The following is a 70,734-nucleotide window of genomic DNA, read 5'->3' as shown; positions in this document are numbered from 1 at the left end:
AGTTCTGGTTTTTTGATACACATCCACAGTTCTTAGTATTCCTAAGAACCTGCTCCAAGGGTGTAGCCTATTGACTGCACACACAGATTTTACACTGGTCATACCCGCAGTCATTTTTCTGTGAGGAAGGACCTGATTCACACAGCATCACTTCCACCCCATGGTTGATTGATTAAAACTTTTTGAAGAAGTGGAAATTAGTTATTCTGTACAGAGCAAGGAATATGTATTAAAACCTGTCAGACACTACCAATACCATTTCTGAAATATTTGGATTTTACATAAGCCTTCCTAAATGTTGGAAGAGCATGTAAATGTCCAGTAGAATGAATAAAATGACCACCAAAATGTATTGGAATAGTCCAACATTATTTGCAATTGAATTCTTCTTTCCTTTTGTATATTTTTCATCTGATACCATTACAAATAATTATTACTCTTCTAAGTTGCACATAGGATCAAAGTTTCATTGTGCTGTGTTGAATATTCAGAAGGCATAGCCCTGCTCCAAGGAGGCTGCTAGCATAAGAGATGAAAAAAAAACAACAGAATCCAGATGGGGAAATGTGATATAGCATACAAGCACAGTGGTTAAGGTGATGATAGCTTCACATCTTAGCCAAGAGCCTGCAAACTGCACAAAACGGGTTGATATCCACACCCATACAGTAACCCATTGATTCCAGTGGAGCTCTGACAGGCAGCTAGAGCTTCCTTTAAAGCACTAACATCAAAATGGGGTCTCAGAATTCCTCCACTAAGGCTTTTTCCCATTCTATTCGTTCTAATGATCTTGTTGCTAATTTTTACTAACTTTATTCTTACTCTCTACCTACACTCATGGCCAGCCTAGGCTGCTTTTGCTCTTGTGTAGAACTAAACCTATTTTATTTTACCTTTGTTTTTTTAATTTAAAAAAAAAAAATAGCCATTTCCAATTGTAATTTTCAAACTTTTCCTTTGTTCTTTCAATTAACCCATTTTCAGCTCATTATGTCTCTAAGTTACCAGTTGTTGCTGTTTAATCCCAACACTTCTGCCTCCCCCAGTCTCAGAGTTACTTTAAAATTTCAGTTCTTGTTCCCTCCCACTCGCCAGATCCTCAAAGAATCAAATTACTTCTTCTACAGTCAGCACAATGTCTTGATTATCGTTAAGTTGTCTAATTTAATCTTTGCTAACTCATTCAGCAATATGAATTCCAAAATAATACACTATATGAAAAATAGTGTGAAAATAAACTATCTAGTAATGATTAGAACTCCTGCTGATTGCCTGGCTTTATGTGAATGATGGCAATCACATGTTCAAAGCATGCCAACTGAAGTGTGGCTGCCATACTTAGCAGTTCAGATTCTTATGTGACAGTAGTATGAAATACAGCAAATAACCTTTCCAGGGCTCTAACCACATATATATGGTAGGAAAGTTGTATCAAAATTTAGAGAGAAGATGGAACAGAATGAGGAGAGGAGAGGAGAGGAGAGGAGAGGAGAGGAGAGGAGAGGAGAGGAGAGGAGAGGAGAGGAGAGGAGAGGAGAGGAGAGGAGAGGAGAGGAGAGGAGAGGAGAGGAGAGGAGAGGAGAGGAGAGGAGAGGAGAGGAGAGGAGAGGAGAGGAGAGGAGAGGAGAGGAGAGGGGCTTGGGGGAAAAGGGAAACTCTTTTCTCCATTATGAACATTTGTTGTCATATGAGGACAGGTTAAGCCAGACTTCTCCTTAACCATTTCTGATACTCTTGTGTCAGGAAGGGTCAGATAATGTTTCCACGATCAGCTAAAAAAAAAAAAAGCAAGTTGAAGAAATTAAATGGCTGTCTGTTTAAAAGGTGAAGACATCTGTATCAGGTTGACCATGAATACCTCAAAGAGAAAAGTTAGCATTATGGTTATCACAGGCATTATCTTAGGTCCTACTGTTCTATATAAATCTTGCCAAAACCCTTCTCATAACATCCATGGAGCTCTGAGTGGTTCAGACAGGAGCATGATCTGTGTCAGCTGCCTCCTTTGTTCCACGTCCCTCCTCCTTCAAGGGGACAGACATGTCAGAGGGCAGGAGTTGGAGTGGAGGACTTTTGCTTTCCTCTGATTTTAAATGAGCAGATAAGCAGTCTTGAGTGTTAATGGCAACAAAAACATCATAGAAAGTGTGTCTTACTCTGGGACGGGGAGGAAAGCTGTGAAATGCTTCCCAGTTCCAATAGCAGCTCACAAGAGTGTTGTCATTTTAGCTGCTGTACTTCTGTCAGACAGGAATTGTAATTTTGGTTGTATATTTAAGGGCAGATATTCCTACTGTCAAAAACTGCCGCTTCTGTTACTCTGCAGGTGCCACAGTGGACACAGCTTTCAACCCAGAGATTAAAATGTGAGTACCTGAACATGATATTCAGACTGATTACAAAAGATCTCATGGGTGAGTAGATTTCAAAGTTTCTGTAGCATAATGGGAAATCAAGAAGCAGAAAAAAACCTCAAGTGACGCAGATGATAGCAATGCATTTCCATATTGATACTAAAGCACCATGTACAGCTCTGTGAGATGTCCCTGTGTAAAGTCACAATCTGTTCCCATGTGTATAATAAGCAATTTTTGCATGTGGAGAGGCCTAGTGAAATTCTCCAGCATCCACCTGCCTAGAAGTTGAGCATGTAATGAAATATATAGCAATACCAGGAGAAATCTGCATTTTCATAATGTTTTATAGCTGTTCCTAAGTAATTTGGCGATAATCTGTTTCAAAAGAAAGTATAAATAACATGTTATAGACTGAAAAACAAGGAGTACATGGAATAAGAAACATACAATGTACAGAGAGATTATAAAAACCTCCTAAAAACTGAGTTTATTTTATTGGTATATTTAAGCATTCTTGATCATTGTCCTATACCATAATTAAAACCAAGTTTATAATTTCTATGTTAGAATACTGCAGCTTGCTTACAAGTAGGGAAAGTCATGTCTAACCCATCACTTCAAACTTATCAGCCCTAGTGGCTAGTACAATCAGTGGTTCCACACCAACATCTTCAAGAGCCAGCTGTAGCCTTGCAACTCATTAAAAGCAGCTGGGAGAGTAAATCCTTGTGTGACTAAAGCACAGGGATACATGTTTGCCAGTACTATGCCTCTCAGTCTTTGTGACTAATCAGTCTCATCTGTGATAGCATGATACAGGTATCTCTGGTGGACACGCTTTCATTTTATTTAAACATTTATACAGTTCATTAAGCTGTAAATCCATCACCATTTGGAAAGCACACCATCATAGCCACATGTAAGAGTGCTACCTCAGATGTCCCATGGTTACCCATTTTGTAGAGTTTGTAGATGGCCTTAACCATCTTGAGGCTCTTCTCACTCTCAGAGGATGAAAAGCAGGAGATCTGGGAAGCTGGAAGAAATGTTTTGGCCTGTAGTTAATTTTTACTAGGAAATCCCTCATAATACTGAATGAGATTCTCCTCAGGGATATCCATTCTCACAGTGCCTGTCGCAGAAATTCATACACTGGTTCAAGTAACCTGTGAAAGTAAATTCATTATTTTATTATAGTCTTTATGGAATAAAACAATACATCCTTGCACAATAACCACCAAAAACAGTCACAAAGGTAAAAACTGCATCACAATTACTGGGAATGACCATGCAAATCCAGAATTTCCTAACATGTCTGAATTTGACCAGGACGTACATCTTTACATAAGAGACTGGAGGTTTACACTGCAGTTCCTCACTCATTAAGGAGCACAGATAGTCAATTTTTAAAGGCATTTTGCTGTTCTGATTTTGTAAAGAGTTAGGAATCTAAGCAATCTTAAAAGTCTACCCTGAATTCTAGTACACCGCTGTACATGGGTTCACTCATGCATGTGAAAGGTGTGCAGAGTCCATGCTTAAACTGGGACAGGATTTGGGACTGACCGCAATAGCAACTGTGTGTTTGGATATACTACAAGTTTCATCAAAGCTTTCATGTCATAAGATTTACTCAGATCATTGTACCACTATATTTTCTCAAATGCAATAATCCTACAGTTGGATGTTCATATCTTTTCTGTGCCCTCTGTTGGTTGTTTTTCCCGGGGTGTACATTTATAACCTTAGGTTATAAATAATTAACACAATTTAATTTTCAATACTACTGGAAAAAATACAGTTGATGTATCTTAATAAAGTCTGTTACAACCAAATGCATATGTGAACTTTGACTGAAAGGGAGGTTAAGATAACCTGTGATATTTTCCAAATGTCCAAAAAAATACATTGGCTGGCTTGTTACTGTCTCATGATATAGCTATTAATTTCAATGGGATTATGCCACAATAGAATCCTCACAGTAATTTTAAATAAGTTTGCACAAAATGACCCCAGCAGCTGAAATAATGAATCACTTTTTGTTCTTACAAAAACTAGTCCAAAATTAATTTCTGTGCTTAATTTACTGTACTAATCAAAACTCTATGTTTAAATATATAGCCATACATATTTAAATATAGGTTTCCATTTGTTATTTCCAATACTATTATAAAATGACATAAAGTCATAAAGTCAAGTATATATAACTATGGCCAATATAGTTTGGGTAGTTTCATCACGATCAATAGTGATGCTGATTAACACCAGATGAAGATCTAGCCCAATAAACAGCTAACTACATAATGAGCAAAATAACCCACCCTGTTATTAATTATAAAAAGAGCTAACAAATACTTAATCCAAATGTTACAGTTTGCAGAGGGTGTTCCAAAGCACGTAGGCAGTGGAGGGCAATTTGGGAGCAGACCAATGTGTCAAGCTGTGGAGTTCCCACATTTCTCTGTTCTCAGCTATAAACCCTTTGCATATTTTGAGAGTAAAGGAGGAGTCTACTTTTTTTTTTTTTTTTTTTTTTTTTTTTCAGATGCTGGAAATATGCCAGATCCTCCTATTACAAATATTTATATACATTGCCAAATGCTCTCACTGGACACACTCTTTGTATCCCCATAACTACTGGTTTTGCTCAGTCTATTATTCAATAAAACTATCCAGCAGCCCAGCTGGAATAGTCTGGTCAGAGAAGCTGGGCGCTAGAAATTCAGACACTTCTAGCTGAAGAAATTGGGCTGTTAATAAATCCAACGTGCTGAGATTTATTACATAATTTTTGCATTAGAAGAAAATAAAAAGCACTGCCTCACAGGTGCAAATATGTTTTACTAAGGATCATGTAATGACATGACTTGAAATGATAACAGTATTTAAAAATATGATGTGAGAGAAATGGACTAGCGATAATAGACATAAATTCCTTTTAGATCTGTATTTTCCACTCATTCATCTATCACTGACTTCAGTAGGGCCAAGAGTTCAACCCTAATGTCCTAATGATTTGGGAAAAATTGAAAGTACCTCAGCTTTAAAGAATTTTATTTTCCGCCTATAAGCAGTACTTGAGATCGAGCACGTTCTCCCTAGTGAATCTGAAAAGAAGGAAATTCGTGTATTTGCTACCTTCTACTTTCTACATGCAATTTTTCTATTTTCTTATCATTCTGTAACAATGAAAGATGCCACATTAGTGCATAGAGCCTTAATCTTAACCTGTCAGATGCATTCATTCCTTTCACTATAAAAAATTGCATTTCACATTTTCTTTCCTTAGACCCCAAATTTGCAAACACTTAAGCACGTGCTTAATATTAAGTCTCATTTAGTACAGAATAGGAAAGCAATGTACTATACTTAAGAGACATCAGTTCTCTACAAAAATATTTTATAGCTGTTCTTCTGGACAACATTTAATTATTTTAATTCCAAATTGAACTGTTTCATCTCATCGACAGTACACTACAGAAATCTTGAAGCTGCTCTTTAGGCTTCTTTTGATCCGGTGACTATTTTCTGTTTTTGAGAATTCTTTGAATAACCCATTGATTTAATTGCAGCTCTTTTTCCTCCAGCCTAGCAACTTATCCGGAGCCATCGCACATTAAAGGCAATGAAAATAGTCCAGACTGATTTACAATAAAAATATTTATTTTTAATATTAGTATTTCTACGGTAGGTCACTAAAGGAATAATAAAAATGGTAGGCTGTTGTTGGTGCTTTAAAAAAAGGGATTTTTATTTAAGCAAATCATGTCAGTGTCTGAAGCCTACTGGATTATCTTCTAACATATGGTAAGTATTGGTTATGTGGTGTGCTGGCTTGCATTTCATTGTTGGAAAAGCATAGAAAACTGATTTTAGTATGCCTTTGCTCTTAGCAGCAGGGTATAATCATTTTTAAAAGAAATTATGGAATCAAGCATTAGCATACTGTGTAAATTTAGGATTTATGGAAGGATGTCATATATCACACACATATATTGCTTTGGGATGCTTAGGAAATCTTCAGTACCACATGTCACTGTTTTGTAGTTGTTTAAAATGGTAACTAAGCACACGCAAAAAGATAGCAATGCTAGGATAGTCTGCTAAAAATTACATTGTTAAGTATTTAATAAACAGCAAAATGTTAATATGTTATCCATTTTACACCCACTGAACTTTAAAGAATTTTCTACCGCTAACGTGTCAGTTATCATTATCCCTGAGAGTATTAGTTAAGCCCCAGGTATTTAGCACCTTGCAGCCTTGCCACTTTTACAGGATTTCGTTTGGGTACCCAGAGATTGGAGGCTGGGGAGGGGTCCCAGGAAGCAAGGCTCCTAGCACCCACAGGAGAGAGAAGTGGCATCTCAGGAACAATGGGGCAACTCCTGGTCTTTCTCAGTGCAAGTGGAGCACATACTGAGTCAGCACATGACACTGCTTTGCTGGCAACACAGTGGGTGCAGGATGAATGCATAGGACATGTACCCACTGAGGCTCTGCAAAAGTAGCTCTCCTACAACACTTGCTGATGTCAGACTGATCTTCTCATACAACCTACATCCTGTTACTCTAAACAGCAAAGCTGCAACTACTAGGTGAGAGAACAGTGCATATTATGTACTCACCAGCACACTGTGACTGCTGATGGTAGAACTGACTTGAGCCTTTAGATTTCAGGAGTTTAATTAACCTACTAATGCCAGAAGGAAAATAATCTGTTCTAATCATTTATTCTAAATGCTTGGTGCTTTGAATAGTCATCTCAAAATTGGTCTTGCCTCCATCAAAGTTAACATAAGACATGGAGACAAGGCAGCTCCTGTCTTGTGACTCTCCACTGAGGTCACCTTGGTTCCACCAAACCTGTAACTTGCTACCGATCATTTGACCATTGCTTTTTATTCCAGATTTGTGTTTAAATAAGTACACATGTTAATATTCTTTGTAACTGAGCCGCAAAACCCCAGAATTAAGAGGATTTGTGGGTATTGGCTGTTGCAGGACTTTTCTTTGGATTCTGGCTGTATAAGGGTTTACAGTGAAGCCACTGTGGTGGCAGATCCTGGCATCAGGCAACAAAGAGTGGGCTTGTGTCAAGATAAATGCTTATTTTTCATTGCACTGTGCCCCATGTTTTACCAGTGGCAACTCACCAGTGAGTCACCACAGTCCTTTGAGATGTGGGACTAACACATGTTATGGGTGTCAAATGCTAGGCAGAAAATTACACTGCATGAAAAATGAACAGTGCTAGTGCCTGGATTATTCCATTTAGAGACCAAAAAGACAATAATGGTGAGAACTGCTCTTGATGTAAATGATAGCTCATAGCCATTTAGGAGGGACAGTGTTGTGGTCAGGTAACAACTATCCAGAGGTGATTGCTTAAGCATACCGTATCCTGACATTTCTATAGGTGCCAGGTCTGGTCTCCTGCCTTCAGCTAGGTACTTGCTTGGTGGGAGATAGAAAAGTAAATCACAATTCACAATGCTGACACGTTGGATGTCTTACATTTTAAACTACTAACTGCTCATGGAAGAAACAGGCACAGCTAGAAGCAGTATCAATTATTTAAAATTATAACATACAATGCCAGAATCAGCAATTGCATCAGCAACTGGTCCAAGCTGCTTGAAATTTGATCCAGAAGTGAATGCTTAAGCAAAATGTCTCATCCTGTGTGACTGCAGCCCACCACATCGACTTTAAGTGTAACTCACATTTGTAGACAACAGTTCTGCATTCCTGGCATAGCCCATGACCTATTACTTAGAGATTTCCTTGCAAAAACCCTGTTATTCTGTAATAACTTAAAGAAATCCCAACTTTTGCTATTACTCCATGACCTGGCAGATTGACCGGTGCCCCAGCCACATTCTTGGTTCAGCCAGCCTCTCCAGAACAATTGCTTGGATGGACCATGAGGTACATTGGATCTGTGCAAGAAAGGGGACCTTGGGTGAAACCAGGAAAGCCACCTTTGGAGTCAGATGTGAGCCTCCAAGTTCTGCTCTACTGGAGAAGAGACTTTCCCTGTTTCCCAAATCTGCCCACTGGTTGCCCACCACTGTTCTGCAAAGCTTGGAGACCTGAGGAGCAGCTGACTGCCTCTGCCCAGCTATCTAGGAGGGCAGTGTCACACAATGGTTCTCTGACTCACTGAATCATTTTGAAAATGCAATTATATCTAATTAGTGTGTAACGTTGGCTGACCTCAGTGTTTATATTGGTTAGTTTCCATGAAGTGAGATTTCTGGAGTATTTACTATTGCTAACAACTCGTGCCCTGCCTTGACAGTCACATTACATTCAGCCAGGGCTTTTTTGCCAATTATCCTGATTTCACATATGACTCCTGATCTTTATCTATACTTTCTCTTCTGTGAGTCCTCTCAGGACAGGAGTTTGTCCTTGTCACAGAGAGATTGTAAGAGCTGGACTGCAGAGTGACTGCACAAGAAGAAAGGAATTTGTTTACAAACAGCTTGCTGGGATAAGTTTGCCCAAGCATGCAAGCTATCCAAATTTCACATAAAACATGCCTCTTACACTGAAGGAGAGTAAAGAAAAGCTGTGGCTCATGGTTGGGTTTATATTTGCATTTTCCATCAAGGGGGTTATTTGATCCTCTCTGCAGGGAGCATTTACTTGAAAGATGGGTCTCAGCCACAAAGTGTAAATTCCATTTCACTCTTCCAAAAAGTTTGGAGCTATTCAGAACTCCCAAGTTTTGATCCTCATCCATTCCAAACTTAGTCTGTGGAACAAGAGCTACCTTCCTTTACAGTTCAGCTGTCTCTTTAATATGCACTCTTCTCTTTCATTCTCAGTTGTGTCTCAGCCTCTTGATCACATGTGACAATGTCAGCTCAAGCATATGCAACAGACTCACAGTTCAGAATTACTTGGCTCTGCAACACAAGATAATCTTAAGGAACAACTGCAAATTAAATGCTGTAATACAATATCCGCATATATGTTATCTGATAACGTACACTGTGATTTAAATCCCACTACTGTCAAATTATTTGAATCATTAAAAGCACAGTATCCAATGGACAGTATATTCATTCTAGAAGTGTTTTGACACTTTGGATCAAAATAATTTTTAGAACGGTTAGCTAACCTTAGTAATTGTTCTCTGGTGTGCTGTTTACACTGAGAACACTTTACCAGCTATTGTGAACTATCATTTCTACCTCTGAACTTTGAAAGGGTGTAAAAACCCACATTTTCAACAGTGAAAGTTCTCTAGAGAAGTCTAACATTTATGACTCATTAAGAACCAGTGACAGTTGTGTCTTGGTATTACAGAGGACTGGGATATTGTGAACACAAACATCCCCCAATAAAGATATTTTATTTTACATGAGAGTTAACTTTAAAAAAAATAAAAAGATTTGTCTTCCTGAAACCACCAAGGCTGCTGACATTCCAGTGCTATGAGTTGTACAGCTGGATTAGATCAATTAGTCCCCAAACACAGTATTAAATAATATTTTACTACTATAGTTCATGCAACTTAATTCTGTTACAAAAGCAATGCTTCAAGGGTGAACAACAACACATTTTCAATTTCCTTGTAGCCACTGAGTTCAAAGACAGATTTTGGAGTGTAGCACATTTAGTAGTGTAATCAGTTCATCCTGCTTATTTTCCTAAAAGCTCCAATCACGTTTTATTTTTGCTTTTTATATCCAGATCTGGTAATATTTGTTTAACCGCTGTTATATCTACAGAAAACTCTTCAAAAAGACAAGGAGAGACGTGTGGTAAAAAACCCAACAGCTTTATCACAGTTGTGTTGGTAATAGTGGTGTTATCAAATCTTTTACTTTGGCCTCTTTATTAAAACAATCTAATGGCTCAAACATGCATTCAGCTATATGAATATATACACGTATATATATGTAAATATATATACATATATGTACGAGTTTACAATAACCTCCCAAGAAAGCTATTGTTTAACCACAGCTTTGGTTAAACAAAGTCAGCTGTGACACAAATTTTGTACCTTACTCACTTTCAGGTGGAACCAAGTGCCATGGGTTGTGCCTTGCTTTCTTTGAAGACAAATGGAAGCTGCCTCAGATGTATGCAGGAGCAGAACTGGTTTCTCTGGACACAACCAAAGAGTCCCTGCAAGGAACAGAGCTGGTGTTGGCCACCTGCAGTTCTAGAAGTCACACCCTAACTTCCACCATCCTAAGATCAATCAGTGTCCTTCTGCCTCAGCATCAGGAAGGTATTTGTTTACTTGTAGATTGCGAGAACAAAGATTTTAGTATTAAATATTTTCAGAAAAATATTCCACATTGCTGTTGTTTTCCAGGATGAGGTTTTTTTCCTACATATATTAACGTTTTGCCTCACATTTCAATGACTTTTATTCAAACTTACTTCAGCTGAGTTGCAAAATGTTGTCTTTGTCCTTAAGACCATGACAGAGAACTTTATCTGCATTCAGATGCCTACTGGTTTGTGGTATTTCAATAATAAAACAGCAGGATTGAAGGCTCATGATGAGAAATCTGACTAATTACCTGTTAGATGATAGATGGTTGTAACTCGGCAGTGCCAGTCACTGAAAACAAAACACTTCTAGATATCAATCAGCTCCCTGACAAATTCAATTTCCATCACATTCAGTGGACAATAAATGTGAATTTTACCTCAGCAGCTATATAGCTTTGACTTTTAGCTTTCCAATATGCATAATGATATTTTAATAAAGTAGAGATTTTTTGAAAGTAAATTAGTATTTAGATACCTGACATATTCATATTTCAAGCTCAAAGCTGGTGGAAATAATTAACGTTGTAAATCTGTCTTGTGTTCTACTGCAGAAAGCAAAGGTGTACTTAATAGCAGTTTTCTTGTTTTCTTCATGTATTTTTGAGACCAATTATTTACAACACTTGAATGTATTCACCCTCTTTGTCCAACACCTTCATCCGTATGTCAATGAGTTGGGTGCAGATTCTACAAATGATTTAAAAAACAAAATGTCCAATTATCACCACAACATACCAGCGTGTGGACGAAGTTAAAACAAAGAGGGATTGAAGCCTGGAAATTGAATATGGGCTCCAAGAAACAGCTCTCCTTCTTTACACATAGGGACCCGTTGCATAGCCAACATCTGGAAGTTGTGGATAAGCTTGTCCAACTGAGAATGAATCTGAGTCCACTTACTCTGTTATAAATCAAGAGAGGTCAATCACAGTGTGTTTAATATCCAGATCAACAGTGTGAGATGAGAATTAGGCTCCAGAGGTCATAACCTTTCGTTACATTGGACACAATGAATTGGAAGCTAAGAGGAAATGCTAGCATTGCCCCCATGTTGTTATTTGCACCCTGATATCACTGCAACAAATCACCCCAATGAGTGATCCCCTGCCCCATACCTGGAACAGACAGACTGTCCTGAACATCTGAAATCTTCACTTATCACGGGCTACAGACTCAGACAAAATCATTGCAGCATCAACAAAACAGAAAGGAAGGGCAGAAAAGACATTAATACCCATTTTATTTTACCTAATAAAAAAACCCTGGCACAAAAAAAATAAATAAATAAAAATAATAATAATTTAAAAAATCACCCCTTAATACAATTGTCCTTCCTGGAGGTGGGGACCTGAAGTACAACTATTTCAATGATCCCCATCAGCTGCCCATGGTGAAGCAGAGCTCCGAGGAGCAGTCAGCAGCCCTCGATGCAGGAGCTGCAGGGAGCTTTGTCCTTGGAAAACAGGATAATTATTAAGCAAGTAACATCTGGGACCTGCTTCTCTCCAAGAACATCAGGGAAAGATAACTGTGTTAGCGTAAATGACGGCTGAGTGTTTGCAGGGCTGGCCGCTGGTCTGTGTGCTCGATGTGATTGATTGGCAGGTGCTGGGAGAAGCCTGTCTGTTCATTTCTCCTGATCAGAAGCTGCCTCAGCTTTTACCCAGAACTGCCCTCATGATCCCCAGATGCACAGTGTACCAGGGCTAGCAGAAGACATGGGGCACCCTGGGAGCAACCTACCCAGGGGTGGGGACCAGCAGAACAAGGAGGCCCAGGCTGGGGGGGGCCCTGCCAGAGGCAAAGCGAGATGCAATAGATGGAAGGGCTGCAAGTGTTTCAGCAATGTAAGAGCTGAATCAGGAAACACACTGCAGCACAACACTTCTCCTGAAGGCGGGTTTCTCCCTGTGGCCTTCACCATCTCACCATGGAACAGCTGCCCGAGCACCAGCCACAGAGCAAGGTTCCCAGAGCACTGCAGGTTGCACACATATGGATCAGATTTGGCTTCCTGGTGTTAGGTTTGGTTTAAATGGTTTTACAGTGGAAGCTGTGGCCAATTTGCCCTCCAAACCACATCCCTCTCTGCAGCCTGGCATTTTGCAAGTCACTGTTATTTTCCATTTTGCAGGGACACATGCTATTGTTTCTGAATTTTCAGGAACTACATTGTGCTAAAATCCTTATTAGTACTATCAGGGTTCGTCTCTTTCTTGGAACAGTGGTTACCTCTGTAAATCAGAGCTTTGGGAAGGCAGTGAAGAGTTATATTCTTTAAAACAGGTTGTTAAAGATTATTATGCCAAACTGCTCACACGGACATATATATACATAACGTATAAAATATCTAACAAATAACAGATAACATGTATGCAGATGTCCCTGTTCATTGCAGGGGAGCTGGGGTAGTTAACACTTAAAGGTTCCTTCCAATTCAAATGATTCTATGGTCCTGTGATTCTGTAGACATACATATATATATATGTGTGTGCAGGTAATCAAACAAGAATAACTTATATTGCAGCTTTCAGAAAACAATAATGGTTGTATCAACAAATTCTTCATTTTCTGATACAGAAGATCAATGACCAGCTCACATCTATATACTATATGTAGTTATATAAGTATTGAATATTTCATAATGATTTTTCCTTAATCAGCCACTAAGCAGAAGTCTGCTTAGGCTTTTCTTAAAGAAGCCTGTCATCAAGGGATTTCTAAAGGACAAATGGCACCATTAAAAGCTAACATACTATTTATGATTTTAAATGGCAGAGGTATGATTTAGCCCATTTTATTACAGATGTTATAAATGATGTCTCATATAAGAATATAATTTTCTCATGGCATTCCAGGTAGAGTTTCTGCTGGCTTCATTAAAAGGCCTGAATGTAAAACAGCTGCAGAACCATGAGTTGGGGCCTGGCTAGTGAAATTGCTCCTTTTTTTTTTTTAATCTCTTGACATGGCAGCTATTTAATTACAGTCATACAAGAACAATAAATAAAAGTCACGTGACTTATGTTTCAATAAAATAAAATCCACTATTCTTTTTAACTAAATTGTCATTTCCCATTTATTTTCCTGCGATGTGGTTGCCAGTGCCCAATTTTTAGGCTCAGTGCACAACAGTGATAAGGTCAAAACCTGAGACGGGGTGATGTGATTAGCCCTGTCCTAGGCTACCTCATAAAAATGTCTGCCACAGCACATGCTCTGTCATGCAAGAAAAATTGGTTACCAAAAGGCTCAACAGAACAGAGAGTTATATGAAGATGCAGGAAGTGCCACCGTCACCTTTTACAGCCTCCTCTCAAATGATTTGTACAAGGGAGATTTTAAAATACTTCAGTAGAAGAGAAAAGTAGGCTCTCTAGAAAATCCAAATTGTGGTGGGTGGTCTGACAGCTCCAATAACTGTTGCAGATGACCTTAATGAAGCAGAGGTGTGATTCATCAGCCCCATAATTCTTCTGATATGAGATATGTTCCCTGCTTCGGAACAGGCACAAACCCAAACAAAACCTGACCTGATGAGGTTTGGTTCACAGAGGTCCCCTCTCTCCACAAGAATAGGTGGGGTTACAGACATCAGTACTATGTACTAATATGGCACCACAGACAGAGACTTTATTTATCATGCGGAGAGTACAAACAAAGCTTTCTAATAGATTTATTAGTAAAAGGGGAAAGAAGAATCTAGCACGGACAAACTCTATGTTCCCCACATCTCAGCTGCCAGGACTTCCTGCCCTCAGGCTTAGATATATTTATCTGGTTATAATTCAGTGAAGTCGTGTGATTTTGGGCCATTCCAAACAAACAATGCACCCAGGGTATCAGTCAAGGATGTCCTGACAATGCAATACTTCACATTTCTGTTTGGAATAAAAGATGGAGATGCTAATTAAATGCTTTTGCAAAGATGAGTTTTTCTTCTCAGAAATGGTAGTATTAATTGTATCTTTGTAAATGGTATAAGGACTGAAAAAATTAAATTGAAGGCAGTTTTATCTGGATGAAATTACTAAAACATGTACGTCAGTGGGAGAGAGAGAAAACCGTGTGGAATATATATATATTCTGAGCTTGATTGTGCTTTTTCTTTGTATTCAAAAGCCTCTGTGCCTTCTCTAGAAATTTTACATATGTGACAGTTGCAGAAATGAGTCCTCAAAATGTAGAGAAATCAAATTTCCATGTTAAAGAGACCCTGTTTCTAATTTCACTAGGAAAAAAAATCACTGTTTATCATACGTCCCCCCTTCTTGTTTTTCCAGCCTTTCTAAACACTGGGGCTTGTCACAAGTGAGAGACACTGAAAATAAATAAATAAATATAATATATATAATATATATATCCTAAAAACAAAAAAGAAAGAGAAAGAAATGGAGAAAAACTGTGTCTGTCAGGGGACAAATATGCCACTGGAACAAGTGTCTGGTGTGAAGTACACTGTCAGAAGTAAAGAGGAACATGGGTAATGCCATTTGCACCCCAGTGCTCAAAATAAAATATTGATGGCAGCAGTCCCTGAGAAATTGAATTACTAGGGAAAAAAAAATCTAAAAAATATGCAATTCCACTGCCTTGTTGAAAGCCCTCACATAAATTATGGTCAAATTAAAGTCCTTTTGTCTTCGGCACACTCACTTTATGACCTTGAGGGATGCTCCCATATAAACATGTGAGGTTTTCTACTTTAGAAAGAGTTGTATTTTGCATGTACTCAGTGGCCAAGGAGAAAAGTGCAACTATTAGCTGGGTCTGAATGGGTGAAAGTCAGTTTGTTTGCAGGAGTCATGAGATGATCTAGGCTCTATTCTGTCCCTATTTAAACCCCCAAAATGGTTCATCTTTAGTGAATCTCAAAATAACAGAGGTGTGCTGATGACAAAGGGTTAAGCCCTACCAGCTAAGCCAGTTTGTTCCCAACTGCACCGACAGACAGTGGGACTTAGCAGGTGATGAGAGTTCCCTTTCTGTTGTCTACTCAGCCATCAGCAGTTAGTGGCTGGATGTTAGATAGCTTCCCTTCTCACTCAGCTGAAAATAAAAAGTCAAAGTCCTTTCAAATACATGTGATAACTCTGTCTACTATACCTGTAACTCTACTATAATTGTTTCAAATATTATTCATTACCTCAAGTTTCCAATGCACACTATATCACCAATGTGATTCAAACAAAGGGGAAAAAAATCTGCTTCCTAGGTTGCTATAGTTTCAAAAAGACAATCGTGATGTGAAGAAGGGAAACATAATGACTCTATTGGTTTCCTACTACCTGTATTCATTTCTATCTGGGAAACAAAATATGAAATAAAAATTAATAACCTGCCAGCAGTTAAAAACAGTAACATACTTTATACACACTAACATCATGTTTCAAGCAAGTGAATGATATCCCACCAACCTCTTAAGCAGGAAAGGATGTAGCCTTCACTTGCTCCCTGTGTGACACATGCAAAGTATGAAGGGGCTAAAACTTTGATTTGTCTGAAAATAAGGTCACCAAGAAATACAGATATTCAGAATATAGACCTGCGTTTGGTTGAATAATGTCAAATATGGGAACTCTGAGTGCCTCACATGGTACTTAGCACCCTTGTATTGGTTATTAATATACAGATGGTAGCAAATGTACAGAAGGTATAAGTAAAGGAAAACTCACCAGTGGTGGTGCCTTGGCTGAAGAAGCTGGGGCAGTCCTCACTGGTGAGCAATCTCCAAGAGATACTGCTTCAGTGGGAGTCAGCCCTTAAATGAGGTCTCAGAGGGGATGGAGTCGAGCTCCACCCCTCCTGGGAGCACAGCTACATCACTCTCACCTGTGCTCCCACAGCTGACCCCATACTTGCCTCAGCTGATTAATCAGAGGTTCAGGCTGTGATTACCAATCTCCCATACGCACCCTGTAAAACAGTAGTGCTCTCAGATAGGGTTTGACCAAGCATCTGCCTCCTGCTCTGATCTTTACAAGAAGACTATCTCTAATATTATAACTAACATAGTGTTATAAATAAATATCTTCCTCACTTGTAAATATTATTTCCAGAAGGCTTTGTAACTGCAGTCCCCCAATTTCAGATATAATCTACTCTGCTAGATTTTAAGAACAGTTTTACAGAATTGATGCAAACATGCTTCAACTTAAGATCCCACAGCAGTATAATAAATATTCATCAGTGCTACATTTCTCTTTATTCACTTCCCAAGATACAAAATAGCTAAATAACACAAATTTGTTACAGTGGCAACAGCAACACAATTATGGTTAGTGGCCTGCTGCTGCTACATCCAAAATCCAGCTCTCAATAATATAAAACTCTTGACAGGCCATTCATGGATCAAACATAAAATACGAGGGAAAAAGAGAAATGGTTTTAATGACTGAAAGCTTATGGAACTCTCAAATAATAAATAAACATATGGAAAAGAAAAGCAAATGTATAGTGAGATGAACAGAAGTGTGCACATTGCTCATAGATTTCATATATACAAGCAGTATTTACCTGGGCACTTCCAAAAGACCACATTAGATGGGGCCCTGGGCAGCCTGACTGAGTGACTGGCAAACCTGCCCATGGAAGGGGTTCGAACTGGATGGGCTTTAATGCCCCTTCTAACCCAAGCCATGCTGTGATTCTATTGTAAGAGATGAGGAGCCTGAGGGATGCTCTCTGCCAGTCCAGGAGTCAAAGCTGAGCTCAGGATGGACAGGTGGAATGCAGGATGGCTGCTAAGTGCCAGAGGTGTGTGTCCTGGGGGAACCCACAGCATGCCTCACAAGGAGAACTCCCAAGTAGGTTGCTCTCACTCCTTGATTTGTCACTGAACATTCCATCAGGAACAAAATAAGTAAAAGATATAGTTTGGTGTTATTTACTCCCCTGCTCTTAGTGCTCTGGTCTGACTGGGCTTTCTCCATGGACTGGGGATGGAGGAAGAGATGGGAAAAGTTTTCTTCAGTGAGCAGGAGAGAGCAGCCAAGCAAAGCCCAGCACCAGCCTAACTTGAACAGGGTTTTCCCATCACTGTCTGAGGAGCTGAGGAAAAAGCTGACAGAGGTCAGCAGCCACCTGATTGCTGTGACCTTCCCAAGGAGACGGAGCCCCTCCCGGCTCCCACCAGCCCACAGCTGGCCCTGAGGACTCCAGGACATTTGCAGGGATTATCTCCGAAATCAGGTCAACCACTCAAAGAAGGAGCACTCACTCACCTCCTCACCAAGGCTTGCACCTCCCAGTCCAACAACAGGAGCTTCACTTACTGAAACTTATTCAAAAATAAATAAATAAATCTGTAGCTCCATGTGCTAGCAGCCAATGAATTATTAACAGAAATAATTAAAACTACTATATGGTTGTAAAAATAAATGAATGAAGTACATTTCATTACTCAGTATCCTTGTTTTTTATGGTGCTTTTTGATTACTTGCTAATTTGCAAAATGTGGTAATGTGCAGCACGCATCCTAGTCATTACTGAAATCGTTCTGTACTTTAGTCAACAGGCTGACGGACTGACATGTTGCACCAATGCTTCTTCTATAAGAGAAGTAACAAATGGAGAGGACCTGATTCATGTTCCCATAGAAGCCAGTTTACAGCACTCAGGCAATGAGTTACCAGTGCTGCAGAAGGGCCTTTGGTATGGCATGGGGATATAAATCAAAGTAAATAATAACAATCCCACCAAAGACTTCTGATTTTGGTTTGTTTGGTTTGCACATATTTTGTCTTCTGGAATCTCTGATTCAGACTGGTGAGAATATCTAGGTGCCACCCAGAGGATAAATATAAGGCAGTGTGGATCAACACTAGCTCCAACACCCAATTTTGAGAAACATATGTTCTCCTCAGCAGATATATGGGTGTTATCATTGGCACTGCTATAAATAAATATTAAATCATCTTCAGTCAAAATAAGGAGTACTCTCAGGTTTCACTTTCATCAGTTAACAATAACACTTCTGGAAAAACATTAAGCCTAAACGATAGCGTATTTATTATTCAACAAAAACTATCTTACAAAATATTATGTTTCGATTCCCAGATGATTTACATAATAGATTATTACAGCTGCTATAACAATCCCAAAGCTGGATTTCTTTTTTGTCTGAGATGCCTCTGAATCCTCTAAGACTTCGAGTGTTTTTCCAGGTCTCGTTTTATTAAATTAGCATGTCATGACAAAATACCTGCACATCTTTTCCTAGAATCAAACTGGCTGCTATCTCTGCTTGACAAAGATGGGAGAACTCGTAGTTTATTTCAAAGTCACCTGTTGAGCCAGGGTTCAAAGAAGAAATATTCCTTCTTCCCCAGCCCAGGATCTGTGCAGCTTGGGGGGCAGTGAAGAGGTTTTGCAGGGTATGGATGTGTGCAATGCATGGCCAGAGCAGAGCCTCCAATTAGATAGAGCTGTGTTTCAGCCTTTTAATCAGAGCCCTAAAATAAATGGCTTTGCCCTGAGTCTCCTTTCCAGCAAAGCTGCTCTTGAAGCATTTTGGGTCCATTGTTTAATTTCATACACGTGCAAATTTTATTTTGGGATGGGCAAATAATTAATGCATTAAAAGGTTCCATGGGACATCCAGAAAGTCGCCATGAAAAATTGTTGTCAGTGCAGAGCTGAGATGCTGCTTTATAGAATTAGCCCATAAAATAGTATCATGCGTAATTGCATTCATGTTGTCACTGTCTCTTTGCAAATCTCCAGAGATTTACAGCACCACACACTGGAGCAAGACTATCTAATATTTACAATGTTTCATTATTTTCATCTACTTGGAACGAAACCTATAGACTTATACGAAATCCAACATGATGTGTCAGAAATAGCTGGATTTATGGCCGTTCACACAACGCAGGCAGACACAATACCGCAGTAATTGCAAGCTACCAAACAGCTGCATGGCATTTACTCAAAATACTTTATGCATTTAACACACTTATTGAGCGGAACTTGAAATAGGCTCATTGTTTATTTGGGCATGACAGAGGGGAAATGTTGTTTCTTTACTAGACTTACAGAATATAAACAGATCTGGATCATAAAACCCTTCCCTCGTACTTCTACAGGTAGCAATAATATTTTAACTAGTAACAACTTTGGCTGGAGAAAAGTTAAAAGTCTGCAGAACTTTGCTTATGGTTTAACTCGGGGCCTTTCTTGCAAGAGGACAGTCAGGCAGTTCTTGCATTGCTTTCGTATCAGAAGTGAGTTGTTTACAGCTTTCTGAAATGTTTGGGATTTCATATTAATATTTCCTAATTTATGACCAGAACAAACTACAGGCAGGCAGCTTTCTGCTTGTAACTGTCAGCCTGCACACAAACACCGCACTGACAGTAAGACAATTTCCCTGTAATTGGTGTGGCCTTAAAGTACGTGCTCGAGCTCCGTCAAGAACACAGTGTTGATGTCAGTGGGAATTTCGCCAGACTAAGAAAAGAAGAATTTGGCCCTTCCTCTGTGACTTCTGACAACACTGCACAATTTTGTGTCGTTAGGATTTTTTAATTAAATGTGTTGTTCTCCGATATACAATAGAACTTAAAGGGAGAGAGTGCCTAAACACGAGGGTAAGTTTGTAAAGGAGTCTGTAAGGGCTTTGCAGCTGAGGGGAGAAAATGTAAAATTCCACCGATAGCTTTTCTAGATAAGCAAGTCCATATATTTTAAAAGGGGGGGGAGTTTTTGAATAGCTGAGCTTTTTGCTACAGTCAATAAATATCATGAGAAGGAGAAATATGATATTAAGCAGGATCTGATCCTAAACTTATGGCTCCAGTGGGAACAGAACAAAACCCATTTATAGCATATCCCAATAGAAACAATCCATTTGCCATAGCAGTGTTTACTGCATCTGAATTCTCCCAGCAGAAAACAGCATTTTCACAGTCAAGTTCCAATATTAGCAGGGAATTAATTATTAAGTGATATTTGTAGAACAACACTGGGGAGTGAGAGGGGGTCCCTTGTCGCTGTTACTCCTTGGCAAACAAGCAGACAGATTTGGTAATCTGGTCAAATTTCAACTTGTGGCCATGTGGCTGAAAGAACAGATTTACTGAAAACAACCAGAGCAGTTCTTTCAGGCAGTTATTACATCTGTACAGAATACATCCTTCTGTAAATGAATGGGAATTTAAGAAATATCCTAAAGGCAGTCATTGCTCATATAAGGTGAACCCCGTGTGTAATTTCCACCAGCTCTGCAGTGCCAGTCCAGCCTTACTGTGGGTGCTTGCATCCAAATGCAGATCTTTTTACCCCGGAGATGAATCAATAAATTTTAATCTAGCCCAGGAATGTTACCTGTAAATAATGTGCAGTAAGCCAAGGCAAAAACTGGAAAGAGATGAACGGAGCTGTACCTGTACTGTTATTTATTCCGAGCCCAAAGCCTGTTCCAGCTCAACAGGAGTCTCCCATTGATTTCAATGTGTTTTGGTTCAGTCCCTTACTTCAAATCTCCTGTGTGGTGCCAGTTAATGTAGTTACACCTCCTGGCAGCCTCTTTCCACTGCTGCTTACAGGAGCATTCAACAATTTGCTGTATGATAAAAAATGTTTATGGACGCATGATCTGCGTTATATTTTGATCTGACTTGCAGACTAAATAACTCCCATAAAAACCACAGAAGAAAACTAATCCAGCACATAGAAATATTTTAGTTTACTTCTTAAAACATCCCAACCCTTTTAGACAAACCAAGCAGACGATTCTAAGTGATCGCGTTAGGGACATTCACCTCAATTACAGTCCTTCTGCAAGCAGTAATGGCAAATAAAAATAAAGAACTCCATCTATTTGGTTAAAAACTTATGGCCAACTCTAACATTGCCATAAGCAGATGACATGCTTCCCTCACCTGCAGGAAAGATGAGGATGTTGGGTTAAAGAGAGACACCCACATTCGCAATGTAACCGTCTGTATCGTGAACACAGCTCCTAAACCAAGCTTGCCTGTAAGCACAAGTCTGAGGGCTGGGCAGCTTTCAGCAAAGCAAAAACTCACGGCAAGGAAATCCGAACTAGAATAATTAAACATGTACATTTATGAATATGAAAAAGATATTGTAAATGCTGTGATGCTGAATTTAGAAATTCCTGATGTATCAGTCTTGGGATATCTGCAGTGTTGCCCGATCTGCATCACAGGCTCGGTGAACATACGCTTCTGTTCAGCATTCGCATTGCCCACCAGATGAATATTTTCAGAGTATTTTCTAGATGGCTGTTTTTTAGATAGCGAGAAGAAACTACGCCTGCTCTGTTGGGGTATTTTATCATGTTCTACACTTCAAAACCTGAAGTTCCACCGTAACCACCCTCCATGCAATGTTTCCTGCTGACTTTGGTGTAAATATTCACCATTCAAGCATCAAAGAAAGGTGAATTTCTAAAAGGAAAATAACACTATTCAACAGAAATATGTTCTTCCAGAAATATTCTATCTCGTCCCAGCTTATTGCTAACATTTGTGCTGCCTGAGCTCTCTTGGCCTGCAACCTGCTAAGGTATCCTGGCTGGGCAGCACTTCCATTTCTCTGCTACGAATTGTTAGCAAAACCTACATGAAATAAAATGGAGGAAGGGATACGCAGTGGGATCTGCACGAGGTTGTTATCAATTTCCGCAGTGCCTGTTTTACATTCTGACTGTAAAAGGTGCACCAAAAGAAGAAATGGGTATAAGGGAGAATTCCGAATCTCACAGCATTCGGTTTGTATTTTTTTAATAGAAGTGTCTGACACATCACTCCTTTGCTTCTGGAAGGTGCACATTTGGGGACATATTGAACCCTGCTCTAAGTTTAGAAAGTTTTAGAATTAAAAGTCACTGTTCCCCAAGTCCTTGCCCTCTGCTCTGCCTTTTAGATAACGAAATATCTGAAGGCGTTGCTCAACACGGAGGGGAAAAAAAGAGGTGGGGGGGCTGCAGGAGGGAGCAGAAAATGACAGAAAAACATATGTTTTTGCCTTTCTTTTGAGTTTATTTGGAATCATATCCATCTGGGTGAAGCAGCCAGCTCCCCTGCAAATTAATGGTCTGATGATTCAGAGAAATGTCTTAGCTGTAAAATGCATGTAAATGAAGAAAGGAGTACATGGAGGTGAGTCTAGTTTTGTAGCGTGCACATTTTTCATGGATTAAGTATTAATTTAGAAAAGATCACCTCCTAATAAAATGTCAGCACTACAGCAGTTTTATTAAAACACGTCTTCAAATTCTCTCCGACTCAGCTGCAAAGCGCCGAGGAACCTGAGCAGGGGCATCATTTATTAGCAGAGGGGACTTATTAGAGAGGGGGAAACTGCAGCCGGCTGGAGCTCGGTCCCGCTTCAGATGGAAGTTGTGCCTCAGGAGCTCGGGACGGCCCCTCCGCAGTGCCCCTGCCCCTTTCCCCAGCTGCAGGGAGGGAATGGCTCTCACCTCTCCAGCGGGGTAAAAAAAGGACTTTGGGCTGCACTTGAAGAACGCTCCTCTGTCTCTACAACAGCAGCTAGCAGCGTCCGCAGATGCTCAACAAATGATCGGTTAAAACCTGAAACGCTGTTTCTTTCTTTTTTTAATTTATTTTTCTTTCTTTTTTCTTTCTTTCTTGATTTTCTTTTTTTTTTTTTTTTTTTTTTTTTCTTTGACAGCAACTTCTGGGGATTCATCTCTCTCCAGAATCTGTCCGTGCCTTGTCATGTGAGCAACGCCCTACCCAGCTCCACCAGACTAACTCCGACTAGCCTAGCACTGAGGGAGGGGGCCGGGGAACCCGCGGTGCCGCGCCGAACCCGGCGGGTCAGCCCCTATCGGCTGCGCAGGGCACGCGGAACGGCGGCAGCTCGGAACCCTCCCCTCCGGGCCCGGGCCCGCCGCTCGTACGCGCCCGCGGTCCCTGCGCGGAGCGGCTCTCGGGCCGCCTGCCCCCGGGATAGCTCCCGGCGGCGGAGACGTGCCCTGAACTTGGCGGAGCCCGCGCCCCTCCGCCGGCTCAGATCCCTTCACGGCTGCGGAGCTCGGGGTACCGCTGCCCTACTCCGTGAGTGGGAGCCGACCGCAATGCCGGAGAAGCGGAGTGCTTAAATTGATCCGCTCCTCACTTGCTAAATTATGCCAGCCAAAGGTCAGCCGGACTCAGCGGTCTTCTTCATTTTCCTAATTTAAATTAAAAAAAAAAAAAAAAGAAAGAAAAAAAGTGGGGGGGGGTGGGGGGGAGGGCGATGGGGGAGGGCGGGGGAGAGAAAGCAGCAACTTATTCAAATTCAGCCTCATCTGAATAATCGTGAATTGGATCCAGTCAGAGCTGCAAACTGTACATTAAAAATAAATGTCCAGGAGGCATTTACTGTAGTAGATTTATATATATATATACACAGAGGCTCTAAAACTGCCACGTTTCTCCACCCCTTCCCCCCAATATGGAGTGAGTTTCAGGTACTGCACGAACCTCACGGAGTGGCAGCAGCGTGTCTGCAACACTTACTCTGAATGCACGAACCCCCAATCATAATTGCACGTTCACAAAGCACATATGGCAGCTGCATTCTTTGTATAGTTTGTTATGGTCTGGTGTGTAATGTAAATATCAAGAACAGACCCAAAACACAGGCTCCCTCTCCCAAAAACAAAACAACAAAAAAAAAGTTGCTTTGCAAACTTAAAAAGAATGACATTAGTTCCATGCTACTGTCTGAGCCAGCAATGATTATTTGGTCTGCTTGCTCCCATTCAGAGTTAAGACACGACAATAGTTATACTCTTTGCTGCTTGACGTGAAACCAGTGGGGTTGGGCAATTCTGCTCCAAACAAATACAACTTCTACACCCGTCCCTGGGACAGCGAGCCGAAGGCTGAGCGAGTTTTGCAATGGAGAAAAGCATCACTTACCACGGCGGGGATCTAGATCTCGGCAAATGCTGCCAGTAGGTCTGAGAAGTGAAAAACTGGGAGGGAAGCGCAAAAGGCAGAAAGTTGGAAAGGGGATTTGTGTGTGTGTGTGTGTGTGTGTGTGTGTGTGTGTGTAAGCCGGAGGGAAACGCGAGCACAGCGCTCCCTGCTCTCCCCGCTCGCCACCAAAACAAAGGTCCAGGAGTGAAAGGAGCAAAGCTGTGCCAGATCCATGCACACAGCTCCTCGGGGCCAAAGCTCAGCTCCTCTCTCTCTGCAGCTCGCGACAAGGGTTAATGCTCCGGGGGGACAGGCTAGCCGGCCCCTGCCACCATTGGCTGGGACAGAAAGCAGGTTTAAGGTGAATGTAGTGGTGCTTTGCAAGTTGCAAATGGATGATTTCAAATAGAATATCATCATAATAAATTATAACAAGCTGTAATGGTGAATAACAGCAGCAATAGTAATAATAACAATAATAATATCAATAACAACAGTAACAATAATGATAACAATAATAATAATAATAATAGATCTCATCCTCGTCCAGCTGGCTGAGAAAAGGCGTCGCTGCCTCCTGACCTGCCTGACACCAAACGTTACCGTCCCGACTCCCGCTCTGCTCCTGCCTGAGCCCTGGGGCAGCTCGGGGAGCCCTGGCAATCCCAAGCTGGGAATTCGGGATAAAGGATGGGATAGAAGGAAGGGAGCGACGAAGCCATGAACACTAAATGGAAAGGTTCAGCCTCGCACTTGGAGGGGACCAACAGTTTTTTGGGGGAGAGTGAAGTGATGCAGGGGGTTCCCGGTGGGGCTGGGGTGTGCTGCAGGGCTACTGTCCCTTCACATGCACTTCCAGACACACGGGGAGATTCCTTTTGGCAAAAGAGGAGGAAGTAGAAAAGAGGAGAAATAATAAAGCCGGGTTGGAAGGGAAAGAATGCATGTTTCTGTGCGTTCAGATACATCTGTGTAAAGGTTGGAGACAACCTTCCACGTGGGGAAGCGAGGTCAGGATGTGTCTTTTTTGTAGCGAACAGGCGACATGATGGACACCGGCTTCATCGCCGCCCCTCGGCGTGGGCTGAGGCGACCCCCGGCCGGGCGGGAGGGGCTCAAGGTGCTGTCCTGGATCCGCGCGGCCCCGTGTGCTCCGACGTGCGCGGGGAACAGACTTCCTCATTAGCGATGCTCGGGAGAGCAGCTCTGGTACCGGGCGGTGCCGACCTGCCGCCCTACAAAGGCTTTGTGTCCACTTTGCTCCGTCGAACAAAGAGTGCTAGGAATTATTACTATTAGTGTAACAAAAACCTCGGTGCCTGCAACGGAGTAAATGCGTGCGCGTGTTGCTCGGGTCTGTCCTGTGATATCGATGTCTCAGCAATATAATGAGACGTGCCATACTGTGTCATGAGGTTCTGCTAAGGGGAAAGGTGCAGGGGGGACTCCATGACAGCCTTTCTGCCCTTCCCAAGGGCCCGGACTGTTTCGGTGGGCGCAACTCGCGGACACCAGGGCTGAGCGCTTCTGGAATGCCGCTAATTGCGGGGGTCCCAAAGTGCCGGGTGCGGTGCTGAGCTCAGGGACGGGATGGACGGGAGAGACGGGACTGGACGGGACGGGAGGGAGGGAGCTGCTCCAGCTGGGTCGGGCCGGGGAGCGGCCGTGCGGAGCGGACAGCACTTGCGGCTCTGCCGTGCGCGGCCGCGGTTCCCTTCCGCGGGCAGCGGGGGGGCGACGGAGCCATAAATATTCAGCAGCACGTGGAGACGGGCCCTGCGCGGGCGCGCATGCGCCGCCGGAGTGCGCGGCGGGATCGCGCAAACACCGCCCCCGCGCACCGCCGCCGCTCCCAGGGACCGTCCCCGAGCGGGCGGCCCCGCACCTCCCGCTGCCCCCGGCCGCCCTCCGACAGAGGAGACATCAAACAGCGAGCACATGTCCGGCGGTGCGCAGGGGGGCTGCCTGATGAGTCGGGTTCTTTTTTTTTTTCCCTTTTTTTTTTTTTTCTTTTTATTTTTCTTTCTTTTTATTTTTCTTTCTTTTTCTTTTTCTCCTTTCCTTCTGCTCCGTTCTTCGTGGGATTTTGGAAGTGAGAAAGATCGGAAAGGATCTGAAAGTCTCGTCCCGTTCCAATGCACAACTTTAGGGTCGGGATGAGAGCAGCCCACTCCCGCGGACTGTGGACGGCGGAGTGTGGCCGTGGGTCGGTGCTCAGCGCTCCGTGTGCCGCCCTCCTGCCAACGCCGCGCTGGGTCCGAGGTGTAAACACATCCCCAGCCCCACAAGGCACACACGGAGCAGTTTCTTAACAGCACTTTCATAGAGAGGTAGTATGATCCTATATATCTAAAAGGTAATTAATTTGATTTATTATACTTGAAAAATCCTGTCTGCAGTACGGGCGTCATCTGGAAACTTCATGCTATTTTATACTATCGCTCTAAAGCCGAAATAAATGTTACGAATTGATGACAGCTTCCAGCTGCATGATAAAAATAGCCCCTTCGCCTCGCAGGATCGTGTTTCTTGTTATCGAAGATGAACCAAAGCTGACCCATGGAGTTGTGCAGAGGAAAAAAAAAAAAAAGATATAAAATGAAACCCTTGGCTACGTTTAATACGCAATGAACCTGAAATCGCAGCTTGGTTGTGGTGGAACGGAATCCACTTCGGTGTGCTCAGCAAGTCAGAGAAATCCATCCTGCGCTCAGCCCCAACCAAAGACCTCGGGTATTAATCTCTCCGAATGAATTTGGAGAACATGTCCCTTTTGTTACAAACGCCATCCGTCCGCACAAAATAATTGAGGTTACGTGAACCTCCAGCACTGCACCTCCGCTTGAAGGACACCGATGTGTGTCTTTCTGGAAACGCTGCCGTTTCATTACATATAAATACAGATAGATAGCGGTGCGGGTATAGGTACATATAAACACATACTTAATAAAACCGTTTTCACGAAGGGTGATTCTGGTAAGCGTGTGTGTAGCGCACGCGTGCCCCGTGGGTTACCCCAAAGCAGAGCCCGCACCTCCGTGCTGCTGGAATGGGGCTGAGGGGCCTCAGAGGGCCCAGCCGGGCATCCCGGCTCTCCCGGCCTCTCGCCGACAGTACAGCCCCGCTCGGGGCCGGGCTGCTGCTTTTGGAGAAGAAAGCGAAGAAAGCAAAGGTTTCTCCTCCGAAACGCTGAACCGCTCGCTGCCGTGTTTCGAGGTGCGCGGCACGCACGTGTGTGCGTCCCGCGGTGCGCGGTGCCCGGCCGCGGGGCTGCGAGCGTGTTGGTGTGGATCTGTGCGTTTTGGAACCGTGTCCAATGAACGGTACCCCTTCGCCCGTGGGGATATCGCTCGCAAACTCCTTGCCCTCTGAGCTCCAGCGGTAACACGCACATCACCTTCGGCATCGGGTCACTCGAAACGCCCTGCCCCGTCCCAGCAGCCTTCTGCCCCCGGGCTCTCTGTGCCCCTCCCGCTGCTGCCGAGTCCCCGCCGCCACACCGCGGCTCCGAGCCGGGCTCAGTCCTCGGGCGCGCCCCGCGCTCCCTGCGCGCAGCCGGCACCGGCCCTCGGCCGAGCACCGGAGCTCCTCGCAAAGGAGCAAACGCTCCGAACGTGGAAAAGCTGGCGAAGTCGATGCCGTAGAGTAGCGTAGCCAGAAAGGCAGCAATCATAACTCCCAACTCTTCATGCAGCACTATAGGCACTGCCACTTCCTTACGGCTAAAAAAGCGGAGATAAGCAGTGGAGGCCAGCGTGAAGCTTGTGTCCCCATTTGAAGCAGGGTCCGCTTTAAGGAAGCTAACTTTGTCTTATGAATGCCGGCCTCGCCTTTTTAAAAAATTCAAGCGATCATTCACAAGCCATTAAAGAGACCTGAAAGGCGACTCTTCGGGGGCAAATGGAAGAGCCCGGTTATTGTTTTGCATTTAACTTTCGGCTTCTGAATAGCACCAGCACTGCCGAGGGGTGCTGCGTGAACACTGCTTTCACGGGGACCGCACCCCCGCACCGCACTCACCGCACGCAGCCCCTCCGGGAGCTCCCTGGGCGCTCGCAGCTTCCGCAGTGCGGGGCCCAGCCTCTGGCTGCCGGCACGGCGAGCTCGGGAGCGGGGCGGCCCACAGACGAAAGCATCCCGAGCAGCCAGACATTAAGGACAAGAGCGAAATAATGGCCCCACTTGAGGCTGGAGAGCAGAGATTCGTTTCTCTCCCCTCAAACCTTCGGGAGGAGTCCTGCACTGGGCACATCGCTGGGGGAAAGTTGGCTCCAGTGAGGGAACCAGCGAGGAGAAAGCTGCCCAGCAGCCTCCTCCTGCTCGATTCCCCCCGCTCTGCCGGGCACCTCGGGGCGCTGCTCCCCTCCACATGGCCGAGCGGGCAGCACCGCCGTGCCGCGGGCTGGGGTTCAGAGCATTAATCGCCACTAACGCAGAACACCCACGGGGCTGCACCGTGCCCCCAGACAGAAAACAACAGCAGCAGCAACCAGACAACCGAACACCTCCTTGTGTTGCGGGGTGCTCACACAACCCTCAGCCTGAAAGTTGGCCGAGCGCTCGGTCCCAAGAGCCGAGACACACACAGGCACAGATCAGCTCCCAGCGACGACTACAGACTGCATACAAGTTCAGACCAACTTGCCATACACATCTTTAAAACACCTCTCCCACACCGCGCTTCCCTCGCAGCTCGTCTCTCGGTGGGACAAGGCCTATTCCCTAATCCCACCACTTCTTCCGTTAGCTGAGCTCGTGTCTCTCTATCCGAGCCCAGTTCGGGACGGCGAACCGCGAACCGCATTCGGGGCGCCTTAACCCCCATCTCCCTGCGGCCGTGCCCCGCGTAGCGCGCTCCCCGGGCAGCAGCGCTCCGTGCTGGGGTCCCTGAGGGCCGAGCAGCTCCGGTGCCGCCGGGCCCTGCAAGGTGGCGCTCTCAGCATGGAGCGGCGCTCCGCCTTAGAATAAACGCTGCGGGAAGGGAAAGTTCGCGCCGAGCTGCGGGAGCGCTGCCCCGAGAGGGGCTCCGATCCCGCACCGAGAAGTTTTATGCGAAGGGGAACGGGATGAGGAGAGAGGGGTGCTGACAAACGGCTCGGGGAGCTGAGGAAATGTTAGGGACAAAGAAAAGCGCTCGAGTAGGTTTGCCGCAGGACAGCCCGGAGAGCTGGAGGCGGCTGCACGGAGCCGAGCACGGAGCTCCGCCGCCCCCTCCCCCCCCAGTCCACCCCCCCCCCCCCCGCGGTTCATATCCCCATTGAGTCGCCGTACACATAATATTTCTTTAAAGAAGCTGTTAAAGTGTCATCCTGGTCTACTGGAAGGTCAGTCCGTGCAATTCACTCTATGACATATCACAAGCGCTCGCAGCTTTAGCCAAGCTCATGATTTGTGTTGTCTGTTGATATGTTGTCTGCTTAATGGGGCGATCATGCAAGCTACAACCAGGAACAAAGCCCAACAGTTCCAACAACCGTAGCTAAGTTAGTGGAAGCAGTACAGCTTGCAAATCTATCAAACTAAACTGCAAGAAAGACAATCTGATTTAGAGAAAAGGCGTTCTGCTACAGTCATTAAGCACAAGTAATTTAGATTTTTTATATTGTCTTCTCATTTACAAATTTACTGTATCAACGCCAGCCAATGGAACGAATTTCTTAAGTAAATGAGAAATAAATAAAAGAGATAGAAAGATAATCAAATTACATAAAATAATTCTTACCCCCTAGATTTATTTTTTAGAAAGCTATTAACACTGGCAAATTTATAGTAATAATAATAACATAGCATAAGAAGTAATTGATTTAAATTAACATCACGTCTTAAGGAATATCAGCAAAAAATAAAAGGAAAAATATAGAAAAAGAAAAAAAGGGGGGGGGGGGGGGGGAGAAAAGAAAAAGAAACAAAAAAGAACCAAAAAGCAAAAATACACCCAACAACAACAACAACAACGGCCTTCATGACACGGTGCTGCATCTCTCAGAGTGAAAGGCCCAAGGAAAGTCATGAATCCACTGCCTGAGAATTAGTTATGGTCATAAATGCTCTAAATTAAAATAGCGACCGAAATGTCCTCTGTTTTAAATCTCCTAATATATGTTATCCGAATTAATTTAATTTAGGGACCCGGTCCATGCAGATTCATGGGCAATGCTGGAGTGGAGTGAAGCACTTCTCGTGTAACAATTCCCCACATTAATATTTATGTAGCATATGCAATCTATTTCTGTTATTTTTATGGTTGTTATTCTATGTCTGCAAAGGTCATTTAAATTATACTGCGGCCGAAAATTTGTTTCATAAATTTTGATATAAATACTAATTACACACTATAGTAATGCCAGCAGGGATCCTTTCATTTATCACATTTATATCACCTTCGCTGCTTTAGTGATGACATAATGGAAAGCAGTGAAAAACTGGGACAGTTTTACCCTAATATCCTAAAGCTAGTCGGAGTTGCAGCAGGTTGACTGAGCGAATAAGGATTCCTACCACCATGCGTGGGATTTAAGAATCTTTAATAAGGTACGAAATGTTACCAAACAGTTCTGTAAACTAAATTTTACATACCAATTCTTCTAGCCATAAATATTGAATATCTTGTAACATGTATAACCGGACCTTTACATGCGGATAAATATGGAAATCAGGATTTATATACATTATGTTCTTGTATTTGCCAAAAGCAACGGACAGATATAGTTTATATCTTTTTTTTTTCCTTTTTTTTTCTTTTTTTTTTTAATATCACTTTACATAAACAAATGTAACAGTTTGACACGCAGATCCAGGCTTTCACTATACGAATTTCTTGACAGGACGTGTAACAACATTTTACTGCACTACTTAGACTGGACTTTGGGACGAAATGTTGCACTTTATACAAAAAAGCACATTAATACCAATAATATTCTGTTAGATCGACGTTTAGACTGTAATAATACAAAGTAATTCACATTTTGGTACACATTTACTAGAACATTCTTGCCATTCAGTACAAATAGTTGGATTTCTACCTCTCCCCTCGGCCCCCCCACCTCCACCCCCCTCTCCGCTCCCCCCCTCCCGCCCCTCCCCCCACATAGATGCAACCACAACTCCACGGCTCCCCGGCTTCGACTGCGATATAACTATGTACAAAATCAAACAGTACGTTCGTATTTTTGTGTGTGTGTGTTTTTTTTTCTCTCTTTTTCTTTTTTTTTTTCCTTTTTGAAGCTAATAATTCTGTATTTACAAGAGGGAGTGGGGGAAGGCCGCTGCCCGAGCAGACATGCAGTTGGAGAGCTCTAATCAGTGGTTTCCAGTACAGCCCTACACGGTTGGCATTTGCCCTGGTAACCTTGTCTTCTTATGCATCCTACTAACCCCTTCGCCTACCAAGCCTTGGAACAGAGCAGAGCTGAACAGTCCAAAAAGTACAAAGAAAAAGAAAAAAAGTAATAATAATTAATTTAAAAAAAAAAAGGCAAGAAAAGGAAGAATAAAAAAGGGGGGAAAATGAGAGAAATAAAAGAGTAAAAAAAAAAAAAAAAGAAAAGAAGAAGAAGAAAAAAAATAAACAACAAAAAAAAGAGTCTTCATTTTACTCAGTCCTGGGTCTACTGGCAGCATTTTGTTTTTGTTTGCCTTTTTATTTTTTTTTTCTGATTTTCTTTTTAATTCTGATTTCAGAGTGTTCATTATTTTTGTAGTCTTTTAAATAGGGTCTGGATTCGCTCGCTTGGGGGCTTATTTTGTTTTGTTTCTGTTTGTGTTTTTTCGCTGTTTTGTTTTAGCGCTTTAAACGTACCATTCGTTAAAATTTGATGTAAGCGTGCTGTGGCTGGACGTGTGGTGGACTGCGGAGGAGGAAGGGGATAAGGAGCTGGCGGTCTGGTTTTCTGTGGATGGAGACACGATGGTTGGAGGGGTGGAGGACTCGTAGCCTGAGCTGGCGGCGGGAGAAGGCTGGGACCCCTGCGAGGACGATTCATGGACCTGCAAGAGAAAACCCGGGCAGAAATAGAGCGCGGCGGCGGCCCCAGGCCCCGGTGGCGGCGGCGTTCCGCGGGGGCGCGCCCAACATCGGCACCCGGCGGCGAGCTGCGGCCCGGTCCCCCCCTGGGGGCTCTCCTCGGGACCGGGCCCTGCGCGTCGGGGCTCCCCCCCCCCCCCTCCCCGGCCGCTCAAACGGCGCTGCCCGGCGCGGCGGGGCGGGGGCGGCCCCGAGCGGGCTCCGGGCCGGGGCTCGGCTTTCCTCTGCGGCCCCTCGCCGCTCTCCTCGCTCCGCCCGCGGGCACCGCTCCCTACGGCCCGGTGGGTGCTGCCCGCGGCCGTCCCCGCAGCCCCTTCCCCCGGCCAGGCCCGAGGCGGAGCCGCAGCGCCCCGCACAGCGGGCGCCCTCCATTTACCTTCATGTGCTTTCTGAGGGAGCTGGGGTGCGTGTAGGACTTGTCACACATTTTGCAGAGATAGGGCTTGTCGGAAGTGTGCACATGCATGTGCTTTTTGCGGTCGCTGCTGTTTGCAAAGCGCCTGTCACAGCCCTCGAATTCACACTTAAATGGTTTTTCACCTATTGCAGAGGGAAGGAGGGGGAAAAAACGGATCGGATTAGGCAGGGCCACCGGATCTCTGCTCGCCCCCACCGCAGCGCCGGACGGGAGCCCGGGGCTCCACCGCAAACACTCACAACTTTCTAAGTTCAGCGGGGCTCAAAGCCCCAATCCTTCCTGCCCTCCTCTATCCCATCCGCACCTCCGACCCGCTCTCGGCTGCCATTTCCAAACGGGGGGAGGGGGAGAGCACCCGAGAACTTTTCTTTTTCCCCTCTCTCTTGTTCTCAGGGGCGAGTTCCAGCTGCAGTCCAGCCCCGGGCGTAGCTCCCGCTCCCTTCTCACGGCGCTCGAAGCGAGAGGCAGAGCTGGCGTGCTGCTATTTCCACCCGATCGCCGCGTCTGCTTGCCGTTTTCATGCCTCGCACTCGTGATATTTTACCCTAGGCCCCCTCCCCTGTATTTCCCCGCAGTACCGAGCGCAGCCCGGCCGGACCGAGGCACACGAGGCGGCCGCAGCCCCACGAGCCCTCCTCGGAGCAGCTCGGCGCGGGGCGGCGCGGGGGGGAGCGCTCCCGGCCCAGCGCAGCGCGGCCGCCTCCCGCAGCGGGGAAAAGTTCTCAGGCCCCCGGCGCCCGCCCTCCTCCGCACAACAATAACACGCGAACGCGCTCGGCTCGGTTGATTTCCAGTCTCTCCACGGAATTAAATATTTACCAGCCCCTGAATCGCACAGCGTAGACGGATGAGCTGCCTGGAATATTTAGCACCGTTTCTCAACGCGCCACACACACAAAACTGCCGAAGAACTATTAATTAAAACCTATAAATTTAGCAGGACGGGTCGCTGTGATTTTTCCTTCCCCTCCTGCCCTCACCATTCCGGCAGCAGACCGCGCCTCTCTCCCCCCTCCGCCTCCCGGGCACCGCTCGCTTTTTGTCGCGGCCGCCGCCGTGCCCGAGCTCGAACCCGCACCGCCGCGCATCTCCGCGGCCCCGGGAGCAGCAAACGGCCCCGAAGCGGCCCGGCCCGACCCGGCCCCGCGAGTCCACGCGCGGACAGAAATGCTACAGAGAAGGTTACCGTACCTGTGTGAGTTCTTTTGTGTATTTTGAGATTCTCTGATCTGGCAAACACTTTGCCACAGCCTGGGAAAGGGCAGGGAAAAGGTTTTTCACCTGTGTGGACTCGGATGTGATTTACGAGTTTGTATTTGGCCTTGAAAGGTTTCCCTTCTCGCGGGCACTCTTCCCAGAAACATATGTGATTGGACTGCTCGGGTCCTCCAACGTGCTCCACGGTGACATGAGTCACCAGCTCGTGCATCGTGCTGAAAGTTTTGTTGCAGGACTTTTTGGGGTTCGCCAACTGCTCGGGCTCAATCCACTTACAGATGAGTTCCTGCTTGATGGGCTGCCGCATGTAGCGGAAGAAGGCCCCCGCCCCGTGGTGCGCTGCCATGTTCATGTTCATGTGGCCGTAGCCGTGCAGCTGGCTCGAGGCGTAGTGCTCGGAGCGGGGGCTGGTGACCTGGCCGTACTGCTCGGCTCGGCCGTACATGTCTCCGGAGAAGCCCAGGCGCATCTGCCCGTTCACCACGTTGGGCGAAGCGTGGCCGGCGGCTTGCTCGTGCAGCCCGGGGAAAAGTATATGTCCCGCGGCATCGCCGTGTCCGTGCGGGCCGCCGAAGCCGCCGGCGGCGGAGGCGAAGAGGCTGTGCTGGGCGCTGGCGGCCGCGGCCTCCCCGAAGCCGCGGTTGCGGAACAGAAAGTCCCGGGTGGAGTTGAACGCGGCGCTGGAGTAGGAGCCGACGTGGGGCGGGTGGTGGTGGTGCCCCAGAGCCGCCGCGTAGCCCGGAGCCTGCGAGGTGAAGGCGGTCTGCCCGGCCGAGGCCAGCTCGTGGCCGCCGGGGTTGAGTTTGAAGGCGCCCATGCCGTCTGCGAAGGGGTTGATCCCCAGCCCCACTTCTCTGTCCGTGACATCGGCCGCGGAGTGGTGGCGAGACGATCCGAACGTAGTGACTCCTATGGCGGGATACTGCGGTCCAGCATCCAGAAGCATCTTCCCAGCGTCGATGCAGCAACCCAAAAAAAAGCACGCGCGCACGCACACAACGCGGAGAGAAGCAGCAGCAGCGGCGGCAGCGGCGAAAACACCCTCTCTGGAAAGTCGGCGACGATCACCACCAAAGCAACCACATCAAAAACACCCCCTTCGGCATCAGAGCGGGGGGGGGGGGGGGAGAAAAAAAAAAGGGGGGGAGGAAAAAAAAAAAATAAAAAAAATAAAAAAACAAGAAAAAAACCCAGAGGCTGGTGGGAAAAGGGGGAAAGAGATCTTCGCAGTCGCAAATAATAGTAATAAAAAAAGGTGCCCCCCAAAAAAATATTCACTGTCTCTCTGCTTTGACTTTTCTGGGAGGCTGAAGTGGGGAGGGGGGGGTCGGGGTGGGCGCAAAAAAAGAAAAGTGCCCGCAAATAACAATAACGGCGAGAGCTCGGCGAGGGCAAAGCAGGAAGAAAAAAAAAACACCAAAACAAAAAAGAAACTTCCTTCAGTGATTTTTTTTGGCTATAGGAATGTCGCGAAGTGGCCGAGAGGTTGTTTCTCTCTCCTCTTCGAGCTTCCCCAACACTCTCCCCTATTATTATTATTATTATTATTATATTTTTTTTTTGGCCTTTTTTTTTTTTTTTTTTTTTTTTTTTTTTTTTCGCTTTGCAAAAAAAGGCGCAAATCATGCACAATATTGTCTTTTGCGGTTTATCTTCCTGGGGAGAAACTTTCACCTCCTCAGCCGGGCGGTGAACGCGAGACTGATAGCGGCAATCATTCCTGCAGATAAATGAATTGAAAGGACGACACCGGCCCCCCCCTTGATGAATGGGAGCCGGGGGCGGGGCGACGTGCGGGCGGACGTGGGCGCCGATTGGCTGCCGGCGGCTCCCCCTTCCTCGCGTAACTCCCCCCGGCCCCGCCAACGAGGGGCGCGCACGGCCGCCGCCCGCCGCTGATTGGCCGCTCCGCCTCATCAATCGCAGGTATTGTGAGCGCCCTGACAGCCCTTTGGACAAACAGGGCTTCCAGGAGTAGCAACTTTTTTTTTTTAATAATAATAAACCCTTATTATTATTATTATTATTTTCCACCACAATATTTCCAACGCATCTTTTTGTGTCTATGTGTGCTAAGGAAAAAAAAAATATATATATATATAATTATTCTTAGGGTTCCTTTCTCCCCCTGTCTCCCTCTCTCTTGCCCCTCTCGCTCCAGCACTCCTATAATGACGGTAATGATGGTTTCGTGGTGATCCCGATTTTTTAAGATCACTGAGCAACTTTTTAGGCTCTGAAAAGAGGAGCCCCGTAGTCACTCGCTGCTTTTGAAGTTGCTGTTTGCCGCCTGGTTAATACCGGAACTCTCCGAGAGTAGGTGCTGGGTGCTCTGGGCTTTATTTGTAGCCAACAGGCGTGATTCTGGGGGGGGGAGCTGCCTCTGCCCTCCACCACTTTTCTGAAATAAATCTTGTTTTCTGCCCCCATCAACACGCAGGTGGGTGAGAACTCTTCGCTTTCTACTTCTCTTGTTGTTCTTTCGCCTCTTTTCTGTTATTTCCTTTCTCCTTTCTCTCTCCCCAACCCCCCTCTTTCCCCCCCCTCCCCCCCTCCCCCTTTTCTCTCGCTCCCTCTTTTTACGGGGTCTCTTTCATTCAGGTAAAAACTGCGAATCTCCCAAGCAGACCATCGTTCCTCTCTCTGCTGCATGAAACTCCTTCATCCTTATTATTATTAGTATTATTATTATTTCCATCTGCCTTTATTTTTGTTTCATTGAAAACCCTCGATAGGAGCAATGTAAATTTTCTGACATCCAAACCTTTTCTAGTTCACAAATCAGTCACCCTTGTCACAGTTATTGAAATTCCTCAACTTGCCACACCAGGACGGTGGAAAAAGCAGGCGGTGCCTTTGTTGCTGACCAGGCTTTTGATCGCCAGGGAAAATTTACTTACCTTCAGATGAGTGAGCAGAAAAAGAAATAACACTCCCTTTGATTTAGTTAGAAAAATGCAGACATTTGGATTCAGTGCAAACATACAACACTTGGTTGTTTTCTAGATGCAACCCTCGATTAACCTGTCTTTCCCCAGCTCAAAGTCTATTGAAAATCTGCGGATAGTTCTTTTTTGTTCTCGCTACAAAGAGCCATTGACTATATATTAAAATGATTGTCGAGAGGTAGAAGTGTGATATTTAAAGCAGAAAGCCTTTGTGGCTTAATCAATTAAGCCAAGCAACATTTGTACAATATTTTAAACGATGCTTCGGCTCTGAAAAAAAAACAGACCTCGCGAAACTTTACAATAGATGCATACGTGTGTGTATATACACTTATGTGCGTGCACATGTGTGTGTACGCGCACAGAAACCCGGCAAATTGTTTATTTACTCGCTCGCCTGCATATTCATTAGCTCTAATTATTTTCTAGTAACGAAAACACAAAAAGCTCGCTAAGACTCGGAATCCTTCAATTTCGCCTTTGTTCAGCCCTTCACTTGGCTTATTCGCAACTAAATCTGAGCCCCTCCAATTCGTGGTGGCAAACAAAGAAACTTTCAACTCCCTGTGCTAATGAAGGGCGCGGGCAGCCACCGCCGCGCAGGTACCGGAGCGGGCGGCAGCGGCACCGCCACCAGCGCTGGGAAGCGCACGGTGCCAGGAGGGGTGGCAATGGCCGTAGCCCAGGGAGGAAACCAACCAACGACCAACCAACAAATAAACTTTGATATGCCTTCAAGGAGCGCTCCGCTGCAGTTTATCTGCAGATGCAGTTTGCCTGCGCTCAGTGCGTGAGGATCGCTTCCAGAGCAGATGTATTATGTAATTTCCCTTGGAGCTTGGGAGGCTTTGCAGCTTTTCGGAATAATGAGGAGCTGAATCTACACGTACGCATTCATTCTGCAAAATCCGCTCGGAGGAATTGCAGTAGCTTAGAGCAACAGGTACACCCGCCCTGCGTGCCTCTGCGGGACGTGATCCTGTGCGGACGTCCCATTAATCTCTGCGTTTGGTTCTAAAATTAACCAGAGAGAGGGACAGAGTTGTCAGCGTAATGGGGAAATCTTCAGGGTGATGGCATCAGGAGAGCCTGAAAGTTGGGCAGCGTGGGGAGAGGATGCCTCCAAGTGCAGGGGGAGCAGTGACCGTGTCAGGTCCGCACAAAGCGCGCAGAAAGGCGGACGGGAGGGTATTTTTAGGAAGCGTATCTAAATATACGGTGTAAGAGTGAATGTAAGGGGAAAAAAAATGTTGTGGGTTGTAGAAGTTATCAAGTGGGATTTGCGGCGCGCTCTCTGCAGGAAACGAAAGCTGCTCCAGTTCAAAGCCACATGCACCAACGTGACATATAAGCCATTAAAATATCATCCTGACGGCTCATTTCTGCTTCATCATACATTCCCTAACTGCTTCCAGAAAGCAAGAAAAGAAGAAATGAAGGATGACCGCCCCGATGGAAGCGCCAAAGAGGTGGTGGGTTCTTACGGGGGGAGGGAGAGGGGGAGTATTGTTTTCTTCTTTCATTCTTTCTTTCTTTTCCCTTCCCCCTTCCCCCCAGTCACACCCCCCCCTCCCCCCTTACGCACCCCCCCCCCTCAATTTTTTGCCAGTTCAGATATGAGGGGAAACCTTCAACAGGTCGAAGGGGTAAGTGCCGGGGAGGAGGGGGTGCCTTGGGTGGCTGCCCCCACAGCCTTCCCCAAGGCTTGGGAGACAGCTCCTTGCCCTCGGGGGTCTCGGCAGGAGGAGGATCGGCCACCCCGGGGGAGAAGGGTAGGATCCCTGCGGGGCCCGGAGGCAGCGCTTCGGCGGCCCCGAACCCACGTGGGGCCGGCTCCCGGCAGCACCTCGGCGTGTGGGGCGGGCGCACGGAAAGAGAAACCCCGGGGTGCCGTCGAGGGGGGTACAGACGCTCACCTCCGGCCCCGCGCCCACTGCCCGGGCCCTGAGGGGCTGGCTGGGAGGCACTCCGCAAAGCGGAGAGGGACGGGGGTCTGCGGACCGGGGCGGGGGGTGGCCCCGAGAGGGACAGTGGCAGCTCGGTGGGGAAGGGCAACAGCGGAGCCGCGGTCGCTTGGGTGGCCTGGGGTTTCGAGCAGAGGGCGAGGGGCGCCGACAATGGTGACACCCTTTGTACGGTGTCCCAAAGATGCGCTCCCCGCCCAGCGCCTCGCCCACCGCCGCGCCCGATGCCGTGGGGCCGCGCCTGGGGAGCCAGCGCTTCGGCACAGCGCGCCCTTCTTTATAGGCGGCTGCAGGAGGGACGGAGCCCGGCCGGCCCCCTCCGCCCCCACCCACATCCCACTCCCCGGGGCAGGGCCGGGGGAGCTGCCAAGGATCTGGGTGCTGCCGCCAACACAGAGCAGCGCCCTCGGGGGGGCGGGACCCCATCCCCGAAGCCGCCCTGGAAAGGGGAGAGGCTCCCACATCGCAGCTGAGGGTGACCTATGACCCGAGCCTGGCTCCGTGTGCCAGCCCTGGGCACCGGGAGCTCCGAGTCCTACGGTTGCTTTGCCAGGCACTGCCTCCAGCCCCGGGCAGCCCGGCCGGGTTCGATCTGTGCCGCTGTCCCTGCTTGGGGAGCCCGACTGCTGTTCTCGGGGCTTTCTCCACCTGGTGTAGAGGAACTTTCTCTCTGCGTCGACTTCTTCCCGGTTTTCCTGCGGGCAAAACAGGGTACCCGGCCGGACTGCCGCAAGCCGGAGCAGTGTCAACGAGCCCGGACGCCGGAGCTCCCGCGGGGGCTGCGGGCAGAGGCATCTCCCGGCCCCGCGCTGTTCCGTGGGCGGCTGCACACCTTGCCCCGTACTTTGGGGAAGAGAGGCCGGATTACACTCGCGGCTGGCCCAAGGAAGCCTCGAGCTCCTCGGCGGCAACGAGGGCCCCTATGGGGTCTGGAACCCCCAGCAGACCCCCAGGACCACGGGACAGGGCCGCCCTGCCCAGACTCTGGGGCATCCCACTCCCCTCTCTGACAGTGGCATCGTGTGATTAGAGAGGCTGCGAGGTCGTCCCTGAGCTTTAGCCAATATTTACTTAGTTCCACAACTGTTTTCCCTTCGGTTCTGTCATCTGGTAACCATTTTAAATATCAAATGCAGCAAATTTGTATTTATTTATTTCTTTTATCCAGTTTCAACAAGTTTCGGAGAACACTTGGGAGCTGAGCACTCCCAGCTTCTCCATCCTACCCCATACGGCACCACTCCTGCAGAACTCCTGCCAGTAGGGCAGTGCTTATTGCTCTGGCTCTATAAACGTGTGAGCGTGAATGGAAATTGACTAGTAAAATAATTCCTGAGGGTTTCCTCTGGTCCTTTTTATTTCGGTAGTAATTTTCATCACAGCAGTGAAAAGGTTGAAGGCATCAAATTATTCGTGATGGAGTGTGCCTGTGATAGGCTGACGAAGTTTCATAATTAATATCATCAATTATTTGTGTTCGTATAGATTTTTATTTCCCAGCCCTGGAGTCTCAATAATAATAATAGCAACAGAAATAGTAATAATAATCTCCTTCGGGGCCAAAATAAATAAATAAATAAATAAATATTCTCCTCTGCTTTTCTGTATTGTAAAACACTTGAGAATTTCAAAGGTAACCGTAAGAATTCGGCCTCGGACATTGTATCAAAGCCCAGATCTGCACTCAGGGCTACTGCTGCCGCTCAAAGAGATGCACGAAGTTCTGCCTGCAGCAGTGACAGTGCTGTGCCTCGCAGAGTGCAAAGAGCAAGCTGAAAATTATAGGCAGGGAGAAGTGCCAGGGTGTTACAATGCTAATCCTTGCTGAGACAACAACTTGCGTTGGAGGCTCGCGGAGAGCCCGAAATTTAATTTCGGGAAGGAAGGATCTGTAAACAATACAGTCGAGTTGATAGAAACCCGCCTCACAACAGTCTGCCAGAAGGTGAATGTCAGATCAAAGGAGAAGTTGAAAAGATGCCCTTTCATAATTTTTTCCCCCTTCATCAGCCATGGAAACTTCATGACTCCATAAAACATGTGATGCTTTGCTGGGGAGACAGCCTCCAGTTTCCCCTAGAAGAAAGCTCCTCTCGCCCACCCCTCGCTGTTAACTCTTGGGGTTTGTTTCTCTCGGCGGTTTTTTCTTTCCTTCTTTTTGCCTCCACGGTGCCCGAGTCACACGTAGCCATACTTATTTCATATCACACACAAACGGTTACGTTCTTAACTTTCCACCCCTCTTCCCCAACAGGAACCAAGTCAGGAAATGAGGCACAAGACTCCCCTTGTCATGAGGAAAAGAAAACGACTTTACAGAAACATCCTGGAAAAGTCAAGTAAGTTGAAATATGTCTATTTTTTCAGTTCAAAGGAGACAATATTTTTTTCAGCTTAGTGTTTAACGTTCTTGCATAAACACAAATCAGCGACACAACGCCCCACCAGCAGCTGCCTAATCCCGCTGAATGCCTATTCATTTGGAGGTTCTAGAATTAATATTTGACGACTCTCTCATTGAAACAACAACCCCTGACCCCATGTGATTGCACTGTCACATTATTCTATGACATATTCATCTTGAATTCATTTACGGACGATTTGATTGGAATGAGGTTTGACATGTATTGGATCCTATTAAAGAAGAAGACTTTGATCTTGTTGATGGGGTTTACATGATATGTATCATCTTTACCAGGGCTACTAGGCTTCTACCATGTGGTGTCTAAGTAGTTAGTGACTGACAGCTTATCTGACAGGAATACCTTAATCTTGAGGTGCTGAATGAAATATTCTATTTAAAATAAGCATATGATTTGCTTGTCCTAGGGTAGCTCTAGGTCACAAAAAGTGAGAGACAAACCTAGGCACAAGTCCTTGCTCTTCTGATGGCTGAATTCCCTGAAATAAAGAAGTCCCCGTGTGTGGGAACGGGGCGAGGAAGTAGAAACAAAGGGAGTGTGCGATCCCGAGCAGCTCGGTGCCCCTCTCTGAGAGGAAATGCCGGGGGTATCGGCAGGCTCTCCCGAGCCATTCCTCCCGAGCAGCTATGCCTTCTCCTGGCTCAGCCATTACCCGCACGCCCTCCTGGCCCACTGCGAAGCTGATGGCTGTGGGATCGCACAGGAACTCAACTCAGTCATCTCTGTTTCTCTTCATTATTTTTTTCTTCCTCTGAGTAAATATTAGGATTTTCAGATTAATCCTTTCCTCCAGTCCAGGCGTTGAAGCCTACAAGGTAACTCCTGGAAGCTGCTGTGTGGGGACTTCAGGGCATCCCCTCATCGCCCAGATCAGTGGGGTTCTGGCCGTCTCATCGGGCAGGGAACGGTGCTCAGGGGCGGGAGGGCACAGTCGAGGGGCCGGAGGTCAGAGCCCGGGGCAAGACCTCTCCTTGCACTGAGCACAGCTCTAAGGGAGAGCAGCATTTGGCCCCAATTCAAAGAGCACAGCACGAGCAGTCCCGGTTTCCTGGGGCTTTGCCTATCGCCTTCACAGGAAGGTAGCAATAGGGAGAAGTGTCTTGCTACGTGGGGAGATTCACAGCAAAGCCGTGGTAGCCGTGTTAACCACTCTGCGCAGCCAGGATGGGCCCATCCCCAGGGCTGTGCCGTGTAGGGCTGGTCCCGCAGGACGCGGTGCGGGCAGTGCCGGGGGCTTCATGTTGCAGCCACCCTCCAGTAGACAGGGGACGTAGGGCCAGGGACAGCCATAGCCCTGGGGCCAAGGAAAGGAGAAAGGTGCCCCGGAGTCATCTTAGAGGAAAAGAATAAGACAAAAAAAACCTGGTGCGTCACCCACAGTCTCTCAGCTCTCCGGAGGAGATCTCCAGCACAGGCAGGCTTGAGGACAGCTGCTAGGAAAGTTGTATCGAGCACAAAGCTGTCGGGAGCACATGTTGATTGCCCCTGGATCTGTAACCAAGGGAGCACCAAGGTTTCTCTGCATTTCATTCTATCCTAAGGTCTACCCTATAGATCTCATTGTTCTAGCACTGGACCTACCCTGACGCCTGGCTCACTTTGAAATGAATGTTTCTGTTTTGCTGCTTGAGCATTGCTGCCTTCTGCCTGGAAGTGCTCAGGTTCATCCAGCTCAGCAGTCCCGGGGGGGATCCAGAAGGGGATACCCATACCGTAGCCAGGTGGGTGGAAAGGAAATAATAACAATAATAATAAAATCTTGGCCATGCACAGGCTGATGTTGACACAGTTGAGCATTTGCCGAGCTCATCTGGTCACACGGCTCGCAGAGCTGCCAAGAGCAGGAAACCTCTCTCACCCCTAGAGCGGCAGCCAAAGGGCCTCCTAACGGTGCTCGGGATTCCAAGCATCCCGCGAGCAGAGCCGAGCTCCTGCACCGCTATTCTCCCCTCCCTCCCCCCCCCCCCCCCCGCGCTGCCCTACCCTGCCGGCACCGGGAACCCCCGGGACACGGGGGTCGGGGCTCATTCACTGTTGGGAGCGGGAACGGGAGCGGGGTGCGAGCCGAGAGCCATCGGTGTCCAAACAGAAAGCACTGCAGTATCCGAAGTGAGCTCAGGGCAAATCCGGTTAGAACATCTTTAATAGATAAACTGTTCCAGATGTATTCTCTCCTGACCGAAAAGTGTCAGAACTGGTGGATAACAAGTATGTAGAGGTGGAGGGTTTTCGGGAGGTTAGGGAAAGCAGCTTTGTTTGGAATTCACACTCTCAGTCCATTTGTAAGTAACAGATTCGTACTTCCTAACGTCTGTCTCTCTGAGCACTCCTATTGAGATGCTCATGAATAGGACCGCCAAAGCCATTCCCTAGAGCCAGTAGTCGGAAGTTAAGATACTATGAGGATGGCGTGTAAAATGTCATGTAAAATGCCTGTGTAAACATGCTCTGACTGCTTCATTTGCCACTTTTCATCATATCCCCACTCGGAAAGACGTACGAGGATGTACCTACAGCCGGTGACCATAATATCACCTTTGTGTTATGGGGCAAATAGAGCGAGAGCCAAAGCTGCAGCCAGACGACGTGCTAGGCTATCAGGAACGTGTCCTATGTGACTCTGGGTGTCTCATGTTTTCATCCCATCGTTTCCACTCATTGACTCGTAGCTTCTGTTCTGAGAGCAGCTGGTTTTGACCGTGCGGAACATTTTCATATTTTGCCACTTACTTTAAAGCCATTTATTTTAAAAAACTTGTGTGGAAGCGTGGAAACCTGTGATGGGAGCTTCATCTGTCATGACAGAGAGCATCCATGGGGAAGTGACAGCGAGGCAGGTACCGAGCTGCAGGAGCCGGGCTTAGGGAACTAATTGCTGTTTTCCCTTGTTCATTGGCAGAGTCCTGTTTCTGGTAGGACCCCAGATCTGGTGCTGCTGTAGGCAGCTACTTACAGTTGTGTTTCTTGTTCTCAAAGCACTCACTGCCTTTCTTTTGCCTTTCCCCATGCTCCGTGGACTTTGTTAAGTTCACAGTCCCCTTTTTACATTGAAGTGGGAGATTCCTTCTGCACCCCGAGCTTATCTAAACCTGTCAGGCCTTAATGCACGGAGCCTAACTCTTAGCTTTAACTTTCAGCCCGCACCCCTCGGGTCATGCTCTCCCCTCCAGGTGAGAAGCACACAACAGAGGCGTTAGAGTTGTGTTGCAGTGCTTCTCGTTAAATCGTGGATGAGGATTTACTTGAGTGTCAGAGAGAGACGGGAAGGGAGAGACTCCCTCTTCTGGGTTAAGCACTCAGCCCAAACACCACGATTTCTCGCATTGCCCGGCAGCCAACAACCAGACAACGCCAAAACTTGCCCAAGGCGGAAAACGGGACCGTTTCGAGAGCCCTTTGTGCGGCTGAGAGCCGCAGTACGAACCCGAGCACGGGAACGCGGCGCAACCCCACGGGGCGGCCAGCGGGGCTGAGCGCGGAGCCGGCCAAGAAAGCGCCGGAGCCCCAAACAAAGGAGGAGGCCGCGTGGAGCGGACGGGGCTTTCCCACCGGGGCTCCCCCTGCCCGTCGGGGCTTTGTTCACCCCGCACCGGAGGCCGGGCCCGGCGGCGGGACTGGGGGCACGCTCCCGCCACGGCCCCGGCCCCCGGCAGGGCTGCGGGAGGGCTGCGGGCCGGGGGCAGCCGGCGGCGGCGCATGCGCAGTACTCAGCTCCCCGCAGCCCCCCGCCCGCGCCGAGCGATAACCCTCGGTTCGGCGGCGGGACCTGTCAGCGGTGACGCCACGGCGGCGGCGGCCAATGGGGGAACGCGGCGATTGTTTGGCCGCGGGGCCGTGCGCGGCAGCCCGGAGGCGGCGCGGTCCCGTCCCGCGGCCGCGCGGAGAGGGTCTGCGGGGGCCCGCGGAGGCCGGGCCGTGCGGGGACCTCCCCGGCCGAAGCCGCCGCCAAAAGCGAGCCACCCCCGCGCAGCCCACCCGCTGGCACCGTGCGCCCCACCGGCGGAGCAGCGGGACGGGAAACTTTGGGGGGGGGAGAAAGAAAGAAAAAAAAAAACCAAAAGTTTTCCCTCCCTCCCCCAATCCCGTTTTTTCTTTGCTTTTTATTTATTTCCACCCCCCCGTCTCTCTCTCCCCTCCGCCATCAGATGGCTTTTTAGCGTTAACAGCTAAAGAGCGTGGGTGCTCCGGGGATCCCAGTGATGGACCCCGCTGCTCTCTGCGGGCGGAACGCTGCGCTGAGATTCGTTGACCCCGGGGGAGCTCTACGTCCCCATCTCCGTCACCCCCCGCAGCCCGTGCCACGCTGCCCGGGCCTCGCCGCGCACCCCCCCGCCGCCGGGTCCCGCCTCGGGCCGCACCAACACATGGGGCACCGCCACCATCCTCATCTTCCTCCTCAGCATCACCTCGCGGCCCTAAAGCTCGGCCCTGCCCCTCAGCCCCACCGCCTGCGCCCGCAGGGCCCGGCCCAGCCGCTCTCCGGTCACACAGAGGCGTTCGGCCCGGCGGCGGCCCCCTGCCCCGTGTCCCACACAGCTGCTGTCAGGGACCCGGCCATGCCCGGGCTGAGCGAGCAGCACCCCGCTGCCCGATCTCACCAAGGACTGTTTGTCTCGACAACAGGTAGCTGCCCCGGACACCGCGGGCACCACCGCCCCTCGGAAGCCGGGAATCCCGCGCTGTTCGCTGGACTCCATGAGCAGCCGCCCCATGCAGCTCCAGGTGGCCATCTAAACGGACAGATAAGGCTGGGGTTACCTGGAGAAATGTACGCCAAGGCTGAACATTTCACTCCAGTGCCAGCCTCCAGGACAGAGCCTTTTGCTGCTTCTTCGCTTCATAGCTACGGTGGCATGAACCTGAACGTGAACCTGGCTCCGCACCACGGCCCGGGGGCCTTCTTCCGCTACATGCGGCAGCCCATCAAACAGGAACTCATCTGTAAGTGGATTGAGTTGGAGCAGACTCCCAAAAAATTATGCTCGAAAACTTTCAGCACGATGCACGAGCTGGTGACTCATGTCACCGTGGAGCACGTTGGAGGACCCGAGCAGTCCAATCACATATGTTTCTGGGAAGAGTGCCCGCGAGAAGGGAAACCTTTCAAGGCCAAATACAAACTCGTAAATCACATCCGAGTCCACACAGGTGAAAAACCTTTTCCCTGTCCTTTCCCAGGCTGTGGCAAAGTGTTTGCCAGATCAGAGAATCTCAAAATACACAAAAGAACTCACACAGGTCAGTATGGAAAGCTCTATTTACTCTCTCTGTATTATTCAGCGTACTGTTTTGCTTTATTTTCTTTTGAACGTGTCCTTTGCGTTGTTGTTGAATGCACGCCAAGTCCTTCTGGAAAATAAATTCTCGAATTTGTTTGCTTCTGTGCCGCTTGGAGGGAGGGGGAGAAAGATGGAGGGGGGGGGGGAAAGGTGAGCGAGAACAAATCTCAGGATTCTCATCCATGTTTTTCTTCTGGTTTTGTGGCTGTGAGGTTTGTGCGGGGAGAGCGGTGACCATACCGAGTGGTAGAGCTGTTGCTGCTGCTTCACACGGGCGTGGATTTCTTTCTTTCATTCCTTTTTTTTTCCTGTTGGCAGTTTAATGTAGTTGTGTGGCGGGGGGGTTGGGGGGAGAGAGAGAGAGAAATGAAATCATTGTGCAAGCTCCCAAATTAAAAGTGAACAATAGGACTTACAACTTGTCTAGTCAGTTTTGAGTGATGTCGCTGAGATGCTGCTGGTCGAACGTTGTGAGAATAACACAGCTGCGACCTTTTCGTTCAACAGTTTTGTTTTGGGCAGAAGGAGTTTCCAATGTTTGATCTGAATAACACTGACATATTTAATGAGTATTGCCATCCACGGACTCCGTGCGCTCGCAGATACGGGGAGCTGCAAGTTCTGAATCTCGGGAGGGAAAAAAAGGAGAAGAACCCCCGGTATTGTTTCGGCCTGTACGGTTTGAGATGTCATTTGCAGATCTGTGAAGCGAAATTGGGACGTGTCGGGAGCGTCTGTTGGTTCTGGCTAACAGAAATAAAGTCACTCGGTGGACGATCTTGCAAAACTGTCTTTGAACTCTTCCGGCCAGGAAAGCATTTATAATTAATGAAATGACACGTAGAAAGTTTTCACACTTGCAGGAGCAGCTTGTGAAGTTGTATTAATTAGTTTAGCAGCCGGTGTTTGTAGTCTGTAGCGTTGGGTTGGTGGGTGTTTGTTTTTTTTTTTTTCCCCCTTTTTGTCTTTTTCTTTCTCCTCTTTTTTTAATTTTATTTATTATTATTATTATTATTATTTCTCCTAGGGACGATTAGAAATAAGCCCTTTTTGGAACATATAATCTGTTCCAGTGTCGGGTTTTCCACCCCCACCCCCTCCTGTACTGCCTTATGCACTGCGAGGGAAACTCCATAATCCTATTGTAAGATCTGCTTACAGCCAAACGATTTTTTTCACCCTCCAGTTCCTAAAAGTCCCCTTCCCCCCACGCTCGCTGCGGCCCGACCTTCGAGGAGCCGCGTTTTTACGATACAACCCGACGTGCTGTAATATGCATGACATCTATCCTAATTTCGTATCGTATCGCCTAAGCATAGCGCGGAGGTTTTACAGCGAGCATCACTCGTCACCTAATTATTTTTCCATCGCTCTGTGAGTAGCTCATCTGGGCGGGGGTGGGGGTGGGTGGCAAAGCTGAGCTGGGTTCCTCTCTCTTCGTTCTCGGCCCCTTTGCGAGAAGAAAGGAGCGGCCCCGGGTCACGCAGCTTGCAGCCGGATCGGAACAGGTACAGCCTTCGCCCGGCGGAGCTCATCCCCTAATGACGGCGTTTTTCTTAAGTAAACAAACTTTTACTGCTCTTTAACGGCCTCACTGTTTGAAGTCTCTGAAGCAGAAAATGGTTAAATTCTTGGGGAAAGTGACCTACATCGGCGAGGCAGGTTCAGGGCAGAGCCGCGATCGGAGCCGTGCGTTTATTAAACATAATTCCGCGCGTCTGTACTTTTCACTTTAACGTTCCCGGTGATTAATTGCTGTATTGTGAAAACTCCTGCGGGGCCTTTATGGTTCCACCGTTTCTATTAAACACCCAGAAGTTGTCAAAAGCGAAATGTTTCTGAAACCCTAATAGAACTCGCTACAAATTATTCATGAAGACAGTTCTAGATTCAACAGGAAAATTATTGCCTCCTCAAATATTAATGACCGCCGCTGTCTCCGGGGCCGGGGAGGGCTCTCTACCGGGGCTCTGCTCCCCAGGCCTGAGGTTCCCGTGAGCCCGAGGTAGGGGAGGTGCGGGGGGCCGGGCCGGCTCCCGGCGCTGCCTCCCGGGGCCCTCTGCGGGCGCTGCCCGCCACCCCCGCTCCCCGCCCGCAGCCCGAGGCCGCCGCCTCCGGCCCCCCGCCCCCCGGAGAAGTTGGTAAATACCTTAATCCACTCCCGGAGACGGGGGATTATGCCACAATTTCCGAGCAGAGAACGGTTTTGCGCAGCTACAAGTGGGGGGGTAACATGGCGGGTTGGGTCCTGCGCTTCTCCGTCGCCCGGAGAACTCTCTGAGCGTCCGCATCGCAGCACTTCTGTGCCCGGGCCGCCCTGGGAGGACCGCACCGTGTCCTGTCCCCTGCGGGTGGGGTCCCCACGTAAGAAAACCCGCTCTCGGGAAAGGAATACAGCTCGGCTGGCTCCTCTTTACCGAGGCGTTCTTAGAATGCAACCCGGGCGACTGCGGAAGCGCTGCCCTCTCCCCGCTGCTCTCTGACTGCACGAGGGCTGTTCGGCGCCTCTCTCACGGGGTTAAGCGAAGTTTAACGTTTTTCAACTCTGGAGGAAGCAGAACGCGCCGCAGCCGCCTTTACCTGATTGTAACTCACGTTGCACAACCGGAGCGCTTATGAGGATGGCTTTCCCTGGGGCCTCCTAACTTACTGCTTGCTTGTACTACACTAATATCCTTGATTTGTTGTCTCAACGTAGATGCTGAAGGTCAAATTGTTGCCTTACGTGAAGCTGTAATTAGATTATATGCGTGCGTGCATATGCACCGCTGTATACCGGCAGCATTTGCTTACGGACCCGCATCAATTTCTCCGAGACCTTATTTCTAACCTCTCCCCCTTCTCCCCTATGCCAGGTGTTTACCAATCCTCTGTGCAAATGTTAAGCTGAGACCGTCAGTGGGTATTCCGGCGGAAGGGACACGCTCGAAGCGCGGAGCCGTGAGCCTTTTCCCACCCACCTTGCATAAAGTGCATTCATGTGAAATATTTGGAATGCTTTCCTTTATGTGCCCGTGCTCACAGCCAGCGCGAGGTGGGCTGCGCCCCTCCGAAATTCGATCGTGACGATCCGCCATGGGATAAAAACAGCCAACAAATTAAAAACCCGAAGCCCGGAGCTTTTACAAATGTTCCGGGTCCCTTCCGCCACACACACGCCATGATGGGAGCGCAGGGTCTTTGTTTGTACTTGACGATTAGGGTTCGGCTGCACACCTCGTGGTGTCCCTTGCACCCCGATACTTTCTTGCTTAAGGGGATGAGGTTTTTTTTTCACACCCGGCTGCTGCAGGACCTGAGCGTTCCTTGCCAAGCTCGGTTTGCAGCGTGCCATTGTCAGTGACAATAACGCAGTCGTCATTTCAGCCCCAAGTCTCCGTGGCACGTTTCCTGGAAAGCTGCCTCTATTTCTTGTACCGTGCCCGGTCCGCATCATCCCAACTTACGCGTGACTTTGGCAACACAATTATATTTCTATTCTGCTTAACGTCACTTATCGTATTACCAGACAAATTAATCCCGACTGCGATTCCTTCCATGACCGAGCAGGTTCAAATGAAAAGAGAATGCTATCCCAGACAGAGCCGTGCCCCGGCCTACTCTTTCTCCTGCCGAATCCCTCTCGTTTCGCCCACACCATCGATGTCTTTTAGAAAGATGCTGTGCTTTGCCCTACTGTGTCAGCAACTGGGGAGCGGGGAGGGGAGGGGGGGCGCGGATCTTCCGCAGGATCTTAATCAGTGCGAGAAAGGAGTGCATGGGATGTGATCTGGAGAGGTGACGAATAATATTTCCACGTGCACCTTCGGGAGTGTGAGAAATGTATTTAACGTAAAAACGCATTCAGAGATAAATCACTGCCCGCTCATTCTGCAGGACACCGGGGTCCGCAGGGACAGCGCACATTGTTTACCCAGAACGAGCACTTGGCCTCGAAGTTTTCCTGATCTGGGGGCTTTGTCTTGTGCACAAAACCCCACGTTGACACCGAGGGCAGGGGCGGGAAGAGTGGCCCCGGGCCGGCCGGGCGGAGAGCTCCCGCTGCGGGGCCGGGTGGGCAAGAGGGGATCGCGGCGGGGAAGGGCCGGGGCTGGCGGGGCCCGAGTGGAGCGGCCCCAGGGGAGCTGTGCAGGGCCGAAGAGGGGGAAAGTGGGGTCGGGGTGGGGGGGGCTGCCCGGAGGCCCCGGTACTAACGGCTCTGCTCTCCCTTTGCCACCCGCAGGGGAGAAGCCGTTCAAATGTGAATTCGAGGGCTGCGACAGACGCTTCGCCAACAGCAGCGACAGGAAGAAGCACTCGCACGTCCACACCAGCGACAAGCCCTACAACTGCAAAGTGAGAGGCTGCGACAAGTCCTACACCCACCCCAGCTCCCTGAGAAAACACATGAAAGTTCACTGCAAATCCCCTCCTCCCAGCTCTGGCTACGAGTCCTCCACGCCCTCCTTGGTGTCCCCCTCCTCGGACTCCGGCCGGGACCCCCCCGCCTCGTGTTCCCACGCCGAGCCCTCCGCGCCCGCGCCGCCCGCCGCCAACCTGAGCGAATGGTACGTGTGTCAGGGCCGCCCCGCGCCCCCCGCAGCCCCGCCGCCCCCGCGCCCCGCCGCCCATCCCCGGCCCCGCTGCTAGGGAGAGCGGCGGGCGACGGGAGCTGGAGCGCGGCTGCGGGAGCGGGAGAGGAGGGGACAGGCCTTGGCCTCGGCCCCGGGGAGGCAGAGCCGCGCTGCCGGACCCCGGGCCAAGCTGCCTCCTTCCTCCGTGCGCACAGCCGGCTGATCGCCTCTCTCCTGCCTGGCCAAAGCGCACTGAGTTGCTGCAGCTGCTTCCTTTTTCCTTTCCTTTTTCCGCTCCTTTTCCCTTTTCCTTTATCCCTTTTCCTTCCCTTCCCTTTCCTGCTTCCCACCCACAGTGGTTTCATGCAGATTCGCAGCTGTACAGGTTTTCTCTTGTCAACAGTGTCTCGTGCTGAAGTGTTCTGTTCGTTCACTACTTTCTGTGAGAGTGTTGTTTTGTTTTGTTTTTTAAAGGAAAAAAATACACAATTCTTTGTTACCGAATTGTACAGAATTAATCCATTAAATTCTTTCGTTAATTAACTCTCTCGATGGACGTTTCTGTAAAGAATCTCCCACCGTTCCCTGCAGCAGTACGTAACAATACATGCAGCTATCTATTTCCCCCAGTGGCTAACACAGGCGGCCCAGGAGGTGTGGGGATGCACTTTCCTTCGGCTCTGACTCCCCCAAATCCCCCCCCACTCCACTCCAGGTGCGGTCTCTGTCTGAAGAGGGGGAGCTGGGGGGGCTGAGGGTAGAGCCGCCAATGACGTCACGCAGCGGGTGGGGGCCTGATGCCCCCCAGCTGAACGGGGCCGGGGCCATTGCTGCACGGTTGTGCCCTGCGGAGCGCTCCCGGTGCCGGTGCTTGCACAGCGCGGCTGGGGCATGCCCCGGAGCTTCAAGCTAGACCCTACACAGACATACACGGCTTACTCCTCTAGGCGAAATAAAGAAGGAAGGAGGGGGAAAATACAACAACAAAACAAACAAACAAACAAACAAAAAAACAGAAAAAAAAAAAACCCAAACAGAAAACACACACACACACACAAATCCAAAACAAGTACACAAAAGCCTCCAGTGGGGTAGCTTGAAACTGCCGAATGGTACCGTTTTAATTACTTTAATGATGTTTAAGAATAGCAGATAGTATAGGCAAATAAATAGCACGGGCTGCTGGAAGGGGTTCCCACGGCTCGCTGGGTGCTGAGGGGCGGCTTTGAGCTCTTCCCCCGTGCCCTGCACACCCCCTCCGCCCAGGTGGCTGCGGCCGTGTCCGGAGAACACACACGCACGTACACACGTGTGTGTTTATTGATGTCAAGATAAAAGAGAGAGGAAAACAGATAGCCAGTCAGTGGCAAACCCAGCTCCTCCTGCTGCAGCCGAATGTTGTTCCCAAGGCACCAAGTCCCCGCTTCACCAGCACGAACCCGACAAATCTGGGGGTTTGTGAGCCTCTCTCCTCGCCGTGTGTCAGGGCGAGAGTGCCCCGTTGGGTCAGGGGAAATGGGTGCGCAGCCCATGCTGGGCACTGCTCCCTTCTACCACGCAGCCCCAAACTCACACTGCAGAATCGGAGCCGGCTGCGGGCAGAGGGCTGTGTCCATCCTGTCCCCAGCTCTGTTTAGTTCTTTATTTCTCTATTTCCAGAAGTGTTTGGATGTGCAGGCTAATCACCTTTAATTTTTCATTTGCTTGTTACAGATGTCTGCCCCGTTGCTCTCAAGGTAATCTAGACAGACGCAGCTGAAAGCCTGAATCTTATGCCTTAGACATCAAAGAAAGCTCGCACAAAGAAGTATTTCTTCACAACGGTGAATCTTCATGGTAAGTTAGGATTTCTATGGCAATAGGCAAGTCATACTTAAATAGTGAAAGGCGAAGTCTGGAGCCCGTCCAGTCTTTTCATTAAGGACATAATATTTACGTCTAACGGGCCCTTTTTCTTGTGTATACAAGTATATATTTTTGTTTGACGCCAACTAAATCATTTTCATTTAATTTCCGGTAAACAAAACCCACGCGAACAGGGCACTTGTTCCAGATCATAATAAAAATGGATAAGAATGTCGGGAAGAAAAGGCCCGCCTGAACCGCCGCCTCGGCTCACTTTTGTTTCTGCTTTCTGCCGGGATCAGAGAATGCGTTTGGGATTTGAGGGCGAGTTTCTAAAGGCAAGGAAATGGTTTTTAAGGGGGAAAAGAAAAGGAGAAAGGTCTAATCAAGCTCGGGTTGTTCAAAGGGCCTGATTTTGGGGTTGAAAGTGTGAGTTTTATGGTGCATCAGCATGCCACGTTAGGATCGCTATGGTAATGAGGAGAGCAATAGCAAGCGGCCTTCAAAGGAGGCACACTCCATTTGAGACAGTCTATTAAGATACATTTGCACTGACCTTTGGTTTCATGCTAGCTTAATACACTCAATCTGCCCCTCGCTACGGACATGCTTCTTCCACCCAAGGCCCTTCTGCCGGGCTGGGCTCTGCCGGGCTTCACCCTCGCCCCGAGCGGGCTCCGCTCCCCTCATCCCCCAAAAGGGGCAGCTCTGTGCTCCGCTAGCGTTCCCCTCACCCCCAGCCCCTGGGTAGGACGGGGAAGAACCCCTCTGGCGACCGCCCCACTGAGGGGCTGAGCCGGGGATGTCACCGCGACCCGCGGCTCCGCTCAGGGCTCGGCCCGAGGGACCCCCCCGCAGCCCCCGGGGGCGGGGAACTTGACACCCGCATGGCCGGGGCCATGGGCGCTGGGCCATGGGCCCGGGAAAGTTAGAAGTCCATGTTCCAGTAATTGTCTTGTTGTTTATTTTATCCAAGTACCCTGGTGAATAGGGGAAAAATAAACACGGTGAAAAAAAATTCAAACAGTTGAGTCGTCTTTAGTGCCAGCCCTTGTGGTTGAATAAAAAGGATGGTCCAATTTCTATTGAGCTGAGAAATCTTTGAAGTGGGAGTTATTATCTGAGAAATTCCTGCTCGTCGTCCTAACAACGCTGATGAAACGTAAAAGGTTCTTTGTCAGCGATTTGTTCTCCTCTCTGTCAAACTCACCCTGCCCGTTAGCTTTAAACCGTTTCTAAAGAGATAAAATCAAACTTTTAAAGATAACTTTGGGGGCCCAGAGGGTGCGGAAAATACCAAACTACCGAATCCTGTGTATAGACATACATCTGGATCTACGTGGCTGCGTCTGTGTGAAACTGCCTGCGTACAGATGTCCATAGATGTCTGTATGACCTTACTGCTCGAAAGTTGAAATGATGTCCACTTTGGCATTTTATCCTCTGAACTTTTCCGTCTAATAAATTATTCCTCCACATATGCTGCGCAGAATGCAGCTCCTGAGAGAAGGCAGAAACGTTGGGTCTCGTTGCCACCAGTATGTGACCAAGAAACGTGTTCTTTCACTAGAATGAAAGCAACAGCAAAGACATCAGAGTAAAAGTCTTTGATCATTTGAACAGTCCGAATACCTATTAAGCGTGTATATACTGCAATGTATCGAAGTGGTTAACGCATTCAAAGCGATGGCTTCCATATGCTCCCATGTTTTATTGTCCGTAAGTGTAAAGATAGCCCAACCGCATCCCTTTTGTATCTTCATTTGATAAACATCACCGTGTGTACCGATTCCCCGATCAAGATTTATTTAGGAGTTTCCCATCGGAGATCATTAAAAGCTCTGTTTGTAAAGCGGATTCCTCGAAGTTGTAACTCATCGGTGTACTTCTGTTTTAGTTGCTACAGAGTGATCTGAGCCCAATACCGCCGTTCTAAGCAACCCCAATAATTTAATGGGACTTTTCCTGAGTAAAGACCGAGTCAAACTGCGGCGGAGGGGCTATTACTATTATTAATATTATTGTTATTATTAATTCTGGGTCTTGTCATATTTATGGGGAATTCTACCACATTCCTCCTGAACTGTACAGAGAAGAAACACCTCTGAAAATGTAGCTCGCAAAAAAGCATTTGCAATGTTGACATCCTGTACCTGACTTCTTAAATTCCCTCTTTTTCTTCATCACGTGTTTGGTAATGGAAGAACTTTCTGTTGTGCTCTTGAACGTACTATTTATTTTTAATATTTGGATTTTTTTTTTTTTTTACGATAAATATTTATAAACGTATCAATTCTGGGGTTATTTTTACAAATGTGCACTTTTAAAACTACGTGTTTGTATCGACGATGCCGAGCCGTTCCCAGAGCGCTGTAATTCGTCCTTCTGTTGGTTTTATACTCGTTGAAAAAGATTTCCCGAAGCGGTGTACTGTCGATGTGGTGTACGATATAAAGCGTGTTTTTTGTTGGTCTTTTATCCTCTCCTAATGTTAATCGTTTTAGGTTGGCATTTGCATTAAAAGAACAAAACCAAACCAAAGCACCTCTTTGGCTTCATTTCGGGGATAGCTTTTTCTTTTATTTTTTATTTTTTTATTTTTATTTTATTTTATTTTTGTTTTCTTTATTATTATTATTTATTTATTTATTTCAGAGCAGAGGATTCCAATGAATTCATTAAACGTTGCCCGAAGTGCAGCGTGCGAACGCAGAGCTCGGTGCCCTGAGTTCCCTTAGTGAGCCCCGTCTCTTTCTTCTCTGCCCCTCACTCCGCGGTTCCGGGCGGGCTGTTCCACTCTCGGGAGGTCCCCGACCGCCGGGGATGGGAGCGGGGCGCCGGGCAGAGCCCCCTCAGTGCCGCTGTTTCTGCCTCTGTCCCATCTCTTGGCAGGGAAGCGTGGGGTAACACTGTTTGAAGAAATTTCCCCCCAAAGTGAGCCCCTGACACAGTGCCGTTTATTTGATGAGGATTTATACGTATATATTTAAGAGAGGAAATTAATTCATCAGCTGAAGTAGCATGAAGATAACCCTTCCGGGCCTTGCATATTACACGGACTGATTTTGACGCCTTGCAGCTCCCACCTTGTTCAGAGTCCCCTTGGCAAGGCTGCTCAGAGCCCAGCTTTGCTATTTGGGTGGATGCAGCCCTGGGCACAGCAGCCCTAACCCCGGTCGGCTTGGTGCGCATGCGCGCTGCCTTTAACTTTTTTTTAGTGGAAAACTTGAAAGAAGTTGGCTAACACTCAGAGATGACAAAAAGTTGGCTTTGGGCGGCACGAATATTGTCACTAAGAATGCATTTGACTACAGAAAGAGAGAGAGCGAAAGAAAGTAAAGAATAACTGGAAGAAAGAAATGAAAGAAAAAGAAAGGAAAACATTTCTGCTGATGTGTAGAAGACAAAAAAAAAAAAAAAAAGGCACAAAAAGGCAAGGAGGGCTAACAGTACATGCTAATTAAAGAATACAATTCTATGGTCTCTAATGATTGAGCGAAGACATGTACTTATTGCACTTGACTGTCAACAAGGGAAGGAATGTCCCCTCAGACAGCATGGTGAGAGACGTGTGGGCATTATTAGTGGCCCTTTAAAGACATTGCCTTTTCTTTCTCAATGCTGACAAACCATTTTGGAGGGAACCATCCCCTGTTGCTTCCTATCATCGATCCCAGTGCAAGCCCCTGCATTGTGCAAGTGCATTAATTAAAGACCATTCATTTAACAAAAGCACATTGTATGTTCAGGAAAGGAAGATTAGAAATATGAATCAGTAACCAAAGCCCATTTCCGCCACGATATTGGGAGAAGTGGAGGGGCGGGAGGGTCGGTCAGATACACCGAGTTGGACGGAGTAGTTTGGGACAGGAGCCCCGAATCGGTTTACATTGCAAAGACATTGGCAATGTCTGAATGTGCAGAGTTCTGCCCGCCCCCCCTCCCCCCACTCCTTTCCTAGGGGTCGGACTTGCAGTAACCCGGGGCTGAGCCCCTGCCCGGGGACCATCTCCCCAAATGGGATTTTCCAGCTATCTCCGTGCACACACATACGGGCACATACACACACACGCTTACTCATCCCTCCCCATCCCTTCGCTGCCTCGATTTTTGCAGCCCAAAGGGAAACCCAGCTGGTCCGGTGAGGCTGGTCGCGACACGCGCGTGGCTTATCGGGATAAGGTGGAAGAGGAGCGCGGAGGTTACGCGGGGGAAGGAGAGAAGCCGGCTCCCCAGCATCGCCCACATGACTGCTAAGCGGCTCCAGCTCCGCTAAAACCTCTGGGCCATATGTTAGTTTATTTATACCCTTTGTCTTTTCCCGTGTCGCCTGATGCAAAGATAGTCCTGAGGTACAAATGAAAGTAAGCAAGAGTGAATAAACAAGGGAGTGCCTGCTAAAGGGATATGCAATATCGCAGAGATCCCAACAGAGCACAGCGTTCCCATGGTTATAGAAGGGCCAGAATAGCAATTAAAGCTTTTAGTTAAAACCCTCAGATTTTTAATGCTGAATGACACATTGACTCCATTTTCTCGTGGATGATTTTGAGTTTTTCACGATTACTCTGGGGAAGGAGAAGGAGGGGGAATGACAGAAGTCACCACAAAAATAACATTAAACACACACACACACACACAAAACAAAACAACAACAGCAACGAAAGTAGCATGGGGGGATCAAGGTGTTCCTAACGATGGCAACAGCATGCAAAAACCTCCTCAATTTCTCCGTGAAGCTGAATTGGGTCTCATCTTGTTCTGAGATGCCCGAGGAATGGGAGAGGGTCGGGACCCGCTGCTCTGGGCATCGGGCTCCTTCCTCAGCTTCCTCTGGGGAGCACGTTAGGCAAAGATGAAATATTGATAACCTTCGTTTTATTTTATTTTGATTTGATTTTCAGCAAAATAAACAGGACGCCCAATCAAATCGGGTATTTATCTTTCCCCACTCAGGTCAATGCCACCCAGAGGTTCGGCTCCTCACTGCTGCCAAACCTTCTCCGGGTCGCTGTGTCGGTGATGGGCGGACGTGCAGAGCCACCCCGGAGTGCACGGGGAGAGGGTGGGGGTCCCGAGTGCGTTCCCCGACGGTGCTGCGCCGCCAGCGGCCCATGCCCCCACTCTGCTGCCCCTCGGGATACCTGCTTGAGCCCGCCTTGAAGCCAAACAAAAGCACACATCTCCCCCCCCTTTCCCCCTCTCTCTCTCTCCTTCCCCTTCCCTCCCTCCCCACCCAGCAGTTATGGGAAGAAAAAAAAAAAAAGAAAAAGAAAAAAAAAAAAAAAGAAAGAAAAAAGAAGAAAAAGTATTGTCCAACTTTTGACCAGCCTCTGCTGGCTTAAATTATCCTCTACCCTGGGGGGCAACAGTGTAGCAATGGGAGCTCCTGCGGGCGACGGGGAAACGGGGTGCAGCTGAGATCGGTCATAGCCGGGCTGCTCTGCCGCTGCCCTGCTGCTCCTTCAGGGCCGGGGGTGGTGGGGCTGGAAGTCCTGGAAGGGAACTCAGAGGGAGGGCTCAAGGGGGAGGTTTTGTTCTCTCTACCTGAAGACGGATTAATCCTCGCATACAGCTGATAAAGATGAAGATCTTACTGGGAGAATAGGGAAAAATCGGTAGGAAAAGAAGGAAGGAGTCACTGGATTGTTATTGTCTAGAAAGCGGGCCACCTTTAAAAACCTGTTGTAGAAATACAGAGACTCCTTTAAGTGTGAAATATCATTTCATTGTAAATAGCCAAAAAAGAGTCGGTAATCCAACTTCCGGAAACTGTTCTGAATTATTTCAGCAGACTCTTTTAAAAGGGGATTAGCAGGGCTTTAGGGGCAAAATCCTTCTGTTTTATTCAATCTCTGATTTTATGTTATAATTACTAGATGTAAAGACTCGCGAATTAGTATGCAGGCGTCGTCCAGACATTATGCAGGTGCTATTCTAATCATTCAGCTTTTTAATTAAGGAACGAGGTAAGAAAACAGAATCATAAAAACACTTTTGTGAGAGCTGAGAAAATCGTGAGCGACTGCATGAATAAAGCCTTTATACCTTATCCTGACAGGTCAGACACCAATTGCCTGACTTACGACCTTTTCTTGCTGAAACAATGGTTAACAGCTTTCTCACCTTGTTCCCATTATAGCCTTTATTCTCGGAGAGAATTTATGGAAATGGCCCCCAAATGCTTACACTAAAGAGGGATGCAGAAAGGTATTGCAATTTTAATTGGTGCGTGTCCTGTGTAAAGATACTTTCTTTGTGGGTCGTTCTGAAGCGGAGGGTCTCAGTCCGGCACGGGAATTTGGGTGGACCGAGGTGGTTTGAGGGGGGGCACAGCAGCCCAGCACCGCTGGAAGTTGCCGGGATGTCCGGGCAGCCGGAGCGGCGGGGCCGGCGCCGGTCCCCCTTTGTTCAGAGCATCAGAAGGCATCGTGCTCCTTGATCCCGCAATGCAAACTTCAAGCCTTTGTGGTCTTTGTTATTATTATTTAATTTCTTTCCCTCGCCTTCCTCCTCACCCCTCCTCTCCCCCCCTCCCCACTCCTGGCACTACTGCATCACGTGTATTAACATATGAATGAAACGAGCAGAGCCAATGCACTTAAGGTAATACCTATGCTCCGTTCTCGCCTGATTATCTTTTTATAGAAAGTTACATTAACTAATGACATTTACATAAATATGAATAATTAGTAAGGTAAGTAATTCTGCTCCGACGGGGAAAGGCGGAGTGGGAGAGCGCCTGAGCCCTCGGCCCAATTTTGGGCTCTGCAGTGCTGGGCGCAACCTGGCACCGGGACGGGGCTGCGTGCGGGGAGGAGGGGAGCCGTCCCATTTATATTGTTTTCCTTTTTTTCCAATGTGAAACTTTTATCTTGTGCCCCTCTTTTATCTCCCCTCCGGACCTCCAGTTCTGAGCAGAGTTCAGTGGCTGTAAATGATAGGTTCCCAAAAGCATCAATCCGCGCTCCTCTAGTACTTGGCCGAGAACAATGCAAGTATTAGGATATCAGCAGCACTCGAAATGATCACGCGTTAAATTATTTTGCTTTCACGGATGAGGAGGCTTTTTTCCAATGTAAATCAAGCGCTTTAGTTATTAAGTCTGAACACTAATCTCCAACAACCTTTACATAATGTGGCAGAATGTGCCACACCACTTCGCACCTGCACTCTGAATAGAGCCGCCTTTTCAATGTAAGACACGCTTGTTGCCCCTGGGCTCCAAAGGAGTTGTGTGAATAAGTCAAGCTTTTTGAATACCCCTACTCGCTTTCTCTTCCTCCTTTGATCACAGAAAATGTCTTCTAATTTGTCCTTTTTCATTGTAACAACGTTTTCAAGTCTCTTTTTATTTTCCAAACCACATATTTATAAAGAACATAAATCGCCCCAGAAAACAAAAGTTCTTTCCTCGCCAACTGGCCGAGTAGCCTATGATCACTTTGTTATTCACAAGGAGAAGAAGGGGACAACAAGGTTCTCGCAAAGGCTGTTGCTTCTCTGGTTTGTCCTAAACAAACGTTTAACTCCGGACGGGACGTGGGGGGAGAACCGTGTACGTTCCCTCCAGAAGTATGGACCGAACCTTTTGACTCGGGGATGCGCTCGCTGCTGTCCCGAGGCTGGTGGCCGGCCACGCTTCAGCCTTTCGGGCGGGAGCGACACATGGCCGCGGCGGAGGGCGGAAGGACGACCGCCTGTCCCTGCCTGCCCACCAGGCAGAGAGGGGCGAAGCCAGCTGTAGCGAGCCGGCTGCGCGCATTCATCCTTAGCGGAGCTGCCTACTTTAGCAACCTCCGAGGATAATGAACTCTAATTTAGAAACCCGCGCAAGACGTCCGAGTTAATTGGGAGCGGACCCGCATCGTTCCTACTAAACCCGACGGGTTCCCCCCGGACCCCCAATTCTCGACCCGGTTCTGCAAACCGGAGCCGGGGAGCGGCTGCCCCACTCCGGGGAGCGGGCAGAGCCCGGCGGGGCTCCCACCTCCTGCCGCCTCCCCGGCCCCGTCAGAGGCATTTCTGAGGCTTTCTGCCCCACTGTCTGCTAAGGAGCAGTAGGTTAATGGCATTTCAGTGAAGTTGGTCTCTCGGTGGGCTAAGCCCAACCTAGGAGTTTCTCACTCCTCCTTCTCACAGACGGGTTTCCGGGCTGCTCTTTAACATCCCCATTCATTAGCACGCTAATCAAGGCTGTAATCCCGGCGAAGAGGTGCCCGTGCGTTTGTGCTACGGCTCAAACCGCCTCCCGAGCGCGCACCTTTGCGCGGAGCCGCGCAGCGCCCGCTCCCCCCTCCGACGGCCGCCTCCACCGGGAGCCTATTTTCTGACATTACCGTAGGCTCCGGGTAAGAAAACTAACAAACCCTTCTAATACAGTTTAAAACACTTTGATGTCTTGCCAAGAAACACACTTCCTTCAAGAGACAAGTCAACATTTGTTTTTCACATTAAATGGCGTTTAGTTGCCACTGAAAAAATGATGCTGAAGGACCACTTTTTAATTCGATGTATAACAACCGCGGGGGTCTAAGAGAAAATAACGGCGAAAGCTATAGACACAAATAACTAAATTACCAAAACGTTAGTATATCTCCTAGGTTCATTAATATGTAACAGACTCCCCAGTTAATCTCCAAAAGCCAGTGTTCCCCCTCTAAAATAGCACTCTGGGACGAATTGTACAGGAGATCAATCACTGCTAATGCAGTAAGGTTTACTGCAAGGGGGGAAAAAGCTATTTACACCTTCAAATAGAAGCTTTTGAGATTTAAGAGTAAGGGTCATACATCACCAAGAATAAATGATTATGAATTGGTAAACGCGCCCTCCAGCCATTAGCTATGCGACGCGATTTATCATTTCTGGGTGTTTTTCTTTTTAAAATCATCTGGCTGTTTGAAAAGAAAAGCATGACGGAGAAAAAAAACACCGCGGGAAAGTTTGTTTTTGCATATACTATAAGTCATCAAAACACGGCTATTCAGAAATAAACGGGGTCACTTATGAACCGCTTAACGAGGGACAATAAAGTCCCTCCATTGTACACTTTTATGACTGAGCGATCGGTGGGCTCCTCCGAGCCGCTCCTGCGGCCGCGCCTGCCTTTTTTCTGCCTTTTCGTTGGAAGTTACAAAGCCGCGAGTGGGCTAAGAAATCATTCACGCCCTAAAAATGAATCTTGCCGTCTTTCCGTCGCCTGACAGATATTGAACTTCAGCTACGTGGGACATTTCTCCAGTGCTCAGCAATCGCCGGTTGTTAGCCAAGATGCTGGCAAGCAGCGGGAGGGGGGAGGGGAGAGGGCAGGGGGGCTGCCCAGATGCGGGGTGACAGCGGACACCCCTTCTTTCTGGCTGCCTCTTAGAAGAGAGCTGAGGGCCGCTTTGGGTGGGAAACCTCACGACTCAGGTCCTTGGAAGCTTGCTTAGCCCTCAGGCGATATGCGGAGAGCTTCTTTGCTTGTGTGCATCTCGGTTTTTGTTTTTTGTTTTGTTTTTAACTGAAATTGGTTCTCAATGCCAAGTAAACCTTTTTCCACTTAGCCTGTGCTCAGGGCGGTGGGAATGTTGCTCATCAAATTAAATAATCTCTAATAAAACGCATACTTCATAGCTGGGAAAGAATGGCAGCGTGCTCTCGGAGGGCGGAGGAAGGCTGGAGGCACCGCTCCCCGCTGCCGGGGCTCGGCCTGGCACCTTCCGTCGGGGGGAACCGACAGGGCGGGCTGGGGGGTGGTGTTATAAAGGGACTTGGGGGGGAGATTCACCTGCCGCTTCGTCGGATCCTCCGTAAATAACCGACTGCAAGGCAAGGAGCGAGGTGCTGGGGCTGGGGCTGGGCAGGGAGGACAGCGAGGTGGACACCTCAGAAGCGAGGACGTCTATGGAGGAGGATCTCAGGAATGCTCAGATCGGGGCAGCTCGGTCCCTGAAGGCCTCTAGTGGAGGCGTGAGAGGAACCTCCACTCAGAAGGGTCTTTGAGCCCCTAAATAGTAAAGTCCCCTAAATAGTTACATCCCGCCGTCCCAGTACGTCAGGCTTCAATTGTGACAAGTGCCTGTTTTCTTCGGGTAAGGGATTTAATATGTCTGGTGAAGGGGACTGTGGCAACGAGGGTCACAGCAGGTAACCATCTCTGCTAGGGGGCTTGTTAGTCCCACTTCTAACACTCCCAACATATTTGCAAGATTTGGGAATAAAGAGGCTCGCTTGTAGACTTGAGGAAGAGCTGAGATTTCTGGTTTGTTTTACAAGCTCGTTACAGGCGCGTTTGGCCAAAGGGCACAGTTTTATGTAAAGACAAAGACACAGAACCCGTTCCGGGGAATGCGGGGCTTTTACACAACTCTGCCCCATCGCTCATTGTCTACTGGGTGGCTTGGAAAAAAAGCCAAGCGTTCGCACGCGATGAGCTTCGTGCCCTTCTCCTCGGGGTGCTGTTTCACTCGAGGCTCCTGGGGACATTTACCAGGAGAAAGAGTAGCAACATTGTGTGGAATTCCCTATGAAAGGAACACAAGGGGAAACCGTAGAGACCTCTGCCAGGTGTGGGCGCAGAGGGCAGGGGCTGCTTGGTCACAAGCTTGGCCTGTCTGAGTGCCATGGACAGCATGGACAGACCTCTGGATCAGCACAAAGCATCGCCTCCTTGGGATTATTCCTACTCTGGAGAGGGCTAATAAACGAGCAGTTCCTCTTTGTCACAGCAGAACACAGACTGATGCTGCTCCTCTCTTCCCCAGGACGCCCACTGGAAGGTCCACCAAAAAGCACCGAGAGATGTTTCCCTCGGAAATCCACTCATCCTCTCCTCCAAACTGCTCTCCTCTTTCCCTCAGAGGTCTTCTAAGAACCGCATTTCAGAACGTGGAGGGAGGAAAAAACAGAGATAAAAATAAATAGGAGATCTAGTTCTCTGCAATAGATGAGATTGTCTCCTTGAATATCTAATGCTGCAATTCCACTTCGAAGTAGCATACTCATTTCCTCTTTATTACATCATTCAGCATTTTATTTCTATGATTTTATGTTTTACTGCTGTTGCTTTTTTTCCCCTCGAAAGTCTATATTTTCGGGGTTATAGAAAGTCTCTGAAGATCCATAAGATTATTATTTATCTGACTTCGCGCGTCTCCGAGTGCTGTATACATTATATAATTGCTTTAAAATGTTTTCATAAATTACATTCAGAAATGTGTCATAGTAAATTACCTTTGTAATAAAATGTAAAAAATGCAAATGGCTGTTGTCTTTATTACGTTTTAAACCATTGGTTTATCTGCACTATTTCACTTGTCAGTTGCACAATATGTTGTATAAAGGGAAAGCACAGTTTGATAACAGATAGATGGAACCTCGTGTGTAATCTAGCAGGCACGTACAGTTTGGGTCATTTCCTTATCTCCCGCAGAAAAGACATTATCCCTCTCATATTTACATACTTTTCAATATTTGTCAAACAATCATAAATTATAAATTAATGAAATGTTCGACAGTCTTCAGAGATCAGACTAATGAAGACATTTACCTTTTTGGTGATTTGGAGTCTCATCTTTGTAAGTTTAATGACATTTAGACTCTCACGGTTTATTAGGCTTTATTAGATTTGTCCTTCACTCCTGCTGTCATTCAGATGTCTCTGCATAAATATCACCTGCTTCAGGTATGGGAACAAATCGACTTCTTCCAGGAAGGCTCCGAAGCACAGCCGGCCCTGGATGGGGGCTCCGGGAGGCACAGGAACTCTGCCCACCACCCCGGCCAGTGCCGCCAACCCGCTCCCCAGCCACCTCCCGCAGTCGGGAGTTATTAAATGCCCTCCCAAGCCAAGAAACCCATGTGTGTTTGATTACGAGCCCGGCAGCCAGGCGCACCCACCCGCCCCAGAGGCCCCTCGGGGCCCTCCTGCTCGGGCTCCTGAACCACGGGGGCAGCTTGCCAGGGCCACAGAGCTGCAGCTCGTTGGACTTTTATCTTTTGTTTTGCCCGATGGGTTCGGACTCTCCCAGGCGCCGGGCCGGGTGCGGCGGTGCCCGGGCAGGGCAGGCTGCCTGTCCCTGTTCAGAGCCGTGCGGGAACTTCGCGCTGACGGATGGTGGCCGGCTCCCCAACACGATTAGACTGCGGGAATTAAGTTGCCCCCGGAGAGGCTGGCCCTCATCCCCGTCCACCTTTGCTGGGAGGCACAGGCTCAGTGCGGCCGGCCAGAGCCCGGCGCCATCTTCCTGGGAACAAAGACACGGGGATCCCCCGGCCTCGCCCTGTAATCGAGTTTCCTAATTGCATTACCCCTCCGGCAAATGGCAGAAGCATGTGTCGGGGCGCCGTGCCTCCCCCGTCTGCCTCCCCCCGGGGCCGCATGGGGAACCGTCGGGAACCGACCTCCGGCCGCGGATAGGGGAGCTGGGACGGGCGCTGCCTTCATCCTCCGCTTCATCAAATATGGATGGGGTCTGAAACTCGCGCTCAGAACCTCTAACATTGTTTGCAGAGGCTTCCAAATATTTCCAAACAACGCTTTTTTAAAACACAATGGAGAGTTATTAAAGCGCTTGTTGGTAAAGTGAGCATGTGTTCTGCAATCATCAAAAATTGATATGTACCGCCAGTAAAGTAATTATGCACCATCCTGAGGATACGAGAACAGTACATTGTTAATCCACTTGCACACCCGTTGACTTGCAGCATCAGGCTGCAAATAGCTTAATTAAGTCATACACGTGGAATATAACCATATTGTTACATTGCATTATGCACAGTATATCTCAATTTATTGGGACAATTAATGCAAGTGATAGACCTCGGGCAAAAAATATTAACCGCAAAGCACTAAAGTTGCATTCTGGTGACATTTGCAGTGCGGGGAGTAAACACTGTAATAAGGCACCGCGGTCCGAGAACCGCGAGGACTTCCGAGGTCCCCCCCTGCTCCAAGCTGCCTTCAGCGGACACGTTAGGAGAACTTCTCCGCCACGCTCCGAGCTGCGTCCCGACGTGTGAAAACACCGCTCCTGGCTCCAGGGATGTTGGTGGGAACTGCAGGGTCGGTCCCAAGGAGACGTGGAGCTTGGAGCAAGAAAGCTCGGAGCCTAAGTGCGTCCCCGCAAGGTTGAGGAACAACGCAAGGGGAAAGGAACGTCAGCGTTCCTCGAGTAGTGGTGGGACTTGAGAGGGCTCAGCAATGCCTCGGAGCCAGTAAGCTAGTGACTGTGCCTGCACTCCGGGGTCTTGCCCAGGGAAGCGGTGAAGTTGCAGACAACAGAGGAGGTTGCGGGCCCCGAGAGAGCTGAGCCGCCCGAAGCTCCCTCACCCTGGCACTGCGGGTAGAGCGTTCTGGACCAGGAGTGCAGAGGGACCGGGACACCACGCCCGCTGCTCCCGAAGTGCCCGAACTTTGGGCCCGCGGCCCGCCGGGGGCAGCCGGGGGCCGCTCCCACGACGGAACCCCGAAGGCAGTGGGAGCTCCCGCAGCCCCTCGCTCTTTCCCTCCGCCTGTCTGGGGTCTCCAGGCACGGGCACGGAGCCTCGGGCATCAGTGCCGGGAGAGGTGCGAGGCGTGAGCAGTGCGGGGCGTGTGCCACCCAATTACTCGTGCCAGCGGGCGCAGTACACTCCTGGCAACAGGAGGACGGGATACGAGCTTTTAGCGTCCGATTTATCCCCTTCTCCACAAAACCACTCCGAATCGATAGTAAATTTTCTGAGGAACAAAATATACACAAACCAAAATCAAAACCCCTTTGTCTGACTGACTGAATTGCCTTTTCCAAATTGTCTAAACGCCCCTCTATTGTGCACTGTCATTCCCATCGGAATGAAGTCTCACCGAGTTTCCCCAGCCCGTGTTTTTTAGGGATGCGTAGGGCAGTTGCCAGATGCTCGAGGTCTTTGATTTAACGGATTTCCCAAACTTATTGGGAAAAAGACGTCCGGGAAGTAATAGGGGCTCCCCAGGACATGTCCCCTGCTCACGCTGGAACGTCCCCTCCCGGGACAGCCCCGAGGGCGGGCAGGAACCCAGGTCAGACCAGAGCGGGACTGCGGAGGGGTCTGCGGCGGGGTGAGGGCTGCCCAGCGGCCGTGTTTGCCCACTGCCATCCCGGCGGCCAGCGCTGCTCAGTCCCGTGCTCACAGGGTGGGGGCTGCCTTAGAGCTGTTTATTTCGTAGTTTCTTTCGGCATCTCCTTTGAGCCACTTTTGCGCTTCCCGAGAGCAACCGCACCGGTGATGGAAACGACTGCGAACAGGTTTCTGCTCCTGCCCGCGGGCACTGCTGCAGCCATGGTCAGCGGTGCAGGGGCTGTCGGGGAGCAGTCCCAGGCACGGCGGTCGCCAGGCGTTAGGAACCTGCAGAGTCATTTTTTTCTGTGAAAGGTGGCCGTGTCGGTGCGCGGTTCACACTTCCTTCCTGCCTTATATCTGACTTCTGGCGTGTTTGAGCGATGTTTCCCATCCATTTCGTTTATTCGTTTACAAATGGAACCCAATATTGGGTTTTCAATGTCCCCCTCCCCAGGAAGCAGCCGGCTCACAGGGATTCTCCTCTGTCCCCTGCGCCCACAACCCGGACCCGAGCAGGACCAGCAGTCAGCTCCTTCCCTCCGACGGCGCGTGCAGCACCTGCCGTCCCCACTCTCCCAGCCAACGGAAACAGCGCTGGGGCACGCGGCTGCCCGGCACGGACCCCCCGGTCTCTGTCGAGAGCAGGTGGTTCTGGGCTCTGCCGCTGCCAACACCTGGTGCGTGACACGGGGACACGGTGAACACGCGGGGCGTGACCCGGTATTACGCTGCCGACCGGGAGGGTGGGACGCTGGGGTGGCAGCGTGGGCACAACGAGGAAACAGAGGTGAGGGGACCCGGGGGTTGGACAGAGACTCTCTGAGCTCGCACCTGTGGAGAAAATTCCCATTCCCCCAGTGCACAGCACACCAACACCTCGGAGCAGGAGCATCGAAAGCTGCCTGCTAACATAGCAGGTGGACGCAGCCCCATGGACACAGCGCCAGATAAAGGTGAAAGGGCCAAACCTGTGCACTCTCTTCCAGCCAGGGTTACTTTCTGGAAGTCAATGACTGCTCCTCCCTCACACCAAAATGACGAGAACTGTACAGGTTATTAAACCAGGATAGAAGAGAGTTTGTTCGGGAGCAGTTTATGGATGTTTCCCAAGAGCAAACAAAATTCACACCGAATTCATACCCTGCTCCACAGAGTCCTTGGTCTGGGGTATTTATGATTATTATTGGAAACGGTTATTGTTTAGAGCTAATTATTACTGAGGTTTAGGACGGGGCAGCCTGCAGTTCAATCCATGTAGCCCTTTCAGCTGTCCGCTCAGGTTGCGGCCAGGAGCCTTCCCAGGGGACGAGAGATGAGGTGTTGGAAATTAAAACCAAACACCTTGTCGAGGGGATTTGAGACCACGCGTCCTGTTAAAAAACAACCTCTCCCCCCCAAATAAAATAAAATAAAATAAAGTAAAATAAAATAAAACGTTGCCTTGTCCCTTTTCCAGGGGCGGAATGAAGAATGGTGCGTGACACGTGAATCGTAAAAGTTCACTTTCGTTCTTTTATTTGTCGAGATATCTTAAACGGGGAGAAACAAAGCACAATAAACAAGAATAAAGTGGAAGGTCTGGAGGACTGTAACTTCGGTGGCTGGGTTTGAGGCGGGCAGACTCCGACTACCTTTGGCCATCTGGCTGGTTTAAGCTTTTGCCCCCATGCTGTATGATTTTAGCTTAAAATCTCTTCCGTTGCAGCGCCGCTTTTATTGAATTCATCAAAAGCAAACTTTCCCCGAGTTTTTTTTTTTTTTTTTTTTTTTTTTTTTTTTTAAAGAAGGGCTAAAATAATAAGTCGACCACTGTGACATTCTCTGGGCTTAGGCCATTTTTCATAACGCAGCTGATACGCTTTTGTGCAGCTAAGGCGACCAAACAGATGAATAACGAGAAAAGTCTCCCGAAAGCTAAAGCTTCCAGCTTTTCTCATCTTTAAAAAGTTAAGCAAAGTAAGAGGTGCGTGTCGAAAAAACTTCCCAAATCCAAAAAATAACCCCCCTCCCCCCCCAACGCCAAAGATCAGGGCAACACGTTAATACCTCCGCATGGTAACGATGCCTTTATAACAACTTACTGCACACACGCACACACCCGCACACACACACACACGCACACACACACACACACATACACACACGCACTCACACAAAACTTTAAAGCTTGTGAAACTGCCCAGGTGGTGTTTATAGGACCGTAGCCAGTGGGTTGTAAAGAAATCCGAGACATTTGAAGGAGATTACTCTATTTCAAAATAAATGACAAAACTTTTCTTTTCAATTTTATTCCTGTTCCACTGTATCAGCAGTGCTTAACGCAGGGCTTGGAGGACCAGGTTGTGTGCAGCGCTAAGGAACAGTCCCACAAGTTGGGAGGATTTGGCAGGCGGGGGTAAGTTCAATTCTTAAAACGTGTTTTCTCATGTGTGTTATATGCTCGTGTGTGAAAGCCGCGCTGCGAAGGAAATGTGCCCTCGTCATTTTAATGTCATTTTAGCCTGAAACCATTTTCGCTCTTAGAATCCCGTCCCTAAAGTTGTTGATGTTCTTCCTGGAATTTTGTCAAGAAGAAAAAAAAAAAAGAAAAAAAAAAAAAAAGAAAGAAAAAAAAAGAAATCCAGATTCTATCAGCAACAGAACCCCGCAGCACTCAGACCCCACACTGCTGGGCGGCTGCCTCCATAGGCACATAGGCAACAAGTAACGGGTTTCATCAACTTTCGCTCGGGTTCAGACGAATCGTTTTGAGTTGGAGGTGGCGGTGGGCTTTTCTGCGGGGTTTTTGTTTGCGTTCTTTCTTTTTCGTTCTGCGTGTGCGTGGGTTTTTCTTTTGTTTTGTTTTGTTTTGTTTTCCCTTTTAAATGTCACTTTTATTTATTTATTTATTTTGCACGTGCAAACGCCAAACCTGCGTGCTTTCAGACCACAACTGTGAAAGCCGGGTTTATGATGAAAACTACTGTACGTACAGGCTGGATGGAAGCACAGCCATTGGTTCAAAGGAAATGAGTATTGATTCTAAGTGCGAGCCCTCCAGGCTGATCCGAGAGGGAAGGAATTCATTTTTTTTTTTTCCTGTTATTTTTTTTCCCCCTTTGAAAGAGAGAGACTTCTAAGCTGCGAGTGTGACAACCACCACCCAACCCTTTGATTCCTCTGTATTTTTTTATTCTTTCTTTTTTTTGGACAGCAGGAACAATTTCCCTATGACAAATAATAAGGTTTCCTTGGAAAAAATTCTGCAGGCAGATCACCCTCAGAGATAAATTCCAACCTTTCCTATTCAAAACAAGGCTTTGGTTTATTGCAACGACGTGGGGAGGAATGAGGATAATAAAGTAACTCAGTCCCCCTCCCTCCTCCTCTCCACGCACTTTCAATGGGAGCATTTCCCTGCACTGCTCTCCGCTCCCAGTTTCTCGGGACGTGCC

The 70,734-nt window shown here is 48.0% G+C and overlaps 2 protein-coding genes across 5 annotated transcripts; one reads left to right on the top strand and one right to left on the bottom strand.

The window, feature by feature from the left end:
* Positions 1-31,278: 31,278 nt before the first annotated feature.
* On the bottom strand, positions 31,279-35,295 carry LOC140256146 (zinc finger protein ZIC 1). The gene is made up of 3 exons (XM_072344452.1): positions 34,195-35,295; positions 32,962-33,125; positions 31,279-32,548 (listed from the first exon to the last, which is right to left on the bottom strand). The coding sequence occupies exons 1-3, from the start codon at positions 35,165-35,167 to the stop codon at positions 32,351-32,353; spliced, it is 1,335 nt and encodes a 444-aa protein (XP_072200553.1). The 5' UTR covers positions 35,168-35,295; the 3' UTR covers positions 31,279-32,350.
* Positions 35,296-38,195: 2,900 nt separating this feature from the next.
* Positions 38,196-53,595, top strand: ZIC4 (Zic family member 4). 4 transcript variants are annotated; one of them, XM_072344450.1, is made up of 6 exons: positions 38,196-38,641; positions 41,388-41,472; positions 46,180-46,794; positions 51,058-51,170; positions 51,254-51,382; positions 53,102-53,595. In XM_072344450.1, the coding sequence occupies exons 1-6, from the start codon at positions 38,417-38,419 to the stop codon at positions 53,126-53,128; spliced, it is 1,194 nt and encodes a 397-aa protein (XP_072200551.1). In that variant the 5' UTR covers positions 38,196-38,416; the 3' UTR covers positions 53,129-53,595. The 4 variants fall into 4 exon arrangements, with proteins under 4 accessions (XP_072200551.1, XP_072200550.1, XP_072200552.1 ...); XM_072344449.1 differs by lacking the exon at positions 53,102-53,595 and having other exon boundaries at positions 51,058-51,593; XM_072344448.1 differs by lacking the exons at positions 38,196-38,641; positions 41,388-41,472 and having other exon boundaries at positions 45,756-46,794; positions 51,058-51,382.
* The last annotated feature ends 17,139 nt before the right edge of the window (positions 53,596-70,734 follow it).

This window comes from Excalfactoria chinensis, chromosome 9, assembly GCF_039878825.1.
Source record: "Excalfactoria chinensis isolate bCotChi1 chromosome 9, bCotChi1.hap2, whole genome shotgun sequence".
Lineage (NCBI taxonomy): Eukaryota > Metazoa > Chordata > Aves > Galliformes > Phasianidae > Excalfactoria > Excalfactoria chinensis.
Note: the sequence above shows the minus strand (reverse complement) of the source record. Positions and strands in the feature narration are given on the sequence as shown.

Excerpts from the sequence above, each read along its gene's own strand:
- LOC140256146 (XM_072344452.1), bottom strand. The coding sequence starts at position 35,167 with ATGCTTCTGGATGCTGGACCGCAGTATCCCGCCATAGGAGTCACTACG. Across the intron at positions 33,126-34,194 it reads ACACAAAAGAACTCACACAG|GTGAAAAACCATTTAAGTGT; the intron begins GTACGGTAACCT and ends CCTCTGCAATAG. Across the intron at positions 32,549-32,961 it reads CCCTCAGAAAGCACATGAAG|GTCCATGAATCGTCCTCGCA; the intron begins GTAAATGGAGGG and ends TTTCTCTTGCAG.
- ZIC4 (XM_072344451.1), top strand. The coding sequence starts at position 45,756 with ATGGACCCCGCTGCTCTCTGCGGGCGGAACGCTGCGCTGAGATTCGTT. Across the intron at positions 46,795-51,057 it reads ACACAAAAGAACTCACACAG|GGGAGAAGCCGTTCAAATGT; the intron begins GTCAGTATGGAA and ends TGCCACCCGCAG.